We start from the raw sequence: 72,089 nt of genomic DNA, 5'->3' as shown, positions 1-72,089 counted from the left end.
AATTAAAATACAAAAAACTTAATAAAAAAAAGAAATTGAGGAGCTGGTTCTAAAATTCAGATGGAATTGCAAGGGACTCAGAATAACCAAAACAATCTTGAAAAAAAAGTTCAAAACTTACTACAAAGCAACAGTAATCAATACACTGTGATACTAGCATAACAGTAGACATATAGATCAAGGGAGTGGAATTAGAAGAGTTCAGAAATAAACCCAAACATCTATGCTCAACTGGCTTTTGACAATGGTGCCAAGACCATACAAGGAGGAAAAAATAGGTTTTTCAAACATAGTGTTAGGACAAATGAATAGCCACATGCAAAAAAAAAAAAAAAAAAAAAAAGAAAAGAAAAAAAAGAAAAAAAAAGAAAAAAGATTTTTTTAAGCCTTACTTTAAACGTTATAAAAAAACTAACTTGGATGAGTAAAAGACCTAAATCTTATCAATATTTAAAAAAAAAAAACATTTTTATTTTTAGAGTCATATTCAATCCCTTCATAGTAGTTACCCTTATTTTTGGTATATATATATAAGTTTTTCTCTCCTTAAAATTTTGAGATATAGTCTCTTCTAACAGATCAAAATATACCCCAAATCTCTAGTGTATGGCTTTGTTCTAGTCTCCTGCCTGATCACATTCTCTCCCTCTTTTTTTTTTTAAATCCTCTTCTTTCTTTTTTCAAACAACTTCTCATCAATTCCTTTTATAAAATCTTTTATAATTTTCATCTTTATGGTCATATTCCATCCCTTCATCGTATTAACCCTTATTTTTGTACAAATATAAGTTTTTCTTTCTTTAAAATTTTGGAGGCACTTTCTTCTAACAGACCATAATACACCCCAAATCTAGTGTGTATCACCAATCTATGCAGCAGTCTGATCATATTTGATGATATTCTGTTTTTTTTGTTTTGTTTTGTTCTGTTTTTGTATGTTTTTATCTTTATCTTTTTTTTTCTTTCTTTCCCTTTCTTTTCCCCCAGTTTCAGGTCTTTTCTGAATTGTTTAGAGTATATTTTCTGGGGACGTTGTTACCCTGTCAGCATTTTGTTCTCTCATTCATCTATTCTCCTCTGGACAAAATGACAAGACGGAAAAAAATCACCTCAACAAAAAGAACAAGAGGGAGTACCGACTGCCAGGGACCTACTCAATACAGGTATTAGTACAATGTCGGAAATAGGGTTCAGAATGATGATTTTAAAGATACTAGCTGGGCTTGAAAAAAGCGTGGAAGTTTTAGAGAAACCCTTTCTGGAGAAATAAAAGAACTAAAATCTAAACAAGTGGAAATCAAAAAGGCTATTAAGGAGGTGTAATCAAAAATGGGGGCTCTAAGTGCTAGGATATACGAGGCAGAAGAGAGAATTAGCGATATAGAAGACCAAATGATGGAAGATAAAGAAGCTGAGAAAAAGAGAGATAAACAACTACTGGATCACGAGGGCAGAATTCAAGAGATAAGCGATACCATAAGAAGAAACAACATTAGAATAATTGTGATCCCAGAAGAAGAGGAAAGAGAGACAGGGGCAGAAGGTATATTGGAGCAAATTATAGCAGAGAACTTCCCTAGTTTGGGGAAGGAAACAGGCATCAAAATCCAGGAGGCACAGAGAACCCCTCTCAAAAATCAATAAAAATAGGTCAACACCCCGACATCTAATAGTAAAACTTACGAGTCTCAGAGACAAAGAGAAAATCCTGAAAGCAGCTCGGGAGAAGAGATCTGTAACCTATAATGGTAGAAACATTAGATTGGCAACAGACCAGTCCACAGAGACCTGGCAGGCCAGAAAGGACTGGCATGATATCTTCAGAGCACTAAACGAGAAAAATATGCAGCCAAAATACTATATCCAGCTAGGCTGTCACTGAAAATAGAAGGAAAGATAAAAAGTTTCTAGGACAAACAAAAACTAAAGGAATTTGCAAACACGAAGCCAGCCCTCCAAGAAATATTGAAAGGGGTCCTCTAAGCAAAGATAGAGCCTAAAAGCAACATAGACAAGAAAGGAACACAACAATTTACAGTAACAGTCACCTTCAGGCAATACAGTGGCACTAATTTCATATCTTTCAATAGTTACCCTGAATGTAAATGGGCTAAATGCCCCAAGCAAAAGACACAGGCTATCAGATTGGATAAAAAGACAAGACCCATCGATATGGTGTCTGCAAGAGACTCATTTTAGACCCAAAGACAACCCCAGATTGAAAGTGAAGGGGTGGAGAACTATTTACCATGCTAATGGACACCAAAGAAAGCTGGGGTGGCAATCCTTATATCAGACAAAGTAGATTTTAAACCAAAGACTGTAATAAGAGATGAGGAAGGACACTATATCATTCTTAAAGGGTTAATCCAACAAACAGATCTAACAATTGTAAATATCTATGCCTCTAACATGGGAGCAGTCAATTATATAAGGCAATTAATAACAAAAGCAAAGAATCACATCGACAACAATACAAAAATAGTGGGGGACTTTAACACCCTCCACACTGAAATGGACAGATCATCTAAGCAAAAGATCAACAAGGAAATAAAGACTTTAAATGACACACTGGACGAAATGAACTTCAAGACATATTCAGAACATTCTATCTGAAAACAACAGAATACACATTCTTCTCTAGTGCCCATGGAACATTCTCCAGAATAGATCACATTCTAGGTCACAAATCAAGTCCCAACCGGTACCAAAAGATTGGGATCATTCCCTGCATATTTTCAGACCACAATGCTTTGAAACTAGAACTCAGTCACAAGAGGAAAGTCAGAAAGAACTCAAATACATGGAGGCTAAAGAGCATCATACTAAAGAATAAAAGGGTCAACCAGGAAATTAAAGAAGAATTTAAAACATTAATGGAAACTAATGAAAATGAAAACACTATTGTTTAAAATCTTTGGGATGCAGCAAAGGCAGTCCTAAGAGGAAAGTATATAACAATACAAGCATTTCTCAAGAAACAAGAAAGGTCTCAAATACACAACCTAACCCTACACCTAAAAGAGCTAGAGAGAGAACACCAAATAAAGCCTAAACCCAGCAGGAGAAGAGAAATAATAAAGATCAGAGCAGATCAATGAAATATAAACCAAAGAAAAGTAGAACAAATCAATGAAACTAGGGGCTGGTTCTTTGAAAGAATTAACAAGAATGATAAACCCCTGGCCAGACTTATCAAAAAGAAAAGAGAAATGACCCAAATCAACAAAATCATGAATGAAAGAGGAGAGATCACAGCCAACACCAAAGACATACAAACAATTATAAGAACATGTTATGAGCAACTCTATGCCACCAAATTAGATCATCTAGAAGAAATGGATGCATTCCTAGAGATGTATCAACTACCAAAACTGAACCAGGAAGAAATAGAAAACCTGAACAGACCCATAACCACTAAGGAAATTGAAGCAGTCATCAAAAATCTCCCAAAAGCCCAGGGCCAGATGGCTTCCCAGGGGAATTCTATCAAACATTTAAATAAGAATTAATACCTATTCTTCTGAAACTGTTGCAAAAAAAAGAAATGGAAGGAAAACTTCCAAACTCTTTTTATGAGGCCACCATTTCCTTGATCCCAAAACTAGACAAAGACCTTTGTCTCCTTTTTGATGTCAAAAAGGAGAATTACACACCAATATCCTTGATGAACATGGATGCAAAAATTCTCACCAAAATACTAGCCAATAGGATACAACAGTACATGAAAAGGATTATTCACCACAACCAAGTAGGATTTATACCCGGGCTGCAAGGTTGGTTCAACATCTGCATAATCAATCAATGTAATACAATATATTAACAAAAGAAAGAACAAGAATCATAGGATCCTCTCAATAGATGCAGAAAAAGCATTTGATAAAGTACAGCATCCTTTCTTGATCAAAAGTCTTCAGAGTATAGGGATAGGGGGTACATACCTCAATATCATAAAAGCCATCTATGAAAAACCTACAGCGAATATTATTCTCAATGGGGAAAAACTGAGAGCTTTCCCCCTAAGGTCAGGAATGCAGCAGGGATGTCCACTATCACCACTGCTATTCAACATAGTATTAGAAGTCCTAGCCACAGCAATCAGACAACAAGAAGAATATAAGACATCCAAATTGGCAAAGAAGAAGTCAAACGCTCACTGTTTGCAGATGATATGATACTTTATGTTGCAAACCGAAAGGACTCCACCCCAAAACTGCTAGAAGTCATAAAGGAATTCAGGAATGTGGCAGGATATAAAATCAATGCACAGAAATCAGTGGCATTCCTATACACCAACAGTAAGACAGAAGAAAGAGAAATGAAGGAGTCGATCCCATTTACACTTGCACCCAAAACCATAAAATACCTAGGAATAAATTTAACAAAAGAGGCAAAGGATCTGTACTCAGAAAACTATAAAATACTCATGAAAGAAGTTGAGGAAGACACAAAGAAATGGAAAAATGTTCCATGCTCATTGATTGGAAGAACAAATATTGTGAAGATGTCAATGCTACTTAGAGCAATCTACACATTCAGTGCGATCCCCATCAAAATACCATCAATTTTTTTCAAAGAAATCGAATAAATAATCTTAAGGAACCAGAAAAGATCTCGAGTAGCCAGAGGAATGTTGAAAAAGAAAAGCAAAGTCAGTGGCATCACAATCCCAGACTTCAAGCTCTATTACAAAGCTGTCATCATCAAGACAGTATGGTATTGGTACAAAAACAGACACATAGATCAGTGGAACAGAATAGAGATCCCAGAAATGGACCCTCAACTCTATGGTCAACTCATCTTCGACAAAGCAGGAAAAAATGTCCAATGGAAAAAAGACAGTCTCTTCAACAAACGGTGTTGGGAAAATTGGACAGCCACATGCAGAAGAATGAAATTGGACCCTTTCCTTATACCACACACAGAAATAGACTCAAAATGGTTGAAAAACCTAAATGTGAGACAGGAGTCCATCAAAATCCTAAAGGAGAACACAGGCAGCAACCTCTTCGACCTCAGCCGCAGCAACTTCTTCCTAGAAACATATCCAAAGGCAAGGGAAGCAAGGGCAAAAATGAACTATTGGGACCTCATCAAGATAAAACGCTTTTGCACAGTGAAAGAAACAGTCAACAAAACCAAAAGACAACCGACAGAATAGGAGAAGTTATTTGCAAATGACATATGAGATAAGGGGCTGGTATCCAAAATCTCTGAAGAACTTCTTAAACTCAACACCCAAAGAAAAAATGATCCAATCAAGAAATGGGCAGAAGATAGGGCGCCTGGGTGGTTCAGTCGTTAAGCATCTGCCTTCGGCTCAGGTCATGATTCCAGGGTCCTGGGATCAAGCCCCGCATCGGGCTCCCTGCTCAGTGGGGAGCCTGCTTTTCCCTCTCCCATTCCCCTTCTTCTGTTCCCTCTCTTGCTGTGTCCCTCCCTGTAAAATAAATAAATAAAATCTTTAAAAAAGGAAAAAAAAAGAAATGGGCAGAAGACATGAACAGACATTTTCCAAAGAAGACATCCAAATGGCCAACAGACACATGAAAAAGTGCTCAACATCGCTTGGCATCAGGGAAATCCAAATCAAAACCTCAATGAGATATCACCTCACCCCAGTCAGAATGGCTAAAATTAACAAGTCAGTAAATGGCAGATGTTGGTGGGGATGCAGAGAAAGGAGAACCCCCCCCCCCACTGTTGTTGGGAATGCAAGCTGGTGCAGCCACACTGGAAAACTGTATGGAGGTTCTTTAAAAGTTGAAAATAGAGCTACCATACAATCCAGCAATTGCAGTACTGGGTATTTACCCCAAAGATACAAATGTAGGGACCCGAAAGGTTATGTGCACCCTGATGTTTATAGCAGCAATGCCCATAATAGCCAAACTGTGGAAAGAGCCAAGATGTCCATCGACAGATGAATCATAAAGAAGATGTGGTATATACATACACTGGAATATTATGCAGCCATACAAGAATGAAATCTTGCCATTTGCAATGACGTGGATGGAACTGGAGGCTATTATGCTGAGTGAAATAAGTCAATCAGAGAAAGACATATATCATATGACCTCACTGACATGAGGAATTCTTAATCTCAGGAAACAAACTGAAGGTTGCTGGAGTGGTGGGGGGTGGGGGGGATGGGGTGGCTGGGTGATAGACATTGGGGAGGTTATGTGCTATTGTGAGTGTACAAGACTGTTGAATCACAGATCTGTACCTCTGAAGCAAATAATACATTATATGATAAAAAGAAGAAAAGAAGAAGAAGAAGAAGAAGAAGAAGAAGAAGAAGAAGAAGAAGAAGAAGAAGAAGAAGAAGAAGAAGAAAAAGAAGGAGGAGGAGGTAGTAGGGGGAATCGGAGGCAGAGACAAATCATGAGACACTATGGACTCTAAAAAACAAACTGAGCATTCTAGAGGGGAGGGGTGTGGGAGGATGTGTTAGCCTGGTGATGGGCATTAAAGAGGGCACATTCAGCATGGAGCACTTGGTGTTATATGCAAACAATGAATCATGGAACACTACGTCAAAAAAAAAAGACAAAAGTATAGAAATATTACAAGAAAAATAGGGTCGATCTCCATAAACTTGGGTCTGGCAAAAGACTCTTAGATATGATTTCAAAACCATGGGCAATAAAAAAGGTAAATCGAACTTCATCGAAATTAAAATTTTTGGGTTTCATACTACACCATCAAGAGAGTGAAAAGACAACCCACCAAATGGAAGAATATAGCTGCAAATCATATATCTGTAAAAGAACCTGTATTCACAGTATATAAATGATTCTTTCAAGTCAATATTAAAGTGACAAATAACTCCATTAAAAAATGTACAGAGGATTAGGATAGATATTTCTCCAAGGAAAATACAGAAATGGTCAATAAGTACATGACAAGATGTGCAGCTTCCTTATCATCACAAAAATGCAAATTGAAACTGCACACCCACTAGGATGACTAGAATTTAAAAAAAAGTTAGAGAGTAGCAATTTTTGGTGGTGAGGAGAATTCAGGATCCCTATTGGTAGGAATGTAAAATGGTATAGCCACTTTGGAAAACAGTATGGCAATTCCTCAAATGATCAAGTACAGAGTTCCTATGCGGCTGGCAATTCCACCCCTAGTTACACACCTGAGAGAAATAACACTATGTCTACAAAGAACCTTGTACATGAATGTTTATAGCAGTGTTATTTTTAATAGCCAAAAGATGTAAACAACATAAATGCCTGTCAACTGATGAATGGGTAAGCAATATATGGTGTACCTATACAATGGAATATTATTCAGTTGTAAAAAGGAATGAACTATTGATACATGCTACCACATGGATGAACCTTGAACACATTCTAAATGAAAGAAGCCAGTCATGATTTCCTTCATATGATATGTCCAGAACAGGGAAATCTATAATGACAGGAAATAGATGAGTGGTTATTAAGGGCTGAAGGTAGAGTGGGGACATCTAAAGAGGTGATAGCTAAAAGGCTATAATATTTCATGAAAATGTTCTAGCGTTGACTGTGGTGATGATAAAATCAATGAATTGTATAGTATGTGAATTACATTTCATTTAAACTCTCAAAAAAGGATGGGTATTATGCTAAGTGAAATATGTCAGACTGAAAAAGACAAATACCACATGATTTCACTCATATGTGGAATCTAAAAAAGCAAAACAAATGAATAAACAAACAAAAAGCAAAATCAGGCCTGTAAATACAGAAAACAAACTGATGGTTGCCAGAGAAGAGGGTCAGGGGATGGGCAAAATGGGTGAAGGGGACTGAGAGGTACAGGCTTCCAGTTATGGAATGACTACATCACAGGAATATAAGACACAGCATTGGTAATATGGTCAATGAGCACTTATAAATTACCTAGGATATGTATGGCCAATGGGCAAAGAGTAAGAGCAATTATGTGGATTGCCAAAGACCCTAAGGTTGATTCTCCCATAGACTCTTGCCTTGTGTTTGGTGCTTTGAAAAAGACATAAATCCACATTCATTTCCCTCTCAGAATTTCTTCAGAAATATCTGGGCCTCTTGGAGCAACAGGGCAGTTTTTTTCTGCGTAAATGAAGTGAATCAAAGCTGACTCTAACCTACAAGAAAAAGAGTGTTGAAAAACTAAGCAGACTGTGGGATGTGGAGGTTGTCCAGATAGGAATCCTCTAAGAGGGCAATGACTAGTGAATTCAGTGCTTGTATTCTGAAGTCCACTGGGTCTTCCGTAAGCCACACTAGCAGCAGTTATTTTACATCTGGGATCTCCTGGCATTTGAGTAATCACTAGTATCTGGTTTTTGACCTTTCCCATCACTCCACTCCCACTGTCAGTCAAGCATGCACCCGGCCCTTTGATTTGAAAACCTGTGCTGTTCCCTACCAGTCCTCTCCGGTTGTGACTAATGTTGTAGTTCTAGGCCACCAGTATCCAAACTGGAGCCTCATGTAGACTCATTGCACCCTCAGAATAAGTCCAGGAGAAATATGCATGCTCAGAAATAAGCCCAACACAGAGAGATGGTTGCTACTGCAGATGTAGCAAAGGACGTAATAAAGACAGTAGTTAGACCCCCTCCCAGAAAGACTACACAGAGGAGGTAACCTTAAGGTAAGAGTTTTAACTTAAAAAGTACATATAAATAGGCTGAGTAACAAGGGGTGTGTGTGTGTGTGTGTGTGTGTGTGTGTGTGTGTGTGTGTGTGTGTGTTTGGGGAGCAGTAAGTTCATCAGATGCCAAGTGCTCAGGCTCTTTGGATTACCTCCTGCAGAATTTAACTGTCCCTCTTTCTATACATAATAGAACTAAACAATCATAAATCATATTTTATATGACTCTTAATTATTTTTCCCTCATGAGTCAAGAGATTGTCAATAAATGAGCTCTTCCTTCCTCTACATGGATAACAAAAATGGTATTCATTAGATTCTAAGCAGAATTATTGATGAAGGGTGCAAAGGTATTTAGCAGGAAGAGAGCAATAAAACATTATGTTGGTAGAGGCAGAGAGTTTTACAGCTTTCAAAGCATTTTGAAATCTATTAATTCTTTCAATTCTTAAAACTTCTTAGAAAATATGTGGTATTATCCTCATTGTACAGTTGGGCAAAGTAGATCTTAGAAAATGTGACTTCTTCTAGGCCATCTAAATTTGATGGGATGCAAATGGACAAATGGGGTCAATCTAGACACCTGTTCCAGTACTTTCCTCTGGCAACATCACAGTGCAGGAATGACTTGAAGCAAGAATGAGGCAGGTATGGCCATGCTGGGCTCTGAGAATCCATAAATTGAGACTGAGAATCTCAATGAACTGTCACAGATGTACAAAGCAGAATCTGAAACCAAGTGGAGGATCCATGACTCCTATATAGATTTGCTTGCTTTTCATGAAAATACAAAGCCAGACTATGGAGTGTGTATATATCAAAGAGAGTCTGATCAGGAGGGGATAGGAAGAGATGAATGGTGTCTATAAAAGAATCACAAGCAGTCTCTTCCATACTTGGAAGAAAGTCAGAACTCTTTTTTTTTTTTTTTTTTTTTTTTTTACACCACAAATGTAAGCATCACTTTCAGGCTCCTCTGAGTGCTCTGCTTGACTAGGCCTTGGCTTGGGCCCTTCCCCCACCTGAATCTGTCAGTTTAGTGAGAATACCTCTATCCTTGACAGCTGGTACAGCTCCTCATCACCCTCTTTGATGTTCAAGTCCTTGGCCTGCCTTTAGCAACCATTCTACTAAACCTGTTTAAGAAGAATTACCCTACCCCTGATGTCTAATCCTTTGGTAATAGTTCCTAATAGTAATTCTCCATCCACAGACCCATCACTCTGCTTGTCGGCTATAGATCACCATCTGTCTGCTGTATTCTGAGTTGATTTCAGTTCTATGTTGAAATTTCTTTCCCCTACTGCAGTAGCTTAAAAAATTTGTCCTACTGTTTTTAACAAGTGTCCAGTGCAAAATTTTTCTTTTACACCACCTACATGAGAATCACTGGATGCTTCTTTAAATATACATTCCTGGGTCCACACCTGATCTGTTGGATAAGAATTTCTATAAGTAGAATCCTGGAAATTGTGTTTCCCAGGCTTGTAGGGGATTCTCACATGCATCAGAGCACTGGGTATAGTTTTCCATGCCCCTACATGAACTGTGTTTGGGACTATGGCTGAGTGAGAGAGCAGGAAATGGATCCACTCAGTCCTAACATAACCAACTGATTGTGTGTCTTCAGAGTTGGACCCCTGCAGAGTTGGACCCTTTCCTTCAAAGAGAAGCACTGGAGGAATAGCTTTGTTTTTTAACTCAAAGATTGGTCTTAGAAGGAGACTATTAAGGTTCATTTCCACTTGAATGCTTGAAAAACACTAATTGGCTCCTTCTCTTCATAAATAAAGACCTGGTGATTGGAAGGTGTGCTAGAGAAGAAAGACACATAATTTTTAACTATATAAACTCTGACTTCTAAAACAGCAGGGTGCTTTTAGAAGCATGTAAAATGCTGTAACAGTATATGTAACCATGTATTTAAATGTTTTGCCTGTAAGACAGACATCTTTCTCAACAGAGAGACAGACAGAAAGGAGCTTGGAATAAGTTTTCATATTTGAATTCAAGTTTCAGTCAGTCTCAATTTCTGTTATCTTTGGTGTATTCATTCACTCAATAGTTATGCTGCAGTGGCCCCCCTCCTCTGGTGCAGCACTCAGAGTCACTCAGAGTCAGTTCCTCTAACTCTAGTGTCCAGACACCCTAGAGAACACTGCTGCTCTGTTGTGGTCTATGGAATATTGCTGGCCCCCAAACTGGGGAGAGTCACTGCTCTGGGATGAGGCAAGTACAGAAATAGAATGTAAGCATTTATAAACTTTAGAGCAATTGATCAGAGTATTTCAGTGTCCATTGGTTCTAATATTAAAATGTTGGGACAGGATGGGGATAACAGGACTCCTCCTCCAAGAGGAGGAGTGGAATACCTATAAGAAGGGGAGATGTGGTTGGAAGTTAGTTCATAACCCTCCTGCCTTGTATTTATTTCTTATAAGGCTGCAGTAGTTATAAAGTTGATCTGACAATCCAGTTCACATCAAGTTTTCATAGTAGCTCAGTAAATCACTCAGTGATTTAAGAGTGAGATTATCTTACTAACCCAAACACTTCAAATTATAGATTCCAGTACCCATGGTGTCTCATTCCACTGGGTTTTTGCACCTGCTGTTCCTTCTGTAGAATGAAAGGAGCAAAAGAAGGAAGGACTGATGGGCAGATAGATGGATAGTACTGGAAGTAAACCCCAAGGAGAAAATATCCTTGCCAGGCAAATATACCTGATTCAGTAGGTAAATGCATATTTTTCTGTTGCTAGCAGCATTTTAAAATTTATACGGAAAATGATTCTGACATATTCCACTGGTGACATTTCTGTTTTGTTTCGCATATTCAGCAAAACTCATTGAACATCTACCAGGTACAAGAGAGCATTCCAGGTCATGAGAATACAGAGGAAAATAAGAGGCCATCCTGCTGATATGCCTTTTCTCACCCTGTTCCCTCTGCCTAGACCCCTTTCCTCTCACCTTTTCTCTCACTTACATGCACCCTCCTGAATAGAGATCATCCCTGATGCCCAGGAAACTATCTTTTTCTCACATAATTCCATAATCCTCTCTGATTACTGCAAAAATCCCCACTGGAAGGGAAGTCCAAGTACAAGGGCTGGGTCTCATCCAATTTTGTTCCCAGCATCTTGGAGTGTTTAGCACAGAATTATACCAGATAAATCTGTGGGGTATGAGCCATTACACTCAGTCCCTGCCCTAAAGAAGTTGATCTTTACTTGTATTAAAGATTGGCATCTTTGCCTCATAGATGTCTGCTTATAATCAACTCTGGAGAGAAGATTGGGCCCTTAGCTTATTCTCAAGCAGGCAATAGCCTTCGTTTCTTACTGGTTTGACGAAAAGAATTCCAACAATCTGCCACCCAGTGCCAGGTCAGACTCCTTGGGTCAAGCTGCATGCATATGATACCTCAGTTTCATGCTTTTTGTTTCTGCCATGATCACATGATATATGTAGTTCAAATGCACGGAACCCCCAAAGATGGAGAAACACTTTTTAGGGAAAGAAGTATCATAGCAATCTGAATTAATCATACTTTTCATAGGATCTCAGGATTATTATGTCAGCATTGCCTCTTCTCCTTTGCCATTATTCAGAAAAACACAGCTAACAAAAAAGTGAATTAGTTTTGCAAGATCTATTTTATATAGACAACATTGAATTTACCTTGAGTAATAAAATCAAATTATTGACAAATTTACTAATTTAACTCTCATGAGAAATAATGCATTCGGAACAGACCTGTTCATCAGGAAACAAGAGTGCTACAATTTGCTACCGAGAACCTCTGAATGATGATAATGCCCCATGCACCTTGAAATAACTGAACAGGTGGTCAGCACTGTTGGCAGGACCCTCCCAGAGGCTGTTAAAACAGTGAATGACTGCAGCATCATTATTGCTACACTTGATGCACTATAAAGAGGTATTGAAGGACCTGTGCATGCAGTGCAGGGAACTCTGAATAATTATCAATGAAATGATATGCTGTTACTAACACCAGATGCCCAGGTTTTTGGGATTATGCTCAACATTATGCAAAAGCAAGAACAAATTATATTGTGAGAGAAAGTTTCACATTCCAACTTTTAATATAATTTATTGTTTCTGAGAAGAGTTAATGTACAAGGGGTTAACACCATGCTGCTTTTTATGATGCAAGAGAAACCATATTTTCCCCCTTGCCTGGCTGTTTCCAGATGTGGTTTTGGAGAACATTCTCATTAGTGTAGAGCATCAGTGTTTGAGTTGGAAGGAGATGTAGTTGTCACCTGGTCCATCCCATCTCTTTTGTTCATAGGCCTTTTCCAGATCACTCAGGGGGTCAGTCTCTGAGCAAGGACAAGCAAACAGATCCTCAGTGTCTGAGAAGGCTGATGCTTTTAACCCACATCACAGACAATAGGTGGGCTAGGCAAGGACAGTGGGGTTCTTGCTTGGATGCAAAATTTAAGAGGGCACTGAAAAACTCAGAAATCAAAATAAATTATATTTCATTTAAATTTTTTAAAAATCAGAATCAGTACAAAAATGATAGGGTCAGTGAAATATTTTTTTCCTTTGTCCCAGGCTGCAGTGTGGCCTATAATGGGTCTATTAGTGATCCTATCTTTTTTTTTTATGATCTTTTTCTCATGGACTTTTTGCATTAATTTTGAATTCTGTGTTGAAATATTATTCATACAATTTTTGGCACTCCCTTAAATTTTGTGCCCAAGGCTAGTACCTCTCTTGCCTTACTTTAGTTCCACTTTGTAACAAGAGCTCTCTTTTTGACAAAAAGTAGCACAATTGGTAATGTCTTCTGGGGGCTCACACTCATACCCTCTTTCTCTTTATCTTCCCTACTCCTTTCTCCTGTATTTCTTGCACACACTCATTTTGAGCTTTAGGAGCCAAAATTGGGAAAAAAAGTGGGTTGTCTTATTTTCAATTGCAGGTGGTGTCTGATGTAAGATCTTCACTTACTGCTTCCCAAAAATGAAGGGAGGGAATCAGAGGGAGAGATGAACCATGAGAGACTATGGACTTTGAGAAACAATCTGAGGGTTTTAGAGGGGAGGGGGTGGGGGGTGGGTTAGTCCAGTGATGGGTATTAAGGAGGGCACGTACTGCATGGAGCACTGGGTATTATACGAAAACAATGAATTGTGGATCACTACATCAAAAACTAATGATGTATTGTATGGTGACCAACATAACATAATAATAAAAAAAAATACCCCTAATTGGTAACCCACAGTTCACAGGATCTTCTGGTTTAAAACAAACCTGGGACTAGGACTAAAAATGTATTTCCAGAACTTCTACAGGGAACATAACAAACTCAGAACTAGATAATTCTCTCTAAAACACCCACAGGCATAAAAGATATCAGGACACAGTGGGTGACTTAAAAGCCTTCTATTATCAAGTGGTTCATGCGTTTCCCTGTATTGGTGTGGAGTGCTGTCTGTAGACAGTGCTGACTTAACAGGCAAGCACAGCCTGTATGATAGTATTCAATTCATGTAGAACAGCACACATGCACAGCCAGGCACAGAAATAGGTGGGAACACACCAGGATGTTAAGAGTGATTATTCTGGAGGTGGGGGTGGAATTTGGGCTATTTTTTCTCTCTTTATACTTTCATATATTTTTAAATCCTTTCACTTATATAAGTACAAATCACATATTCAAAATGATTTTTATATGATTTAAAAGCTCTTCGTATGGAGGATGGTAAGTTAGTGTTTTATAATTCTAATTAATACCAAACAATAGGAAAGAATCTGAGTGGCAGTATCAGGTTTGGGGATTAATATCAAATAGAATCTTTGAGTAGGAAGAAGTATTTGGGATTGCTGAGAAAAATTATCAGAATTGTTAAAAACTTTGCCCCAAATGATTCTTGTTGTCCTACTTAAAGATGAAGAGAGGGCCTTTTCTCATGCCAGTGGTCAGGCTTCTATCTGAGTTATCCGACTGGGCAGGCGACTGTGGCTGGAGGTCTCACACCTAGGATGAGATCACCATGAGGACCGACAGTAGAAAAAATACTCATTTGTTAGAGCTTGATGGAAATTTCTTTCCAGCTGACTTAAATTCACAGCTACAGAGTGAAAAAGATTTTGGGCAATTTCACATGGGAGAATTGGGTCTCTTTAACTAGGGAAGTTCAATTACTAACAGGTGGCCTGGGAGGGAGTGTAGAGTTAGAAATCTTGGAGTGTGTGGATGGGTTTGGAGTAGCCACTGTGGGGAAGATAATTGTCAGTCAACAAGGATGGGCATGGGTGTGCAGGGTGTTAGGGGACCTGGGGCAAACATGAAGATGGGCTGTTTTTGGAGAGTGGTCCTCCCCCAGGTTTCCTCTCCCTCATGCCAAGTCAGACTTCCTAAAGTCTTCCATTTCTGGGGCTGGAACAATGCATGGACTACCCAGATTCAAGCTGTTACCATGGAGAGGATGGCTGCTGGCACATGTTACACTTCCTGCATGCAGGATAGTACACAGATGCACCTCACAAACAGGCTGCAAGGAACTTCAAGATGAAGCATAAGCACACAGTTGAAACCTCTCAACAGCCAAACAAAGGACATTATAGGGGGAAAGTAGAACAGAGAAAACATGATCAAACCAACAAAAGTCAGAAATGTAGGGATAATGAATGTGAAAGCATAGTAAATAGAAAAAGCAATGACTTTCCCATACTATTACCAACAATCAGCAATTAGAAGGGGAAACCTAGGTGAAGCCCAGTAGCTGTTCTGGTTAAGAAGACAGCTCTGGGAGTCCAGGGAGTCCAAAATTGCTAGATTAGAAGGATAGGATACCAAAAAGGACAGAGATTCCCATTAAGAGTGTTCAAGAGAGCTGCAAAGAGTTCCCCTGAGCCTTCAGCTGTGTGATTACTAGCACATGCATTTATTTTATTTTATTTTCATCCTCCAAATCTGTACAGAAAGCTTTCAGGGAACAAAAGCTACAAAAGTGGACAACTTCCCGAATGTGGGGAAGAAAACAGGCATCAAAATCCAGGAGGCACAGAGAACCCCCCTCAAATTCATTAAAAATAGTGAACACCCTGATATATAATAGTAAAACTTACAAGTATCAGAGACAAAGAGGAAATCCTGAAAGCAGTTCAGGAGAAGAACTCTGTAACCTACAATGGTAGAAACATTAGATTGGCAACATACCTATCCACAGAGACCTGGCAGGCCAGAGAGGACTGGCATGATATATTCAGCACTAAATGAGAAAAATATGCAGCTAAGAATAGTATATCCAGCTAGGCTGTCATTGAAAATAGAAGGAGAGGGCACCTGGGTGGCTCAGTTGGTTAAGCAACTGCCTTCGGCTCAGGTCATGATCCTGGAGTCCCAGGATCGAGTCCCGCATCGGGCTCCCTGCTCAGCGGGGAGTCTGCTTCTCCCTCTGACCCTCCCCCTTCTCATGCTCTCTCTCTCTATCTCATTCTCTCTCTCAAATAAATAAATAAAATAAAATAAAGAAAATAGAAGGAGAGATAAAAATCTTCTGGGACAAACAAATACTAATAGATTTGCAAAAAGCAAACCAGCCGTACAAGAAATATTGAAAGTGGTCCTCTAAGAAAAGAGAGAGCCTAAAAGTAACATAGACCAGAAAGGAATAGAGACGATATACAGTAACAGACACCTTACAGGCAATGCAATGGCCCTAAAGTCATATCTTTCAGTAGTTACCCTGAATGTGAATGGGTTAAATGCCCCAGTCAAAAGACACAGGGTATCAGATGGACAAAAAACCAAGATCGATTGATATGCTGCCTGCAAGAGACTAGTTTTTAGACCCAAAGACACCTCCAGGTTTAAAGTGAGAAGGTGGAAAATAATTTACCATGCTAATGGACATCAAAAGAAAGCTGGGGTGGCAATCCTTATATCAGACAAAGTAGATTTTAAACCAAAGACTATAATAAGAGATGAGGAAGGACACTATATTATTCTTAAAGGGTCTATCCAACAAGCAGACCTAACATTGTAAATATCTATGCCCCTAACATGGGAGCAACCAATTATATAAGCCAATTAATAACAAAATCAAAGAAACACATCGACAATAATACAATAATAGTAGGGGACTTTAACACCCTCCACACTGAAATGGACAGATCATCTAAGCAAAGAACAACAAGGAAATAAAGGCTTTAAATGACACACTGGACCAAATGGACTTCACAGATATATTCAGAACATTCCATCCCAAAGCAACAGAACACACATTCTTCTCTAATGCTTATGGAACATTCTCCAGAGTAGATCACATCCTGGGTCACAAATCAGGTCTCAATCTGGTAACAAAAAATTGGGATCATTCCCTGCATATTTTCAGACCACAATGCTTTGAAACTAGAACTCAATCACAAGAAGAAAGTCGGAAAAAACACAAATACATGGAGGCTAAAGAGCATCCTACTAAACAATGAATGGGTCAACAGGAAATTAAAGAAGAATTTAAAAAATTCATGGAAACAAATGAAAATGAAAACAGAACTAGTCAAAATCTTTGGGATGCAGCAAAGGTGGTCCTAAAAGAAAAGTATATAGCAATAGAAGCCTTTCTCAAGAATTAAGAAAGATCTCAAATACACAACCTAACCCTACACCTAAAGGAGTTGGAGAAAGTACAGCAAATAAAGCCTAAACCCAGCAGGAGAAGAGAAATAATTAAGATCAGAGCAGAAATCAATGAAATAGAAACCAAAAGAACAGTAGAACAGATCAACAAAACAAGGAGCTGGTTCTTTGAAAGAATTAATAAGATTGATAAACCCCTGCCTAGACTTTTCAAAAAAAGAGAAATGACCCAAATCAACAAAATCATGAATGAAAGAAGAATAATCACAACCAACACCAAGAAATACAAACAATCATAAGAACATATTATGAGCAACTATATGCCAGTAAATTAGACAACCTGGAAGAAATGGATGCATTCCTAGAGACATATGAACTACCAAAACTGAACCAGGAAGAAATGGAAAACCTGAACAGACCCATAACCACTAAGGGAATTGAAGCAGTAATCAAAAATCTTCCAACCAGTAAAAGCCCAGGGTCAGATGGCTTCCCAGGGGAATTCCACCAAACATTTAAAGAAGAATTAATACCTATTCTCTGAAACTGTTCTAAAAAATAGAAATGGAAGGAAAACTTTCATACTCACTTTATGAGGCCACCGTTACCTTGATCCCCAAACCAGACAAAGACCCCATCATAAAGGGGAATTACAGACCAATATCCCTGATGAACATAGATGCAAAAATTCTCACCAAAATACTAGCCAATAGGATCCAACAGTACATTAAAAGGATTATTCATGACGACAAAGTGGGATTTATGCCTGGGCTGCAAGGATCCACAAATCAATTACTGTGATACAATACATTAATAAAAGAAAGAACAAGAACCATATGATCCTCTCAATAGATGAAAAAAGCATTTGACAAAGTACAGCATTCTTTCTTGATTAAAACTCTTCACAGTGTAGGTATAGAGGGTACATACCTAGTATCATAAAAGCCATCTACGAAAAACCCACAGCGAATATCATTCTCAATGGGGAAAAACTGAGAGCTTTTCCCCTAAGGTCAGGAACATGGCAGGGATGTCCACTCTCATCACTGCTATTCAATATAGTACTAGAAGTCCTAGCCTCAGCAATCAGACAACAAAAAGAAATAAAAGGCATCCGAATTGGCAAAGAAGTCAAACTCCCACTCTTTGCAGATGATATGATACTTTATGCGGCAAACCCAAAAGACTCCACCCCAAACTGCTAGAATCATAGGGGAATTCAGTAAAGTGGCAGGATATAAAATCAATGCACAGAAATCAGTGGCATTCCTATACACCAACAACAAGACAGAAGAAAGAGAAATGAAGGAGTCGATTCCATTTACAATTGCACCTAAAACCATAAGATACCTAGGAATAAATTTAACCAAAGGGGCAAAGAATCTGTACTCAGAAAACTATAGAATACTCATGAAAGAAATTGAGGGAGTCACAAAGAGATAGAAAAACGTTCCATGCCATTGGATTGGAAGTACAAATATTGTGAAATGTTTACACTACCTAGAGCAATCTACACATTCAATGCAATCCCTATCAAAATACCATCAACTTTTTTCAATGAAATGGAACAAATCATCCTAGAATTTGTATGGAACCAGAAAAGTCCCCAAATAGCCAGAGGAATGTTGAAAAAGAAAAGAAAAGCTGTTGGCATCACAATTCCAGACTTCAAGCTCTATTACAAAGCTGTAATCATCAAGACAGTATGATACTGGCACAAAAACAGACACACAGATCAATGGAACAGAATAGAGAGCCCAGAAATGGACCCTCAACTCTATGGTCAACTCATCTTCGACAAAGCAGGAAAGAATGTCCAATGACAAAAAGACAGTCTCCTCAACAAATGGTGATTGGAAAATTGGACAGCCATGTGCAGAAGAATGAACCAGACCATTTCCTTACACCACACACAAAAATAGACTCAAAATGGATGAAAGACCTAAATGTGAGACAGGAATCCATCAAAATCCTTGAGGAGAACACAGGCAGCAACCTCTTCGACCTCAGCTGCAACATCTTCTTCTTAGACACATTGCCAAAGTCAAGGGAAGCAAAGGCAAAAATGAACTATTGGGATTTCATCAAGATAAAAAGCTTTTGCACAGCAAAGGGAACAGTCAACAGAATCAAAAGACAACTGACAGAATGGGAGAAGATATTTGCAAATGACATATCAGATAAAGGGCCAGTATCCAAAATCTATAAAGATCTTATCAAACTCAACACCCAAAGAACAAATAATCCAATCAAGAAATGGGCATATATATGTGGTGTATATATATATATATATATATATATATATATATATATATATATATATATATATATATATACAATGCAATATTATGCAGCCATCAAAAAATGAAATCTTGCCATTTGCAATGACATGGTTGGAATTAGAGGGTATTATGCTAAGCGAAATAAGTCAATCAGAGAAAGACAAGTATCATATGATGTCACTGATATGAGCAATTTTAGAAACAAGACAGAGGATTATAGGGGAAGGGAGGAAAAAAATGAAACAAGATGAAACCAGAGAGGGAGAGAAAACATGAGAGACTCAATCTCAGAAAACAAACTGAGTGTTTCTGGAGTGGTGGGGGGTGGGAGGGATGTGGTGGCTGGGTGATGGATTTTGGGTAGGGTATGTGCTGTGGTGAGCACTGTGAATTGTGTAAGACTGATGAAGCCCAGATCTGTAACTCTGAAACAAATAATACATTATATATTAAGAAAAAAAAGTTAGTAGGAAGGGAAAAATTAAGGGGGGGTAATCGGAGGTGGAGATGAACCATGGGAGACTATGGACAGAAAGAACCTGAGGGTTTTAGAGGGGAAGGGGGTAGGGGATGGGTTAGCACGGTGATGGGTATTAAGAAGGGCACGTATTGCATGGAGCACTGTGTGTTATACACAAACAATGAATCATGGAACACTACATCAAAAACTAATGATGTAATGTATGGTGACTAACATAGCATAATAAAATAAAATAAAAAAAGAATTTTGTTAATGACTTTTCTTTTGCATCTATTTTTTGTGTACATGTGTGTGGTGCTTTCTTTGGGTTTAATTTCTCTATATATTGGCTTCCTACAATGAGTTGGGAAATATTCCTTCCTATTCTATTTTTTTTGAAAGAGCTTGTGAAAGATTGGTGTTAACTCTTCTTTTAGTGTTTGGGAGAATTCACTAGTGAGGCCATCTGGGCCAGGACTTTGGTTTGTGGAAAGTTTTAAAATTATTATTTCTATTTTCTAACCTGGAGTTCTGTCCAGAATTTATATTTCTTCTTGAATTAGTTTTCGAAGTTTGTTTCTTTCTCAGAATGTGTCCATCCCATCTAGATTGTTTAAGTTTTTAGCATTCAGTTCCTTATACTCTTCCCTTATAATTTTTTATTTCTGTCTGGTTCAGAGCCATATCTCTTCTTTTTTTCTTGATATTAGGAGTTTAAATTTTTTTCTTGCTCAGCATGGCTAAAGGTTTGTCAATTTGGTTGATGTTTCCAAAGAAACAGCTTTTGACTTAATAGACTTTCTTATTTTTCTGTATTCTATTTATTTCCATTCTAATCTTTATTAGGTATCACTCTTAATTTCCTCCTTTCTGCTTGTTTTGGTTTCAGTTTGTATTTCTTTTTCTACTTTATTAAGGTAGATGAATAGGTCACTAATTGGAGGTCTTTCTTTTTATTATAGGCTTTATGACTAAAAACTTAACACTGCTGTGTCTGCATATAAAGAATAGCATGGAGAACATTAGGAGAAGGAAGGGAAAAATGAAGGGGGGGAATTGGAAGGAAAGATGAACCATAAGAGGCTATGGACTCTGAGAAATAAACTGAGGATTTTAGAGGAGAGGGGTTGACTTAGGGTTAGATACCCAGTGCTCCATGCAGTACGTGCCCTCCTTAATACCCATCACCGGGCTAACCATCCCCCAACCCAGTCACCATACAATACATCATTACAAAAACAATGAATCTTGGATCACTTCATCAAAAACTAATGATGTGTTGTATGGTGACTAACATAACATAATAAAATAAAATTAAAAAAAAGATCTGGTGGGGTGGGGCTGCCAGGGAGCACTAGGCTGGGGCAGAGTCTCCTGATGGGTTTGATGGGGTGAGTCTACCCAGGGAGTGCCTGAGTGAGGCAAACAACACAAACAAGGTAGAGGGAGAATGCAAAAAATGACCCATGCCAAGAGAGATTTCCAACAGACCCCAGGCCCTCTGGCAAATGTTTTAACTAACCAATAAATCTCTCTCTCTCTCTCTCTTTTTTTTTTTTACAAAGGGTTTAAGCACTTTTCCACCTACTGTTTTTGTGCTGAATCTTGGGGTCTTTGCATGAGTTCTTTAAGAGTGGAGTCTTTGTGTCTACAGCCCTTTGTGTCTCTTTGGTATAAACCCTGTTAGTTTCCAAGCAAGAGCTCATGTCTTCAGTGCAAGTCCCAAGGTTGGAGTGCCTGATAGGAACCCCTTATTCTTCAGAAAACACTCTGTGTTTGTGAGATCCCTTCTGCTTGTAGGTTAACACACCAAAGGTAGGTTATTGTGGAGGAGCTCGGGAGTTGGGTTCAGCTAGTTTTCAAGTCTTTTTCAGAGAAGATTTTTCTATATGAAGCTGCAGATTTGATGTGTCTGTGGGAGTAGGTAAAATCAGGGTCTTACTTTACTGCCATCTTGAACTTGCACCTCCTAACAGATATTTTCTTTATTTTTCTTTTAGTGGAACCTTTGGGGTTTTCTATCTATAAGATCATGTCATCAGCAGATATAATTTTACTTCTTCGTTCCCAATTTAAATAGCTTTTATCTCTTTTTCTTGCTCAATTGTTGTGGCTAGGACTTCCAGTACTATGTTAAATAATAGTAGTGAGAGTGAACATATTACTTTGTTTTTTATCTCAGAGCATAGGCTTTCAACCTCTCATTATGGAATATAATGTTAGGTATGGGCTTCTCATATATGATTTTCATTGTATTGAACTACATTTTCTTCATATCCAATTTCTTGAGAATTTTTATCATAAAATGATGTTGAATGGTCAACTAATCTTTGACAAAGCAGGAAAGAATGTCCAATGGAAAAAAGACAGTCTCTTCAACAAATGGTGTTGGGAAAATTGGACAGCCACATGCAGAAGAATGAAACTGGACCATTTCCTTACACCACACACAAAAATAGACTCCAAATGGTTGAAAGACCTAAACGTGAGACAGGAGTCCATCAAAATCCTAAAGGAGAACACAGGCAGCAACCTCTTCGACCTCAGCCGCAGCAACTTCTTCCTAGAAACATCGCCAAAGGCAAGGGAAGAAAGGGCAAAAATGAACTATTGGGATTTCATCAAGATAAAAAGCTTTTGCACAGCAAAAGAAACAGTCCACAAAACCAAAAGACAACCGACAGAATGGGAGAAAATATTTGCAAATGACATATCAGATAAAGGGCTAGTATCTAAAATCTATAAAGAACTTATCAAACTCAACACCCAAAGAACAAATAATCCAATCAAGAAATGGGCAGAAGACATGAACAGACATTTTTCCAAAGAAGACAACCAAATGGCCAACAGACACATGAAAAAGTGCTCAACATCATTCGGCATCAGGGAAATCCAAATCAAAACCTCAATGAGATACCACCTCACACCAGTCAGAATGGCTAAAATTGAGTCAGGAAACGACAGATGTTGGCGGGGATGCAGAGAAAGGGGAACCCTCCTACACTGTTGGTGGGAATGCAAGCTGGTGCAACCCCTCTGGAAAACAGTATGGAGGTTCCTCAAACAGTTGAAAATAGAGCTACCATTCGATCCAGCAATTGCACTACTGGGTATTTATCCCAAAGATACAAATGTAGGGATCTGAAGGGGTATGTGCACCCCGATGTCTAGAGCAGCAATGTCCACCATAGCCAAACTGTGGAAAGAGCCAAGATGTCCATCAACAGATGAATGGATAAAGAAGAAGTGGTATATATACACAATGGAATATTATGCAGCCATCAAAAGGAATGAAATCTTGCCATTTGCAACGACGTGGATGGAACTGGAGGGTGTTATGCTGAGAGAAAGACATGTATCATATGACCTCACTGATTTGAGGAATTCTTAATCTCAGGAAACAAACTGAGTGTTGCTGGAGTGGTGGGGGGTGGGAGGGATGTGGTGGCTGGGTGATAGACATTGGGTAGGGTATGTGCTATGGTGAGCGCTGTGAATTGTGCAAGACTGTTGAATCACAGACCTGTACTTCTGAAACAAATAATGCAACATATGTTAAGAAAAAAGAAAAAGAAGATAGCAGGAGGGAAAGAATGAAGGGGAGCAAGTCAGAGGGGGAGACAAACCATGAGAGACGATGGACTCTGAAAAACAAACTGAGGTTTCTAGAGGGGAGGAGGGTGGGGGGATGGGTTAGCCTGGTGATGAGTATTAAAGAGGGCACTTTCTGCGTGTAGCACTGGGTGTTATGCACAAACAATGAATCATGGAACACTACATCAAGAACTAATGATGTAATGTATGGTGATTAACATAACAATAAAAAATTAAAAAACAAACAAACAAACAAAACAAAACAAAAAAATGATGTTGAATTTGTTAATGCATTTTCTGCAGTTATGGAAATATTATGTAGTTTTCATCTTTCATTCTATTAACCTGGTGTATCACTTATATTAATTTGTAAATGAACCATCTTTACATTCCAGGGATGATTCTTACTTGATCATGGGTTATAATTGTTTTCATGTGCTGTCAAATTCAATTTGCTGGTATTTTGTTGAGAATTCCTGCATCTATATTCATCAAGAATATTAATTAGCCTGTACTTTTCTTTTCTTGCTTTTTCCTTATCTGTTTTTGGGATAAGTATAATGCTGGCCTTGTAAAATGGGTTTAGGAGTGTTTTATCTTCTTCAATTTTTTGGAAGAGTTTGAAAAGAATTAGTGTTAATTCTTTAAATGTTTGTTAGAATTCATCAGTAAAATCATTAGTTTCTTTCTTTCTTTCTTTTTCTTTCTTTCTTTCTTTCTTTCTTTCTTTCTTTCTTTCTTTTTTCTTTCTTTCTTTCTTTCTTCTTTCTTTCTTTCTTTCTTTCTTTCTTTCTTTCTTTCTTTCTTTCTTTCTTTCTTTCTTTCTTTCTTCTTTTCTAATTATATGTATGTACATAATATATGTATATATATTGATATAATTACTGATTCAATCTTCTTACTCCTTATTGGTCTGTTCAGATTTTTTATTTCTTCTTGATTGAATTTTGATTGTTTATATGTTTATGAATATATCCATTTGTTCTAGATTCTCCAGTTTATTTACATATATTTTTTCCATAATAGTCTCATAACCTTTTGTATTTCTCTTATCAGTTGTAATGACTCCTGTTTTATTTGTAATTTTATTGATTTGAGTTCTCTCTTTTTTCTTTTAATTTAATTTAATTAATTAATTTAATTTTAATTCCAGTATAATATACTGGAATTAATATACATACAGTGCTATATTAGTTTCAGGTGTACAATTTAGTGATTCAACAATTCCATACATCACCCAGTGCTCATTATGACAAATGAACTCCTTAATCTCCATCACCTATTTTACCCATTCCCCACCCCCCTCCCTTCTGGTAACCATCAATTTGTTCTCAATAGTTAAGAGCCTGTTTCTTGATTTCTCTCTTTTTCCATTTCTCATTTGTTTCTTAAATACCACATATGAGTGATGTCATATGGTATTTATTTGTCTTTCCCTGACTGACTTATTACACTTAGCATTATACTTTCTAGTTCTATCTATGTCATTGCAAATGGCAAGAGCTCATTCTTTTTTTATGGCTGAAGAATATTCACTGTGTATATATACCACTTTTTTAACCATTCATCTACTGATGGACTCTTAAGCCACTTCCATAATTTCGTTATTGTAAATAATACTCCTATAAGGATAGGGTACATGTATCTCTTTGAATTAATGTTTTTTTGGATAAATATCCAGTAGTGTAATTACTGGATCATAGAGTAGTTCTATTTTTAACTTTTTGAGGAGCCTCCAAATTGTTTTCCACAGTGGCTGCACCAGTTTGCAATCTCATCAACAACGCACGAGGTTTCCTTTTTTCTCTACATCCTCACCAACACTTGTTTCTTGTGTTTTTAATTTTAGCCATTCTGACAGGTGTAAGGTGATATCTTATTGTAGTTTTGATTTGCATTTCCCTGATGATCAACGATGTTGAGCATCTTTTCATGCGTCTCTTCATCATCTGTATGTCTTCTTTGGAGAAATGTTTGTTTATGTATTCTGCCCCATTTTTTATTTTATTTTATTTGCATTTTTAAAATTTTATTATGTTATGTTAATCACCATACATTACATCATTAGTTTTTGATGTAGTGTTCCATGATTCATTGTTTGCATATAACACCCAGTGCTTCATTCAATACATGCCCTCTTAAATACCCATCACCAGGTTAACCCATGCCCCACTCCCTCCCCTCCAGAACCCTCAGTTTGTTTCTCAGGGTCCATAGTCTCTCATGGTTTGTCTCCCCTCCAATCAACCCCCTTCATTCTTGCCTTCCTACTATCTTCTTCTTCTTTTTAACATATAATGTATTATTTGTTTTAGAGGTATAGGTCTGTGCCCATTTTTAATTGATTTTTCTTGTTGTTGTTGATATTGAGTTGTAGAAGTTCCTTAGATATTTTGAGTACTGACTCCTTATTGAATATGTAATTTACAAATACCTTCTCCCATTTAGTAGGTTGCCTTTTAGTTTTGTTGATTGTTCCTTTGTTGTACAGAAGCTTTTTGTTTTGATGTAGTCTCAATAGTTTATTTTTGCTTTTGTTTCCTTTGCGTCAGGGGACATATCTAGAAAAATGTTGCTATAGCCAATGTCAGAGAAATTACTGCCTGTGCTCTCTTCTAGGATTTTTATGGTTTCAGGTATCACATTTAGGTCTTTAATCCATTTTGGATTTGTTTTTGTGTATGGTGTAGGAAAATGATCCTTTCATTCTTTGCATGTAGCTGTCCAGTTTTTCCAATACCGTTTGTTGAAGAGGCTGCCTTTTCCCCATTGTATATTCTTTCCTGCTTTGTCAAAGATTAATTGGCCATATAATTATGGGTTTATTTCTGGGTTTTCTGTTCAGCTCCATTGATCTATGTGTCCATTTTTTTGTACCAGTACCATAATATTTTGATTACTACAGCCTTGTAGTATAATTTGAATTCTGGAATTGTGATGCCTCCAGCTTTGCTTTTCTTTTTCAAGATTGTTTCAGTTATTCAGGGCCTTTTGTGGTTCCAGACAAGTTTTAAGATTGTTTGTTTTAGTTCTGTGAAAAATGCTTGTAGTATTTTGATAAAGATTACATTAAATCTGTAAATTGCTTTGGGTAATATAGACATTTTAATAATATTTGTTCTTCTAGTGCATGAGCAGGAAGGTCTTTCCATTTCTTTGTGTCCTTTTAAATTTTTTTCATCAATGTTTCATAGTTTTCAGAGTACAGATATTTAACCTCTTTGGTTAAGTTTATTCCTGGGTACTTATTATTTGTGGTGCAATTATAAATGGGATTGTTTTCTTAATTTCTCTTTGTGCTGTTTCATTGTTAGTATACAGAAGTGTAACAGATTTCTATATGTTGACTTTGTATCCTGAGACTAATGAATTCACTTATTGAGATAGCATTTTCATCTGTTTAATTGCTCAAAAAATTTGATTCCTTATTATAATAATAGAGTGTAGGAAAATCCATATTCCTTAAACTTTTAGTGAGAATAAAAATTCTAATTTTAGTATATGTGCTGCCAAAGTGAGCACGAGAATAAAAATTCTTATAACCCATTTTGGAAAAAAAAGTATATTATTTATATCCTATATTGTTAGTTCTAAGAATTTTCCTACAGGTACATATATGCGAAAATGTATGTATAAAATATTAATTTAAACAATGTTTAGTAGCAAAAAATTGGAAACAAAAATAAATAAGATACTCTTTCTTTAAAAAAAGATTTTATTTATTTGACAGAGAGAGAGTGAGCACACAGCAGGGGGAGCAGCAGAGGGAGAGAGAGAAGCAGGCTCTCCACTGAGCAGGGAGCCCAACTCGAGGCTTGATCCCAAGACCCTGGGATCATGATCTGAGCCAAAGGCAGACACTTAACTGACTGAGCTACCCAGGTGCCCCACTAAGATATTCTTATAACAGAATATCATGCAGATTTAAAAAAGAATAAAGTTAACTTTTATGTATCAATGTCCTGATAAATATAATAAAATCAAAATGCAGATCAATGAGAATATCATGGAACTTATAATGTAGGAAAAGGAAAAGAGTGAGAGAGAGAGAGAATCTAGTATTTTTCTTTGGAAGAACATAAAAAGTTGGTCACGGTTGTCACTTTTATGGAAGAGAATAGGGAAATTAAGGATAGGAAATCATCTTATAGGAACACACTAAATTCCATTATACACTTGATTTTTTGACATATTCATGAATTACCTTAACATCTTTTTAAAGATTTATTTATTTATTTGACAGAGAGAGACACAGCGAGAGAGGGAACACAAGCAGGGGGGAGTGGGAGAAGGAGAAGCAGGCTTCCTGGTGAGCAGGGAGCCCCATGCGGGGCTTGATCCCAGGACCCTGGGATCATGACCTGAGCCAGAGGCAGCTGCCTAACTGACTGAGCCACCCAGCCGCCCCTACCTTAACATTTTTAATTGGAAAAAAAAATAGATTCAAGTATTGTATGGAAACATGGGTTGGTATCACTGGTGTGCAAAAAAAAAATCCTTAACTTGTAAAATTCCAATGTGAATTAGTAGAATACTGTGATTGCTAAAAATAGATAAAATTTAAATTTCCAAAAGAGCAATTACACTTTCATACATATCAGACTATGGGAGGAAGTTTCTTGGCTTCATTTTATTAGGAGAGCTATGTTCATTTCTGGCATTTTATATAATAGTTGTGGGAAACAAAGGCAAAATAAAAATTAAATTTCCCTACTACTTACAGTCCATTCACAGGTCCTTGGAACAGGCAGAGTAGCATTCCTCTATGAACTCAGCTGCCTCAATGTTAATACTTTACTAAGGGCAAAAGGCAATCTTAGCTGGACCTCCAAGATCCTATAAGTCTACCTTAACATATAAAAATTCCTTTGGAAACTTCCTTTATCTCTACCCTGCCAAGATACATATTGGCAATCATACCCCAAGCATACGACCCACCAATATACATCTCAAGGGTCTCATGACTAAGGTTTTATTAGACAGTAATAAATGACCTTTTCCTAACAATAGCTAGCCCCCTCAAGGTCCAAGAAGCTTTGCTTCCAAAATTCCTTACAGACTGATGGTATCCCTAACCCCCTCCCAACTTGAAAATATATTATGTGCCACTCCTCATGACCCCATTGCATCAATTTCTGCCTATGGGTCCTGTTGCTTTAATAAAATCACCCTTTTGTACCAAATACATCTCAAGAATTCTTTCCTGGCCAGCAGCTTCAAACCCTAACATCTTTGCTACGTCATAATGAGAATATAAAATTTATTAAGCCTAGAAACTCAGGAAGAGCTACTTATGCATTTTCTCATTTAATCTACCCAACAGCTCTAGTGTGGTGGGTACTATTATTTTGATTTTTAAAATGTAGAAATTGTGTCACTGAAAATTTAAACAACTCGCTCAAAGTCACAAAGCTCAGTAGTAGGACAGGATTACAGCCCACATCTTCCTGATGCCAGAGCATGAGGGCTTCTAACCACTTTGCCACATTACCTCCGGAGTGGTATTGACAAATGCTAGTTTTCCAGGTGATTGTGCTAGAAATAGTGAGGGCTTGGAACCCAGAGGTGGTAGTGATGTCACAAAGACCTCCTTTTGAGCATTTCAAAAGGTCATCTTTGATGGTTGGGCTACATATACTGTACTAGATCAAGGGGACAGAATTAGAGTTCATGGGGCCCCTAGATATTTTACTGATAGAGGGCATCTGAATTTTTTTCAGATTTATTCCCTACCCTCTGACATACAAATATCTTACCAATAAATCAAGAACACTAGCTACTGTTTGGTAACTAGGTCCATTGAGCATAATATCATTAATGTAATGGACTAATGTGATATCTTGTGGGAGAGAAAAGTAATCAAGATTCCCACAGACTAAATTATGGCAATGGGCTAAAGAGTTGATATACCTCTGACATAAGACAGTGAAGGTGTATTTCTAGTTTTGGCAACCAAAAGCAAAATGCTTCTGGTGGTCTGTATTAACAGGTATGGAGAAAAAAAGCATTTGTCAGAAACAATATCTGCATACTAGGTACCAGGGGATATGTTAATTTGCTCAAGCAATGAAAACACACCCGGTACAACAGCTGTGATTGATTCACCACCTGGTTAAGCTTATGATAATCCACTTTCATTCTCTAAGATCTATTTGTTTTCTGCGTGGGTCATACAGGTGAGCTGAATGGGAATGTGGTGGGAATTAACATTCCTGCATCCTTTAAGTCCTTAATGGTGGCACTAATCTCTGAATTGCTCCAGAAATATAGTATTGCTCTTGGTTTATTATTCTCATAGGTAGAGACAAGTTTTAGCAGCTTCTACTTGTTTTTGTTTTTTTTTCTTATATTATTATTATCTTAATAGCTCTCACTCCACATGTTATAGAACCAAAACAGGGATTCTGCTGGTTGCTGAGTATTCAGTCCAATCACACATTCTGGAATTGGGGAAATAACCACAGGATGGGTTTGAGGACCCTTTGGATCATGTGAAATTGACCTGAGTTAAAACTTCATTGATCATGTGACCTCCAAAAACCCGTATTTGGACTGGTGGACAATAGTAACATTTTTAGTCTCCTAAAATTAGTGTCAGTACAGAGACAGTGTCCTGTAATACCCCCAAAGTATGGTTATTTCATTTCCCTCAATGCAGTCACCCTGGAAAAAGGCTGTAGTCCATTGGGGAAAGGCCAGAAGAAAGATTAACAGTATAAGTTTTTGGCAGTGTCCCAGGATCCTTCCTTAAGGGGACTCAGGGGGTTCTGGATCTGCAAACTGTCACAATTCTGGGAATAGATTGAGGATGGTGACTCTGCTTTTATAATTCAAGTTAGACTTCAGTTTGCTTGACCTAGAACTCTTCTACTTACATGGGTTAAGTAAGAATTTACTAGACGGCCATAATTTTACTTCTGAAGATACTATGATCATCTACCCAATGCCATAAGTCTCTGTGAATCAGATTATTCTGAATACTAATTTAACTCTACTATCCATTTTAGTAACTATGCCCAACTTTTCTTTAAGTGCTATCATTTGGCCCCTGCCACCCTGGCATCCAATTATCCCCATTATATCTAGATTTCTCAATTCAATAGCAGCAATTCTCACTCTAATTTCTAGCCAGTGGACAAGAACAACCACAGAACCCTTCAAAGATTCTAGAACTCTCCTCACAAATTTATTTCTCACAGTCATGGTGAAAGGTGTGTCCTCTGGACCCCTTTGGGTGAGTGAGCATGTCTTAAATGATAAATCCATTCTACCATTCCACTATCCAAGATTTTGAATCCTTTTCTTTACCTTATACCAAGGCAAGTCACCACTTCAACTTTATTTAGTGTAGGCCACCTTTTGGTCCATGTTTCCATCAACCAACCAAATGATTAGATATTTTTTAACCTCCCAAACTGCAGCATTAATCCAGAATCCCTGCTTAGTGGGCTCATATATGAAAATTTGGCCTGATCTAACTTTATGTTCCTTTTACCGTTTCCCCATACTCTTTTTTTGTAAGTTTTTTTTTAAGTATAGTTGACACAATGTTACATTAGTTTCAGGTATACAACATAGAGATTCAACATCTCTATATGTTATGCTCACCATAAATGTAGCTACCATCTGTCACCATAAAATACCATACAATTATGCTGTTGCTCACCATAAATGTAGCTACCATCTGTCACCATAAAATACCATACAATTATGCTGTTCCTTTTATTCCTGACTTATTCATTCCAAAACTGGAAAACTGTACCTCTCACTCCCCTTTACCCATTTTGCCAGTCCTTCCACCCCCTTTCCTCTGGCAACCATCAGTTTGTTCTCTTCCTTTTGTTTATTTGTTTTTTAGATTCTACATATGAGTATATGTATTTCATGTGGTTTTTGTCTTTCTCTGTCTAACCTATTTCAGTTAGCATAACACCCTCTAGGTCCATCCATTTGCAAATGTTAAGAGCTCATTCTTTTTTATAGCTGTGTAATATTCCATCTCTCTCTTTCTCTCTCTCTCTCCCTCCCTCCCCCTTCACACACACGCACACACACACATACACACACACACACACACACACTCATCTTTATCCACTTATCTATCAAAAGATGCTTAGGTTGCGTTCATATCTTAGCTATTGTAAATAATCCTGTAATAAACATGGGGAGGCCTATAACTTTTTGAACTAGTGTTTTCATATTCTTGGGCAAATGCCCATTAGTGGAGTTAATCAATCATATAGTATTTATATTTTTAATTTTTTGAGGAAACTTCATACTGTTTTCCACAGTGGCTGTACCAATTTACATTTCCCCACATCCTCATCAACACTTGTTATTACCTGTCTTTGTGATTTTAGCCATTCTGGCAGATATAAGGTTATATCTCATTGTGGTTTTGATTTGCATTCCCCTGATGATAATTGATGTTGAGTATCTTTTCCTGTGTCTATTGACCATTTGTATGTCTTCTTTGGAAAAATTTCTGTTCATGACCTCTACCCATTTTTTAAATTGTGTGTGTGTGTGTGTGTGTGTGTGTGTGTGTGTGTGTGTTGAGTTGTATAAGTCCTTTATATATTTTGGTTATTAATCTCTTATTGTATATATCACTTATAAATATTTCCTCTCATTCAGTAGTTTGCCTTTTTGTTTTATTGATGGTTTTCCTTGCTGTGCAAAAGCTTTTTAATACTAAAATTTTTATGGAACCACAAAATACCCTGAATAGCCAAAGCAATCTTGAGAAAGAACAAACTTGTGGTATCACAATTTCAGATTTCATTATATGCTACAAACATGTAGTAATCAAAACAGTATGGGACTGGCACAAAATAGACACATAGATCAATGGTATAGAATAGAGAGTCCATAAATAAACCCTCACTTATATGGTCAATTAATCTATGACAAAGGATGCAATGGGGGAAAGACAATCTCTTTAATAAATGGTACTGGGAAAACTGGACAGCTACATGCAAAAGAATGAAGCTAACACCAAATAGAAAAATAAAATCAAAATGGATTAAAGACTTAAATATGAAACATGAAGCCATAAAAATCCTAGCAAAAAACATAAGCACTAATATTTTTGATATTAGTCATAACAACATTTCTCTAGATATGTCTCCTAAGGCAAAAGAAACAAAAACAAAAATAAACTATTAGGACTACATTAACCCACAGTTTTAATAGTCAGTCATTCTCACTTACTCCCCATATTTCTGCTGGTATAAATTGGAAACACCATGTAGTTCTTTAGGAGTGTGGTGTGTCTCCTCATTGACCACACTTTTTACCTCTCCTTTTAGAGCTTGCTAGACTTAAGTCTAGTCTTGGATGTAGAACCAAAAATGAGAGGGGGTGGATGTGTTCTGAGGAAAACCATCAATGTCTTGTAAGCCAAATACCTCAAGTGAGGCATTACAGTTTCCTCAAGCAAAGCAGGCTTAATCTCAGACAGGGATGGAGAGGCTGCTCTTACTGACAAAGAAGACTCATTAAAATTTACAGACTCCATATCTCTAGCTTCATCAATCTTCCTGCATTTCCTCATTCCAACTATCAGGATTCCATTCCTTCCCAATCAATGTATTCATTTTAAGACCAGATATCCAGAGTTGGGAATTCAATTTGTTTTATAATTTAGCCATTTGTAGGATTAGACTCTTGGTTTGGTTTTCAGCAATGCCATCTTTGCAGCTCCAGGAGATGAGTTCCTTTCAAGGGATACATAGAAGCTTTCAGGTTATTTATGTGGTGCTTCAGCTGGGAATTTGAATCCCTGAGCTCCTACTGTTCTTTCCCTACTATATCTAGTGCAGTTAGGGGCAACCAGTTAATCTCATTATGCTTGTTAATTTGACAAGAAATGTTCTAAGTTATCAAATACATGGTTACTCAAAGTCTTGCCTCTCAAGGCTATTTGATTAGAATTATCCAATGGTGGTATTTTGTTCATTTCTTTTTTTTTTTAGAATTTCTGTTTCCTTTATTCTTGCACTACTTTTTTTTTAACCAACGCATATATTTTAATGAAGATGTTACTTTAAAGTTTATTTTGACACAGTGTAGTTTTAATGAGGTAAGCTTAAATCTTTCTCCATGCTTCTTTTTTTTCCTCCAAATTTTTATTTAAATTCCAGTTAGTTAACATGCAGTGTAATATTTGTTTCTGGTATAAAATTTAGTGATTCATCACTTACATACAACACCCAGTGCTCATCATGAAAAGTGCACTCTTTAACCCCCATTATCTATTTAACCCATATCTATTTAAGCCCACCTACCCTCTGGTAACCAGCAGTTTATTTTCTGTAGGTAAGAGTCTGTTTCTTGGTTTGCCTCTCTTTCTTTTTCCCCTCTATGTTGATTTGTTTTGTTTCTTAAATTCCACATATGAATGAAATCATATGGTTTTGTCTTTTTCTGACTGACATTTAGTTTAGCACAATATTCTCTAGCTTCATCTATGTCATTGCAATTGCATTACTAGGTATTTAACAAAAGGATACAAATTACTAATTTGAAGCAACACAGGCACTCTGATGTTTATAGTAGCACTATCAACAATAACCAAATTATGGAAAGATCCCAAATGTCCATCAACTGATAAATGGATAAAGAAGATATATATATATAAAATAAAATATTACTCAGTCATAAAAAAGAATGAAATCTTGTCATGAATTACGTTTCATCTCCATGATCCATACTCAGTATAAAAAAATAATAATCTATTGTTTCTCCATGGAATTTTTTTCCCAAAAAATCTTTTCCCCCCAGTTTTATTGAGAAATAAGTGACATACATTACTGTATAAATTTAAGGCACACAGCACAATGGTTTGATTTACATACATTGTGAAATAATTACCACAATAGGTTCAACTAACATTTATTTTCTTATATGGATACAATAGAAAGAAAAGAAAGAAGAAAATAATGAAGAAAAATGTTTTTTCCTCATGATGAGAACTTTTGGGATTCACTGTCTTAACTTCCCTATGTATCACATAATAGTGTTTGCTGTAGTCATCATGTTTTACACTACATTCATAGTACTTATTTATCTTATAACTGAAAATTTGTACTTTTGATGATTTTCCTCCCATTCCTCCTTTTCTGATCCCCTTCTAGGGTAATCAGAAATCTGATCTCCTTTTCTAAGAGTTGTTTTATCTTCTCCAAGATTCCATATGTAAGTTAGATGATTCAATATTTGTCTTTCTCTGACAAATTTGTCTGACTTATTTCACTTAGCATAATGCATTCAAGGTCCATTCATGTCACAAATTGCAGGATTTCCTTGTTTTTTTTAATGCTGAATAATATTTCATTGTATATGTATATACCACAGTTTCCTTATCCATTCATCCATTAGTGGACACTTGGATTGTTTTCATATCTGGCTATTGTACATAATGCTGTAGTGACATGTGGGTGCATATTTCTTTTTGGTTAATGTTTTGTTTTGCTTTCTTTTGGATAAATACTCAGAAGTGGAGTTGCTATATGTTAGTTCTGTTTTCTTTGTTTAATAGGAGTGGTGAGAGCAGGCACTCTTACCTTGTTCCTGATCATAGAGGAAAAATTTTCATTCTTTCACCACTGAATATAATGTTGGCTGTGGACATGTCATATATGGCTCTATTATATTATGATATGTTCCTTCTATGTCTAATTTTTTAAGTTTTATCATGAATGGATGTTGAATTTTGTCCAATCCTTTTTAAATAAATATTAAGATGATTGTATAATTCTTTACATTCTATTAATGTGATGTATTACATTAATTTATTTGCATATGTTGAACCATCCTTGCATCCTAAGAATGAATTCTACTTGATCATGGTGAATGGACCTTTTAATGTGCTGCTGAATTTGGTTTGCTAGTATTTTATCAAGAGTTTTTGCATCTGTATTTATCAGGATATTAGCCTGCAGTTTTCTTTTCTAATTTACTTTTACAGAAAAGCATACTTTTCTGATTTTGTTATCAGGATAAATCTTGCCTAATAAAATGAGTTTGGAAGTGTTCCTTCCTCATTGATTTTTTTGGGAGGGTTTGAGAATGATTGGTGTTAATTCTTTAAATGTTTGGTAAAATTCACCCATGAAGCCATATGGCCCTGGACTTTCTTCATTGGGAGATTTTTCGTTACTGACTCAATATACTTATAGTAACTGATCTGTTCAGATTTTCTTTTTCTTCTTGAGTTAGTCTTGATAAGTTGTATGTTTCTAATAATTTTTCTATTTTGCTGCTTCCTTAATGATTTTCTGGATGATCTATCCATTGTTGAGAGTGGTGTTTTAAAGTTCCCAATGACTAGTGTATTATTGTTTATTTCACCTTTTAGCTCCATCTGTTTTTGCTTTATATATTTGAGTGTTCAATGCTGGACACATAAATATTCATATTTGTTATATTTTCTTGATGGATTGACATCTTTATCATTATATAATGACTTGTGTCTTTTTACCATTTAATTTAAAGTCTATTCTTTTCTGCAATAAGTAGTACTCCTCCTCTTTATCCTCCCTCCTCCTTCCTTCTTTCTCCTCCTCCTCTATCTCTTCTTCTCCTTCTTCTTCTTCTTCATCATCTTCTTCAGTTACTATTTACTTAAAATGTCTTTTTCCATACCTTCACTCTCAGTTTATGAGTGTCTTTCAAGCTAAAAGTGAGTCTCTTATACTCAGAATACTGTTGGATCTTGTTTGTATTTATTCCTTCAGCCATTCTATGTCTTTTGATTGAAAAATTTAATCCATTTAAGTTTAAAGCAACTATTGATAACTAAGGACTTACTATTGCCATTTAGTTAATTATTTTCTGGTTGTTCTGTATATCCATTTTTCCTTACTTCTTATCTTACTGTCTCTTTTTGGGTTTTAAGTGTCTTTTGGTATCAATATGTTTTAGCTTATTTATCATGTTGTTTTGTGTAATTACTACAAGATTTTCCCTTGTGATTACCATGAGGCTTACATTAAATATTTCAAACTTATAATACCTTATTTTAAAATGATAAAAACAACTCAATAGAATTCACATGCTTTATACTTTTATTTTTCCCCTCACATTTAGGTTATTACTGTTACAATTCCATTTTTTTATCATGTGTAACTAGTAACAAATTGTTGTATTTATAGTTATTTTTGTTACATTAATTTTTTTTAACTTTTAAAATAAAGTTAAGTAATTCATCCACCACTCTTATCATATTGTATAATCTAACTATGGCTATATACTTACCATTACCACTGAGATTCACACCCTTTTTATTTTTACGTTTTTACCATGTTAATTAGTGTCCCTTAATTTCCACCCAAAGAACTTCTTTTAATTTCTTGTAAGGAAGATCTGGTGGTAATGAACTCCTTCAGCTTCTCTTTGTTCAGAAGAGTTTATTTCTTCATTTTTGAAGGACAACTTCACTGAGTATAGAATTCTTGGTTGATGGTTTTTTCTTTCACTATTTTGAATATGTTATCCCATTCATTCTGGGCCTGAAAAGTTTCTGTTAAGAAATTTGCCAATCATCTTGTGGGTTTCCCTTGTATGTTATTTCTTTTCTCTTGCTGCTCTTAAAATTCTGTTTTTGTCTTTGTCTTTTGATAATTTAATTATAATGTCTTGATATAGCTCTATTTGAGTTCATTCTATTTTGAATCCTTTGTATGTCCTGGATCTTGATTTCCATTTCTCTCCCCAGGTTCAGGAAGTTTTCAGCTGTTATTACTTTATTATTTTTATTTTATTTTTTTAGGGGGGGAGGGGCCCAGAGAGAGGGAAAGAGAGACTCTTAAGCAGGCTCCATACCCAGTGCAGAGTCCAATGTGGGGCTCGATCTCATGAGTTTGAGGTCATGACCTGAGCCAAAATCAAGAGTTAGATGCTCAACTGACTGAGCCACCCAGGTGCCCCCACTGTTATTGTTTCAAATATACCTTTTCTGCCTTTCTCTTTCTCTACCTTCTGGAATTCCCATATGAATAGCTTTTCATTTTGTCTCATAGTTCCTGGAGGCTTTCTTTGCTCTTTTCAGTCTTTTTTCTTTTTGTTTTTCTGACTGAATAATTCCTTCAGGTCACTGATTCTTTTGCATGGTCAAATCTATTTTTGAAACTCTCTACTAAATTCTTTAGTTCAGTTATTATGTTTTTCAACTCTAGAATTTATGTTTGGTTTTATTTGATGGTTTCTATTTCCTTGTCAAATTTCTGTTCTTGTTCAGACATTGTTTTCCTAATTTTGTTTAGTTGTCTTTATTGTTTCCTCATAGTTCCCTAACTTCCTTAAGAGAATTATTCTGAATTCTTTGTCTGACAGTTCATAGAGCTCCATTTCTTTAGCATCAGTTAGTTGAGCTTTTTGGTTTCATTTGGTGGTGTCATATTGACCTGGTTTTTGTGATTTTTGATTCCTTATGTTGGTATATGTACATTTGAATAATAGGTCCTTTTCCAGACTTTTCAGGTTTCTTTGGTAGAGACAGCTCTTTACCAGTCAGAACATTCTGGGCTTCTGGGTGTATCTGATGGCAATTTCCTTAGGCAGGTGAGGCCTGGTATTATGGTCTATTTTGGGGTAAGGCAATTGTTTGAGTTCTGAGGATGGTGATGAGGAGTGTTCCACTGGCTGAGAATAGTTGGATCAGACTGCTGGCTTGGTTCCCTACCCAAGTGAGACTGTAGCATGGGCTTCATGGTTGTGTGAATTATCTGGTTAGGCTTCCTGGGTGTTCTGGATTAGGTACTATTTTCAGTAATAGATGAAGATATGAATTAGCTTCCCTGCCTTGACAGAGTGGCATTCAAAAACCCAGGGCCTGGAGGCTCACTGTTTGGGGGTCCAAATAAAGTCTGAGTGTCCACTAAATTCTTTGGTCAGGAAGGGCCACCAATTTTGTTCTGTAGTGGGGGGAAGCCATGGGCTAAAATCTCTGTTCAATTGCCATTGCACATAGAACTTTTGAATGGGCTACGCAGCTTCCTGTATACTCTGGTTAGGTTCTCTGGTCATACAGGCCAAAGGCAGTATTCAACAATGATAGGAATTTCAAAATAGATTCCCTGCCTAGACAGTGGGAAAAAGAGCTCTAAAACTAGTAAAGCTCTTTGTTGTCTTAATCCAAGCCAACCCACACTCCAAGTTACTTGGCTACCAGAGTCATTGGTTTTGCTCTGAAAACTAGCTGCTATGTCTGCTTTTCTCTGAGCTTAAACACTGCTGGTTCACACAACTTCCAGGTATTTTCACCAGCCTTTATACTCAGATGGGGCTAGAAGACACACTTCACAGCAGGCAGAGCTCTATCTCAACTCCCTTGCCTGAGGTAGAGGAAGAGGGACCACTCAAGGCTACTCTCAATTTCCCAAATGGCTTTCCAGTTTGGAGGGGCTGGGAACTACCCTTGGCCTTGTCTATAAATTAATCTCCCTTCCTGTGCATAGCACAGAAAGCCTCCACATCTAGTACTGATTTTATTCTGGGGACAATCAGCTCTGCCTTCCAACCTTTTTGCTTAAGCACCACTGGGCAATACTGCTTCCTGGAATTGTTGCCAGCCCTTCTGGTCAGATGGGGCTGGAAGGCATTCTCCATAGTGGGCGGGGCTATGACTCAGCACCTTGCCTGGGCATGGGCAAGCTGGGGTCTAGAGACAGCAAAACTCCTTGAGGATTCAAATAAGACAGATCTGTACTCCACTGAGTTCACTGGTCAGAGTATGCCCCTGACTTCATTCTGTAGATGAGCAAAGCCATCTTTGCTGGGTTGGGATTGCTATTTTGGTGCCATAGGTATGAAGTTGGTCTTTTAACATCTGTATGTTGGTTGTTGCAAGTCTCTCCCCACTACTCTGTTAAAAAGAAAGATTCCCAATGTCTGGGTGCTGTAGATTCCCCTGTGATGCGAGGTCAGAAGAGGGGCCTCCACAAAGTGACACACATTTCTGGGGGAGACTGATTTCCTCCCTTGGGTTCTCTTTTCCCATTGGGGAAATCAGAGGCTCAGGGGAGATATATCCACATGGTGCTGCACTGGTCTGGGTATGGGCAATGTGGTAAACATTTAGCTGCTTCTCCTTCCCTTCTAATGCAGTCTGTTTTGGTCCCTGTGGTGCAGAGAGGTGCTTCAGCTTTACCCTGGTGTTCTAGGATTCCCTCTCTTCCTTTGTTTGTTTGTTTTTTGCATTTAAAAAAATTTATTGTTATGTTAATCACCATACATCATTAGTTTTTGATGTAGTGTTCCATGATTCATTGTTTGTGCATAACACCCAGTGCTACACGCAGAACGTGCCCTCTTTAATACCCATCACCAGGCTAACCCATCCTCCCAACACTTTCCCCTCTAGAAACCTCAGTTTGTTTTTCAGAGTCCATCGTCTTTCCTGGTTCGTCTCCCCTCCGACTTACTCCCCTTCATGCTTCCCCTCCTGCTATCTTCTTCTTCTTTTTTTTTTCTTAACATATATTGCATTATTTGTTTCAGAAGTACTGATCTGTGATTCAACAGTTTTGCACAATTCACAGCCCTCACCATAGCACATACCCTCCCCAATGTCTGTCATCCAGCCACCCCATTCCTCCCACCCCCCACCACTCCAGCAAACCTCAGTTTGTTTCCCGAGGTTAAAAATTCCTCATATCAGTGAGGTCATATGATACATGTCTCTCTCTGATTGACTTATTTCACTCAGCATAACACCCTCCAGTTCCATCCACATCATTGCAAATGGCAAGATCTCATTCCTTTTTATGGCTGCATAGTATTCCATTGTGTATATATACCACTTCTTCTTTATCCATTCATCTGTTGATGGACATCTTGACTCTTTCCACAGTTTGGCTATTGTGGACATTGCTGCTATAAACATCGGGGTGAACATACCCCTTCAGATCCCTACATTTGTATCTTTGGGGTAAATACCCAGTAGTGCAATTGCTGGATTGTATGGTAGCTCTATTTTCAACTGTTTGAGGAACCTCTATACTGTTTTCCAGAGTAGTTGCACCAGCTTGCATTCCCACCAACAGTGTAGGAGGGTTCCCGTTTCTCCACATCCCCGCCAACATCTGTCGTTTCCTGACTTGTTAATTCTAGCCATTCTGACTGGTGTGATGTAGTATCTCATTGAGGGTTTGATTTGGATTTCCCTGATGCCGAGCGATGTTGAGCACTTTTTCATGTGTCTCTTGGCCATTTGGATGTCTTCTTTGGAAAAATGTCTGTTCATGTCTTCTGCCCATTTCTTGATTGGATTATTTGTTCTTTGGGTGTTGAGTTTGATAAGTTCTTTATAGATTTTGGATACTAGCCCTTTATCTGATAGGTCATTTGCAAATATTTTCTCCCATTCTGTCAGTTGTCTTTTGGTTTTGTGGACTGTTTCTTTTGCTGTGCAAAAGCTTTTTATCTTGATGAAATCCCAGTGGTTCATTTTTGTCCTTGCTTCCCTTGCCTTTGGCGATGTTTCTGGGAAGGAGTTGCTGCTGCTGAGGTCGAAGAGGTTGCTGCCTGTGTTCTCCTTTAGGATTTTGATGGACTACTGTCTCACGTTTAGGTCTTTCGACCATTTGGAGTCTATTTTTGTGTGTGGTGTAAGGAAATGGTCCAATTTCATTCTTCTGCATGTGGCTGTCCAATATTCCCAACACCATTTGTTGAAAAGACTGTCTTTATTCCATTGGACATTCTTTCCTGCTTTGTCAAAGATTAGTTGACCATAGAGTTGAGGGTCCATTTCTGGGCTCTCTATTCTGTTCCATTGATCTCTGTGTCTGTTTTTTTGCCACTACCATACTGTCTTGATGATGACAGCTTTCTAATATAGCTGGAAGTCTGGAATTGTGATGCCGCCAGTTTTGCTTTTCTTTTTCAATATTCCTCTGGCTATTCGGGGTCTCTTCTGGTTCCATACAAATTTTAGGATTATTTGTTCCATTTCTTTGAAAAAAGTGGATGGTATTTTGATGGGGATTGCATTGAAAGTGTAGATTGCTCTAGGTAGCATTGACATCTTCACAATGTTGGTTCTTCCAATCCATGAGCATGGAACATTATCCATTTCTTTATGTCTTCTTCAATTTCTTTCATGAGTATTTTATAGTTTTCTGAGTACACATCCTTTGCCTCTTTGGTTAAATTTATTTCTAGGTATCTTATGGTTTCAGGTGCAATTGTAAATGGGATCGACTCCTTGAATTGTCTCTCTTCTGTCTTGTTGGTGTATAGGAATGCCACTGATTTCTGTGCATTGATTTTATAGCCTGCTACTTGACTGAATTCCTGTATGAATTCTAACAGTTTTGGGGTGGAGTCTTTTGGGTTTTCACATACAGTATCATATCATCTGCAAAGAGTGAGAGTTTGACTTCTTCTTTGCCGATTTGGATGCCTTTGATTTCTTTTTGTTGTCTGATTGCTGTGGCTAGGACTTCTAATACTATGTTGAATAGCAGTGGTGATAGTGGATATCCCTGCCGCGTTCCTGGCCTTAGGGGAAAAGCTCTCAGTTTTTCCCCATTGACAATGATATTCGCTATAGGTTTTTCATAGATGGCTTTTATGATCTTGAGGTATGTACCCTCTATCCCTATACTCTGAAGAGTTTTGATCAAGAAAGGATGCTGTACTTTGTCAAATGCTTTTTCTGCATCTATTGAGAGGATCATATGACTCTTGTTCTTTCTTTTGTTAATGTATTGTATCACGTTGATTGATTTGCGGATGTTGAACCAACCTTGCAGCCCAGAGATAAATCCCACTTGATCATGGTGAATAATCCTTTTAATGTACTGTTGGATCCTATTGGCTACTATTTTGGTGAGAAGTTTTGCATCCATGTTCATCTAGGATATTGGTCTGTAATTCCCCTTTTTGATGGGGTCTTTGTCTGGTTTTGGGATCAAGGTAATGGTGGCCTCATAAAATGAGTTTGGAAGTTTTCATTCCATTTCTATTTTTTGGAACAGTTTCAGGAGAATAGGTATTAATTCTTCTTTAAATGTTTGATAGAATTCCCCTGGGAAGCCATCGGGCCCTGGGCTTTTGTTTCTTGGGAGATTTTTGATGACTGCTTCAATTTCCTTAGTGGTTATAGGTCTGTTCAGGTTTTCTATTTCTTCCTGGTTCAGTTTTGGTAGTTGATACATCTCTAGGAATGCACCCATTTCTTCCAGGTTATCTAATTTGCTGGCATAGAGTTGCTCATAATATGTTCTTATAATTGTTTGTATTTCTTTGGTGTTGGTTGTGATCTCTTCTCTTTCATTCATGATTTTGTTGATTTGGGTCATTTCTCTTTTCTTTTTGATAAGTCTGGCCAGGGGCTTATCAATCCTGTTAATTCTTTCAAAGAATCAGCTCCTAGTTTCATTGATCTGTTCTACTGTTCTTTTGGTTTCTAGTTCATTGATTTCTGCTCTGATCTTCATGATTTCTCTTCTCCTGCTGGGTTTAGGCTTTATTTGCTGTTCTTTCTCTAGCTCCTTTAGGTGTAGGGTTAGTTTGTGTATTTGAGACCTTTCTTGTTTCTTGAGAAAGGCTTGCATTGCTATATACTTTCCTCTCAGTACTGCCTTTGCTGTTTCCCAAAGATTTTGAAGAGTTGTGTTTTCATTTTCATTGGTTTCCATGAATTTTTTTAATTCTTCTTTAATTTCCTGGTTGACCCATTCATTCTTCAGTAGGATGCTCTTTTGCCTCCATGTGTTTGAGTGCTTTCCGACTTTCCTCTTGTGATTGAGTTCTAGTTTCAAAGTACTGTGGTCTGAAAATATGCAAGGAATAATCCCAATCTTTTGGTATCGGTTGAGACCTGATTTGTGACCTAGGATGTGATCAATTCTGGAGAATGTTCCATGGGCACTAGAGAAGAATGTGTATTCCGTTGCTTTGGGATGGAATGTTCTGAATATGTTTGTGAAGTCCATTTGTTCCAGTGTGTCATTTAAAGTCTTTATTTCCTTGTTGATCTTTTGCTTAGATGATCTGTCCATTTCAGTCAGGGGGGTTTAAAGTCCCCCACTATTATTGTATTGTTGTCAATGTGTTTCTTTGCTTTTGTTATTAATTGCCTTATAAAAGTGGCTGCTCCCACGTTAGGGGCATAAATATTTACAATTGTTAGATCTTCTTGTTGGATAGACCCTTTAAATAAGATATAGTGTCCTTCTTCATCTCTTATTACAATCTTTGTTTTAAAATCTAATTTGTCTGATATAAGGATTGCCACCCCAGCTTTCTTTTGCTGTCCATTAGCATGGTAAATCGTTTTCCACCCCCTCACTTTGAATCTGGGGGTGTCTTTGGGTCTAAAATGAGTCTCTTGCAGACAGCATATTGATGGGTCTTGTTTTTTAATCCAATCTGATAGCCTGTGTCTTTTGATTGGGGCATTTAGCCCATTTACATTCAGGGTAACTATTGAAAGATAGGAAATTAATGCCATTGTATTGCTGTAAGGTGACTGTGACTGTATATTGTCTGTGTTCCTTTCTGATCTTTGCTGCTCTTAGGCTCTCTCTTTGCTTAGAGGACCCCTTTCAATATTTCTTTTAGGGCTGGTTTTGTGTTTGCAAAATCCTTTAGTTTTTGTTTGTCCTGGAAGCTTTTTACCTCTCGTTCTATTTTCAATGACAGCCTCCTGGATTTTGATGCCTGTTTCCTTCCCCACATTAGGGAAATTGTCTGCTATAATTTGCTCCAATATACCTTCTGCCCCTCTCTCTCTTTCTTCTTCTGGGATCCCATTTATTCTAATGTTATTTCATCTTATCATATCGCTTATCTTTCTAATTCTGCCCTCATGATCCTGTAGTTGTTTATCTCTCTTTTTCTCAGCCTCTTTATTTTCCATCATTTCGTCTTCTATATCGCTGATTCTCTCTTCTGCTTCATTTAGCCTAGCAATTAGTGCCCCGATTTTTGATTGCACCTCCTTAATAGCCTTTTTTGATTTCGACTTGGTTAGATTTTAGTTCTTTTATTTCTCCAGAGAGGGTTTCTCTAATAACTTCCACGCTTTTTTCAAGCCCAGCCAGTATCTTTAAAGTCATGATTCTGAACTCTAGGTCTGACATCATACTAATGTTAGCATTGAGTAGGTCCCTGGCAGAGGGTACTACCTCTTGTTCTTTTTGCTGAGGTGATTTTTTTCGTCTTGTCATTTTGTCCAGAGGAGAACAGATAAAGGAGAACAAAATGCTAACAGGTTAACAACGTCCCCAGCAAATATACTGTATACAAATCAGAAAAGACCTGAAACCAGGGGAAAAGAAAGGAAAAGAAAGAAAAAAGAAAGAGAAAAAAAAGAAAAAAAAAGAAAAAGAAAAAGATAGAAACAAACAAAAACAGAACAAAACAAAACAAAACAAAAAAACAGAATATGGTCAAATATGATCAAGCTAGTGCATAGATCAGTGCCACACACTAGATTTTGGGTGTATTTTGGTCTGTTAGATTAAAGTGCCTCCTAAAATTTTAAAGCAAGAAAGACATATATGTATAAAATAAGGGTTGATACAATGAAGGGATGGAAGGTGACTGTAAAGATGAAACTTATAAAAGGTTTTATAAACGGAATTGATAAGAATTTGTTTGAAAGAAGAAAGAAGAAGATTTGAAAAAAAGAAAAAAGAAAAGAAAAAAAATGGGAGAGACTGTGATCAGGCAGGAGACTAGAACAAAGCCATACACTAGTGATTTAGGGTATATTTTGATCTGTTAGATGAAAATGTATATCAAAATTTTAAAGAGAGAAGAACTTATATATATATGCCAAAAATAAGGGTAACTACTATGAAGGGATAAAAATATGACTCTAAAAATAAATAATAATAATAAAAAATAAAAAAATGGTTTCTTAAAAAAGGGATTGATAAGATGTTGGTTGAAAAAGGGAAAAAGAAAAAATCAAACAAAACAAAACAAAAAACAGTTAAAAAAATTAACTTTGAAAAACTAATGAATCATGGTAAAAAAGCTATGAATTCTATGTGCAGTATTCCCCTAGCGCTGGAGTTCTCCCGTTCTCCTTGATCTGTAAACTTGGTCTTGGCTTGCTGGCTGTTCACGCTGATCTTCTGGGGGAGGGGCCTGTTGCCGTGGTTCCCAAATGTCTTTGCCCGAGGTGGACTTGCCCCGCTCTTGTCAGTCCGGGCTAAGCAAGCTGCTCGGGTTTGCTCTCAGGAGCTTTTGTTCCCTACAAGCTCTCGGCACAGCTTTGGAAGACCAGGGTGAAAATGGTGGCCTCCCACTCTCTGCCCGGAGGCTCTGAGAACTCGGGGCCCTGCTCCTCAGTGCGCCCCCAGAGAAAAGCAGTCAATCACTCCCATCTCCCCGGTCTCTGGCCACACTCCACACTCACCTGGCCTATGACCGAGTGTTTCTATCTCTGGCACCCGACCCTATGTGGAGTCTCCAAATCCAGCAGATCCCTGCTGTGTGTTCCTGTGCCGCTCCTCCTGGGGGAGGTAGGGGAGTCTCCCCGGCTCTGCTGCTTGCTGGGTCCCTGCTGGAGGCGCAGTGGCCCGAGTGGCCTGGGGATCACAGTTTATGGCACCCAGAGCTGCAAGCCCGCGCCTCAGCTCCGACTCTGCAGCCAGCTTCCCCGCTCCAATACCTGGGAGCTCTGCTGCACTCAGGCACCCCCGGTCTTTCTGTGACCCCGAGGGTCCTGAGTCCACACTGTACCGCAAGGTTTCCACCTCCCGCTTAGGCACTGGAGTGATGTCCCTCAGCAGAACCGACTTCTAAAATTTCCGATTTTGTGCTCCGCGGCTCTATCACTTGCCAGAAGCTGCCGACGGAGGCCCCCTCCCCCGCCATCTATCCTCCCGAATATCACCTCAGATACACTTCTCTGCACGTCCTACCTTCTAGTAAGTGGTTGCTTCTCTGTTCAGAGAGTTGTTGCTACTCTCTTCTTCGATCTCCTGTTGCGTTTGTAGGTGTTCAGAATGGTTTGATCCCTATTCAGCTGAATTCCGAGACCAGATGAAATCCAGGTCTCCTACTCCTCCGCCATCTTGCTCCTCTTCCTTTGTTTTTGAGTAAATGTTATTTATTCTTCTTGTGAGGAGGAGTGATGTTAGGAATGACCCATGTTATCATCTTGGTGACATCATTTTATTTTGTGCATTTCTATTGCCACATCACACTGTGGGCTATTTGTGCTCTCTTTACTACTAGAAATAGATTAAGTGATCTCTTTAAATCTAATAAAATTAGAGAACTAACTCCAGGAGTTCTAGAACCAACTGAGACAATTCAGCCTTAAGATTCTGTTCTTCCAGAACCACTCCCAGTATCAAAATTTGTAGTAGTCAGATTCTTCAGAGAAACAGAACCAACAGGGGACATATATATGTATATGCATTTATATATCTCCCTTTGCTTCTCTCTCTCTCTCTCTCTTTCTCTCTCTATTTTAAGGCATTGGCTCATGCAATTTTGGGAAATGACAAATCTAAAATTCACAGGGCAGGTCCATGGGATAGAGATTTAGGTAAGAGTTGATGTTTTAGTCTTTAGTCCAAATTCCAGAGGGCAGGAATCTGGAAAATCATGCAGGACTTCTATCTTGCAATCTTGAGAAGAATTTCTTCAGGGAGCCTGAGTCTTTTCTCTTAAGGTCTTCAAGTAATTAAATGAGACCAACCACATTATGAAGGATAATCTGTTTACTCAAAGTTTACCAATGTAAATGTTAATCACACCTAAAAAATACCTTTACAGTAATATTTGAACTGATATTTGACCTGACAATTGGACACTGTGGGCTAGTCAATTTGATACATAAAATTAACTATCACAGATAGGAAACTATATGTTTGTTATCTTTCCACTCAAAAAGTATTTAGAAATAGGTATGAAAGAAATCTTCATTGTTAATTAATAAATAATCTGTTGCTTATCAATTTAACTAGAACATTGTAAAAGAGATCATATAAGTTTTGTTGCAGTACTTAGTTTCTATAATTATGAGAACAAAAGCACATTTAAAAATTATTTTTTAAGATTTATTTTATTTATTTTAGAGAGAGAGAGAGAGCACAGATGGGGGAGGGGGAGAGGGTGAAGGAAGAGAAACACAAGCAACTCTGTACTGAACACAGAGCTTGACACAGGGCTTGATCTCATGACACTGAGATCAGACCTGAGTGAAAACCAAGAGTCAGATGTTCAACTGAGTGTGCCACCCAGATACCCCAGAGCTTAAGCACATTTTATCTTTAGAAAAAAGTTTGTGACCACTGGAAACTAGATTATGAAAAATTTCTATTCTTTGTGGGATATGATAGTGTGGCTTCCCCCTCCCCTCTTCATTCCGTATGTGCCAAAAACTTAAAAATCTTTATTAGAAAAAAGTGTGAAGGAAGATGAAATAGAAAGCAAATTTAGAATCTAATGACAAGTTGATCTCAAACCCCTCACCTGTCTAACTTCTTTTCTTAAGCAATCATATGTTCCCTCTGGGAGCATATGCATGCAGTGTATGTCTTTTTCTTTCCCTGTCCTTTATTTGAAAACCTATCTAGAAGGGATTTTGGAATAGCAATGAGGAAGGAGCTGCCAAGTTTGGTGATTCATTTCTATGTAGCCTAAGGCCATTTGTATCTCCAGGAGCCCACATCATTTATGGCTGTTTCTTCATTTTCTGTGCAGCTCTTTCTCCAGGAAACATAGTCAGCGAAAATTTGGTGGAAAAATGTGGAAAAGTAAGAGTATAAGGAATGCAAAAAACAAAACAAAACAAAACAAAACAACAAAACACAACAACCCACTATATTCTGGTAAAGCAAGTCAGTTATTATAGGTTTTGTGAAAACTCTTGTAATCGTGAAAACTTTTGTAAGCCCAAATTCCCCAATAAATACCAAAGGAGGTTGGCAAGACAGCTTTTAACTGTGTGACTGGAAGATGAAGAGAACTATAAACACACAGATCAAAGACTTCCTTGGTTGGTTTGAGGGGAGGGGAAAATTCTTTTGTCTGTGTGTTTTGGGGAAGAATGAGTTGGCTACAATCAGGAAATTGAATGGTGAGATTTAAGAGCTTATTAGCAGAAAGACGTGAAAATATATAAAAGTTATACCCTCTGGAATCATGTTTTCCAAACAGAATTGATATCTAATTTTGAATCCCAGGTCCCATTCCCATCTAATTTCTTGATCATGAGGTGGACTATGGGAAACATCCATGAGCTGAAAGTCCATGTGCCTGGTTTCTAATTTGAGTTCTGACTGGAAATCACTGTGAAACATGGTAAAATTTGAAGAACAAGTGGGAATGATTTTTAGCTCTCTGATCCTGAAAAAACTAGTGTCCCTCTATGCTTCAGCTTTGTCAGTTCCAAAGTTAGTAGTTGAGACCACATGAGTTTCAAGACCCCATGAAATAGATCTCATCTATGTCTATGATTCAACATTTGGAAGAGTCAGGCATCAGGTTCTGGACATTGTGTGTTGGTCCATTCTCCGTCCTTTCCTGCTCTTCTTCACTGGGTCGGACAAACCCTTGGGTAATGCCAAATAATTTCCACTTACTGTGTCCATGCCTTTGTGTTATTTCTTCCCCTTGATGTAGGTTTAACCTGTGACTTCCTTCTAAACAAAAGAGTATGGCAAGGTGAGAGATTCTTCTTTCCATGCTGTGTTGTATAAGACTCTACCTTAGCAGAATGGAGCTAGAAATTCCCCTTGCTGGTGTTGGAGAAATAAGTTACCATGTGGTGGGAGGCCTGTGAAAGGTCATATGGGAGAGAACTCTAGTAGCTGAGAATGGACATTGGCCAACACCCAGAAATACCCAGAGAAAGTAATTCAGCCAACAACCTGAAGGAAGTAAATATTTCCCCAGTAGAACCTTTATGACAGCCCAGCCCTGGCTGACAGATAGATGGCAACCTGATGAGACCCTGAACCAGAGAATCCAGCTAACCTATGTCTAGGCCTGTGACCTGCAGAAAGTGTAAGATAGCAAATATATATTGTTTTAAGTTGTTTGTGTGTGTTAGTTTCTTATATAGTAAGACATTCCAATATAGTCAGTTTTCTTTGTGCCTCACTTGGAATGGGCTCCCTTCTCTCTGGCTTCCAACTGGTTCATTCAATGGGAGGCACCAGGATATAAGAAGATGACAGGTGAGTGAAGTTGGGGTAATAATTCTCATTCATCCACTCCTCCCTTTGCTTCATACAGAGGAAGCTGCCCTCAGGCCTCCCTCTTGGAGTCAGGAACCATTTACTTCCTTTTTCCCTGTCAGGTTCACCTGACTTCTATTACTAGTCCTAGGGTACCTTACTATTTTTTATGTTTTGCCTATACCATGACCACACTTTTGTAAATAGCCCCTTTACCAACTCTTTCCAAATAGCCAAAATAGATGAGTCATCTGCCTCCTGATGTGCCCTACTGGTGTTAGAAACCTTCAAGAACAACAAAAAAAAAAAAAAAGAAAGAAAGAAAGAAAAGAAAAGAAACCTTCAAGAACAACCATTGCATGGGATTATTTTCCTGCCCCCAACAAATACAATGAGGAAAAATGAAATTAAAGTATCCATGACAGATACCTGTTGTGCTTATAGACTGCTGGATAATAAACTACTTTTATGGAGAACTCTGAAACATTTCCCTGGGATTTGAAAAGTAGAGGCCTGTGTCTTCCAGGAATGGAGACTAAATTGGGCCATTCCTGCAAGAGAATCAATGAATAAGAAACTTCTAAATTAATGTGCCATTTATACTTGTGTAGTGAAAACTGGGTACATGAGAGGTTTCCACAGCTTCCAGAAAAAGAGGAAAAGGGAAGAAACTGACACTCATGGATTCCGTTTGGTGCTCTATGGGAAATGAGCTCGTTCCATGCCTGCCATTGTGATGGGATGTCTCATTTTGTATTATCTTGGTTACTGCTGTCACTTATTGAGCATCAATTATGCATTAATAGTATGACACAATAGTACCTGCTTAGTCCTCACACAGGTCTGTAGAGATGAGGTGGTTGAAGTTCAGTGAGGTGATTCAAGTTCACAAAGTGAGTATTTGACAAAACCTCAATTTGAACTCGTCTGATTCACACTTTGTGCTCAATACTCTGAACCAATTCACATTGTTGCAGATTTCATCCAAAGAAAGTGAGAGCTTAAATTAGGGCTTGTATCTTGAAATGGAAGACTATTATTTATTCATAAAGGCAATGGTATAAGTCCCAGCAGAAGCTAATTGAAAAAATAATGTTCCTTTGATATAGAAATGTAAATAGGACCTTGGTTTATGAACATACCCATCATTCTTTCCTGTTGCATGAAATGAGCTGAGATATATGCATCCTTTAGGTTTGTCATGTACATTAACAGAAAACATGCATTGAGCCCATGTTGTGTCCTTTTATCATGATGTTTATTGACTCAAGGGGGAAATTGTTGCTTATTAAGCTTCACATTAATTAGAAATCCAATAACCCATTAAGACATGATTTAATTTTGCAACTGCTTCCAATGGCAGAGTGTTTTGCTGTTATTTTTGCTAATTTAAAAAAAATTTTTTTTCTCCAATTGGGTATCTACAATGAAACAAAGCCTCTGGACTCTTTCATATGGAGGCTGAGAAAGACATATCCCATATTAACATCTCATCACAAGCACTCTGAGATTTTAGGACATATGCTTAACTGTGGTGGCAAACAGATTATCCTACACTCATTCTAAATCCAGGAGTGATTGTTTTCTTTCTGCTATGCTTCTCCCCTTCCCTTCTGTATCCCCAAAGAATGAAGCCCAATGGCATTGGTGTGATTTTTGGCATGAGTGGCTGATGCTTACTCTATCATAGGTGTTTGTCTCAACAGGTATCAATGGATTCTGGAAGAATCTATGGCACAGCTCTCTGGGAAAAGGGTATGTTGATTCCTGGCTCCCCGGGGAATTTCATCCAGGAATTTAGGGGCTATGTTTTCCCAGAACACTGAGGACAAAGATAACACATATAGGCTTCCCTATGATATTTATAGTATGGCTTGAGGTAAAGGGTACAATGGTTAATTTATCAAAAAACTTCCATTGATTTCTAGGGGAGATGGCAGAGTTGGAAGAACCTAGGCTCACCTCATCTCATGGATACAACTAGAGAACACTCAGGAAATGACCTGAAGACTGGCTGAATAAACTCCAAAACTAAATGTAAGGAAGAGGCCACAATGAAAACGGTAGGAAGGGCAGAGACGTGATTGGGACCTAAATGGACTGACAGGACTGTCTACAGGTGGGAGGGACATTCTGGGCACAGAGAGGGAGAGAAACAGACTCCCACACCAGGGTGCCCAAAAAGGGGAAGATAAATCTCCATAATGTTTGGCTTTGAAAACCAGAGGGGCCTGATTTCACGAGTTATTACAACCAGCAGGATTTAAAACCTGAAATTTATAAAAATCTCTGGGACAGCCAGTGGGTGAGAGGAAACTGAGTCTCCACCTGTAAAGAGCACAACAAACAGCCCATGGAAATACAGCATATAAGCAGCAGTCTGAAAGGTATGTGGGGCACACTGGGAGGGAGAGTTACTTACTCACCTCAGAGCCTATCCCAGAGGGACAAAAATCCCTGGGGAACTCTTCCAGGAGCAAAGGAACTGGCAGACACCATTTCCCTCCCCTGCCTCCCAGCTTAAACATGGCACCTGAGGGATGGCTACCTCTTGGTTAATACTGCTGCCCCACCCCCACAAGCAGTGCTTCCTGATCCACCCTTCTGGAAGGCCTGCCTCAGTCCCCTGTGGCAAGGCCCCTCCAGTAGAGGAACCACTGCACTTCAGTCCTGGTGCTACAAGACCCCTCCTGCAGAGGACCCAGGGTGTGCAAAGTTTGCTAGCACTGCCATCCCTCCCCCCTGTACTCTGCTTCCAAGGATCCACCCCTTCAGATGGTGCCTCCTCAGTCCCTGTGCTGCAGGGGTCCTACCTTAGCACCCAAAGCTTGTTAGCATTGCTGCCCCTCTGCACCACTCCCACATGCTGTGTCTTGGGGATCCACCCTTTCTAATACACCTTTGGCCTGAGCCCGTACAGGGCAGTGTTGCAGACCTGGCAGAGTCATAGCAGCTCCAACAGTGGGCAGCACCACTCCACTCTCAGAGAGAGAGAAAGATAACCACACACACCAATCAGACAGAGGCTCCAGCAATGGGCTGGAGGCATACAACTGGTCTGACTGCAGGCCCCACCAACCAATGAAAGCTTCTCAGGGGAAAGCACCCTGCAGTTTGGTGCTACTGCATCTCTGGCAAATGCCTGGTCTGACTCATCTCAAGCCCCAGGTATCCCCAATTTGGCCCACTAACACCACAGGGACAAAACACTGCCCACAAAAGGCAAAGAGAGCCATTGCAGACAACTGGACTGAAGGAAAAAGCAGTTCAGTAAAAGAGCAGGGAACATGCATCACATATAGCAGACACCCCGAAGCGTTAGTTCTGGTGAATAGGGAACACTACACACCAGGGCACTACAGGACCTCTTCTTCATAAGGCCACTACTTGCCAGTGCATGCAACATAGCTGTCTTTCCTGACACACAGAAGCAGACACAGAGAGGTAGATAAAATGGGGAGACAGAGGAGTATGTCCCAAATGAAAGAACAACAAAACAATGGCAAGAGACGTAAGTGGAATTCTGATAAAGAATTTAAAGATATTGGACTTGAGAAAAGAATTGAGGGCATCAGTAAGATTCTTAAAAAAGAGATGGAAAACATTAAAAAAACAATCAGAGATGAAGAACTCAATAAATGAAATTAATAATACACTTGATGGAATAAATAGCAGACAAGAGCAAGCAGAGGAACAAATTAATGACATGGAAGACAGAGTAATGGAAATTAATAAGCTGAGCAAATGAGAGAAAAAGACTTATGCAAAAAGAGAATAGATTTAAGGAGTCAGTGACTACATTGAGCACAATAACATTCATATTATAGAGATTCCAAAAGAAGAGGGAGAGAGAGAAAAGGGGACAGAAAATTTATTTGAAGAAATGATAGTTAAAAACTTCTCCAATCAGGAGAAGGAAATAGATATCCAGATCCAAGAAGCACAGAGATTCCCCCAACAAAGTCAACCTAAGAAAGTCCACACCAAGACACATAGTAATTGAAGTGGCAAAAAGTAGTGGTTAAAAAAAAAATTCAAAGCAGCAAGACAACTTGCATACAAAGGAAACCATAAGGTTATCAGATTTTTCTGCAGAAACTTTGTAGACCAGAAGAGAATGGCATGATATTTTCAAAGTCCTGAAAGGAAACTAACCTGCAGCCAAGAAGACTATCCAGCAAGGCTCTTATTCAGCCTAGAAGGAGAGATAAAGAGTTTCTTAGACAAAAACTAAAAGAGTTCATGTCCACTAAACTAGCACTACAAGAAATGATAAAGGGGACTCTGAATGGAAAGAAAGACCAAAAATAAGAGTAAGAAAAGTAGGAAATATTGTGAGAGACTCTGGACTCTGGGAAACAAACTGAGGGTTACAGAAGACAGGGGTTGGGGGGATGTGGTAACCAGCTGATGGGTATTAAGAAGGGCACATGTTGTGATGAGCACTCGGTGTTATACACAATGAATGAATTGTTGAACACTACATCAAAAACTATAATGTACTATATACTGGCTAACTGAACATAAATAAATACATACATACATACAAACAGTAAAAGTATATCTGTAAAAATCAGTCAAGGATTCACAAAATAAAAGGATGTAAAATATAACACCATATATCTAAAATCTGGAGGGGGAGAGGAGTAAAGAATGGGTTCAAACTTAAGCAACCATTAAGTTAATATAGATGTTATATGCAGAAGTTGTTATATACAAACATAATGGTAACCAGAGATCAAAAACAAATAATAGATATGCAAAAAATAAAGTGAAATGACTCCAAGTATATCACTAAAGAAAATGAGCAAATCATGAAAGAGAGTAAGGGAAAAAAAAATCAGAGAAACTACAAAAACAACCACAATACAAGTAACAAAACGGCAATAAATACATATCTATCACTAATTACATTGAATGTAAATGTATTAAAGACTTCAATAAAAATACATAGGATGACAGAGTGTATAAAACACCAAGACTCTTCTACAAGAGATTCATTTCAGACCTAAGGACACCTGCAGCTCGAAAGTGAGGGGATTGAGAAGAACTTATTATGCAAAGTGATGTAAAAAGAAAGCTGGGGTGACAATACTTATATTGGACACAATAGACTTTAAAACAAAGACTGTAACAAGAGACAGAGAACACTTTATAATAATAAAGAGGACAATCCAGCAGAAGATATAACAATTGTAAATATTTATGCACCCAACATGGGAGCACCCAGATACATAAGATAGTTAATAACAAATAAAAAGGAACTATTCAATAATAATAGAATTTAGTAAGGGAGTTTAATACTTCACTTACATTGATGGACAGATCATCCAAACAGAAAATCAACAAGGAAACAATGGCTTTGAATGACAACTAGACCAGGTGGATCTAACAGATATATTCAGAACATTCCATCCTAAAAAGCAGAATATGCATCCCTTTCAAGAGGAAATGGAACATTCTCTAAAATAGATCACATATTAGGCCAGAAAACAAGTCTCAACAAATTTAAAAAGATCAAATTCATGTCATACATCTTGCATCTTTTCTAACCACAATGCTATGAAACTAGAAATCAACCACAAGAAAAAATTGAGAAAGAGCACAAATACATGGAGATTAAATAACATGCTACCAAACAATAAATGGGTCAGCCAAGAAATCAAAGAAGAAAAAAAAATACATGAAAACACAATGCTTTAAGTCTGTGGAATGCAGCAAAAGTAGTTTGAAGAGGGAAATTTATAGCACTATAGGCTTACCACAAGAAGCAAGAAAAATCTCAAATAAGCAACCTAACTCTACAACTAAAGAGCTGGAAATACAACAACAACAACAACAACAATCCAAACCAGAAAAAAGGAAATAATAAAGATTAGAGCAGAAATAAACGATATAGGGGCACCTTGGTGGCTCAGTCGGTTGGATGTCTGACTCTTGATTTTGGCTCAGGTCATGATCTCAGGGTTGTTAGATTGAGCCCAGCATTGAGCTCTGCCCTGTGTGTGGAGTCTGTTTGAAATTCTCTTTCTGCCCTTCCCCTTTGCTTGTGCTCTCCCTCACTCTCTCTCACTAAGAGAAAGAAAGAAAAAGAAAGAAAGGAAGGAAGGAAGGAAGGAAGGAAGGAAGGAAGGAAGGAAGGAAGGAAGGATATAGAAATTAAAAACAAAACAAAACAGTAGACTAGATCAATGAAACCAGCAGATGGTTCTCCAAAAAAATCAACAAAATTGATACACCTCTAGTCAGACTCATGAAGAAAACGTAAAAGAGGAAGGACTCAAATAAACATGACAAATGAGAGCAGAGAAATAACAACCAACACCACAGAAATAGGAACAATTATAAGAGAATATTATAATATTAAGATTAATTGATAAAAATTATATGCCAACAAATTGGACAACATAGAAAAAATGGGTAAATTCCTAGAAACATATAACCTACAAAACTGAAGCAAGAAGAAATATAAGGTTTGAACAGACCTATTACTAACAAGGGAATTGAATCTGTACTCAAGAAACTCCCAAAAAACAAAAGTCCAGGACCAGATGGCCTCACAGAAAAATTCTACCAAACATTCAAAGAAAAATCAAAACCTATTCTTCAAACTATTCCAAAAAATAGACTAGGAAGAAGAACTTTCAAATTCACTTTATGAGGCATTACCCTTTACCAAAACCAGATAAAAACACTACAAAAAGAGAACTATAGGCTAATATCTCTGATGAATATAGATGCAAAGATCCTCAACAAAATACTAGCAAATTGAATTCAACAATACATTTAAAACAAAAATACTCATCAGAAGCAAGAGAGATTTCTTTTCAGGATGCAAAGGTGGTTCAATATTTGCAAATCAATCAACGTGATACATCACATCAATAAGAGAAAGATAAAAACCCTATGATCACTTCAAGAGATGTAAAAAATATCATTTGACAAAGTACATTAATTAATGATAAAAACTCAACAAAGTAATTTTAGAGAGAACATATCTCAACATAATAAAGGTCACATATGAAAAAAAACATAGTTAACATCATTGTATATGAGGAAAAACTGAGAGCTTTTTCCCTAAGGTCAGGAACAAGAGAAGGAAATCCACTTTCAACACTTTTATTCAACATAGTACTGGAAGTCCTAGTCACAGCAATTAGACAATAAAAAGAAATAAAAGGCATCCAAATTTGTAATGAAGAAGTAAAAGTTCTATTTGCAGATGACATGATAATATGTATAAAAAACCCTAAAAGTGCCACAAAAAAATCTAGAACTGATAAAGAATTCAGTAAAGTTTTAAGATACAAAATAACTGTACAGAATTCTGTTGCATTTCTATACACCAATAATGAAGGAGCAGAAAGAAAAATTAAGGAATCAATCCCATTTACATTTGCACCAAAAATAATAAAGTACCTAGGAATACAGTACCTAATCAAAGAGGTGAAAGACTCATACTCTGAAAACTGTAAAAAATTGATGAAGGAAATTGAAAAAGATACAAGGAAATTGGAAGAACAAATATTGTTAATATATCTATACTACCCAAAGCAATTTGCACATTTAATGTCATCCCAATTGAAATACTAACAACATTTTTCACAGAACTAGGAAAATAATCCTGAATTTTGTATGGAACCACAAAAAAACAAAACAAAACAAAACAAAACCCTGAATGGCTGAAGAAATCTTGAGAAAGAAAAACAAAACTGGAGGTATCACAATCCCAGACTTCACATTATATTACAAAGCTGCAGTAATTAAAACAGTATGGCACTATCACAAAAATAGACACATAGATTAATGGATCAGAACAGAAAACCCAGAAATAAACCCACAATTATATGGTCAATTAATCTTTGATAAAGGCGGAAGGATATCCAATGGGAAAAAGTCAGTCTTTTCAATGAATTGTGTTCGGAAAACTGGACAGCTACATGCAAAAGAATAAAACTGGACCGCTTTCTTACTGTATAAACAAAAATAAATTCAAAATACATTAAAGACTTAAAAGTGAGACCTGAAACCATAAAAATCCTAGAAAAGAGCACAGGCACTAATTTCTCTGACATTAGTCTTACCAACATATTTTTAGAAATGTTTCCTGAGGCAAGGGAAACAAAACCAAAAATAAACTATTGAGACTACATCAAAATAAAAAGCTATGTACAGCAAAGGAAAAATCAACAAAACTAAAAGGTAACTTACTAAATGGGAGAAGATATTTGCAAATGACATATCTGATAAAGGGTTAATATCCAAAATACGTGAGGAACTTCTAAAACTCAATATGCCAAAACCAAATAATACAATTAAAAATGGGACAGAAGACATAAACAGATATTTTTCCAAAGACATACAGATGGCCAACAGATACATGAAAAGATGCTCAACATTACTCATCATCAGGAAAATGCAAATCAAAACAAAATATTACCTTATATCTGTCAGAATGGGTAAAATTAAAAACACAAGAAACAACAAATGTTGGTGAGGATGTGGAAAGAGAAGGAAGCCTCGTGCACTGTTAGGAATGAAAACTGGTGCAGACACTGTAGACAAAAGTATGGTGGTTCCTCGAACGTCAAAAATGAAACTACCCTATGATCCATTATTCATAGTACTGGGTATATATACCCCAAATACAAAAACATTAATTCAGATGGGCTAAATGCGTATTAAGGAGGGTACTTCTGTTGAGCATTGAGTGCTATATGTAAGTGATGAATCACTAAATTCTACTCCTGAAACCAACATTACACTATATGTCAACTAATTAGAATTTAAATAAAAGTTTTAAAAATAGGGGCACCTGGGTGGCTCAGTCATTAAGCATCTGCCTTTGGCTCAGTTAATGATACTGGGGTCCTCAGATGGAGCCCCGCATCCCCACATTGGGCTCCCTACTCAGCAGGAAGCCTGCTTCTCCCTCTCCTACCCCCCACTTGTGTTCCCTCTCTCACTGTCTCTCACTCTGTCAAATAAATAAATAAAAATCTTAAAAAAAATAAGTTTTAAAAATAAACAAAAAAATAAACAAAACAAACAAAAAAACACTAATTCAAAGGGATGCATGCACCCCAAAGTTTTGTAGCAGCATTATTTACAATAGCAAAATTATGGAAGCAGCCCAAGTGCTCATTGATAGATAAATGGATAAAGAAGTTGTACATATATACATTGGAATATTATTCAGCCATAAAAAATAATGAAATCCTGTCATTTGCAATGATATGGATGGAGCTAGAGACTATAATGCTAAGCAAAACAAATCAGTCAGAGAAAGTCAAATACCATATGAATTCACAGATATGGAATTTAAGAAACAAAACAAACAAGCAAAGGGGAAAAAGAGGGGGCAAACCAAGAAACACTCTTAACAATACAGAACAAAGCAATGATTACCAGGGGGGAAGTTGGTGGGGGCATGAGTGAAATAGGTGATGGGGTTTAAGAAATACACTTGTGGAGGAGCAAGATGATGAAGGAGTAGGAGACCTAAATTGTGTCTTGTCCCAGGAATTCAGCTAGATAGTTATCAAACCATTGTGAACACCTACAAACTCAACAGGAGATTGAAGAAAAGAACAGCAGCAATTCTATGAACAGAAAAGCTACCACCTTCTGGAAGGTAGGACATGTGGATAAGTGAATCTGAGGAGATATTTGGGAAGGTAGACTGCGGGGGGAGGGAGCCTCTGTCAGGCAGCTACTGGCAAGTGATAGAACAGCGAAGCACAAAATCAGAACTTTTAGAAGTCTGCTCTGCTGAGGGAGGTTGCTCCAGTGGCTAAGCAGGGGGTGGAATCCTTGCTGGGACAGTGTGGTCTTAGGACCCTTGGAGTCACAGAAAGACTGAGGCTGCCTGAGTGTGGCAGAGCTCCCAGGTATAGGAGCGGGGAAGCTGGCTGCAAAGACGGAGCCAAGGAGTGTGCTTTGAGCTTAGGATTTCCGTAAACTGTGATCTGTGGCAGGGTCGGGCCACTATCCTTCGAGCAGGGACCCAACAAGTGGCAGATCCAGGGAGACTCCCCTTCCGCTTCTGGGAGGAGAGGCACGGGAGTGCACCGCAGGAATCTGCTGGGGTTGGAAGCTCCAAATGGGGTTGTGTGCCAGAGATAGAAACACTTGGTCACAGGCTGGGTGAGCACAGAGTGTGTCCAGAGACCACGGAGATAGGAGTAATTGACTGCTTTTCTCTGGGGGCTCACTGAGGAGTGGGGCCCTGAGCTCTCAGCTCCTCTGGGGCCAGAGATTGGGAGGCCGCCATTGTCATTCTCATCCTCCAAAGCGGTATGGAAAGCTTTCAGGGAACAAATGCTACCAAGAGCAAACCAGAGCAGATTATTTAGCCCAGCCCCTGGCAAGGACCGTGCAATTTTGCCTTGAGCAAAGACATTTGAGAATCACTGCAACAGACCCCTCCCCCAGAAGACTGGCAAGAACATCTGGCCAAGACCAGGTATACCCATCAATGAGAACTGAAAAACTCCAATACTGGGGGAATACAGCACATAGAATTCATGCCTTTTTCCCAATGATTCTTTAGTTTTTTGAAGTTAATTTTTAAAAATTTCTTTATTTTTTCTTTTTCTATTCTTTTTTGAACTTTTTTCTTTCCTTTTTCAACCAACATCTCATCAATTCCTTTTTTAAAATCCTTTTAATTTTCATTTTTACAGTTATATTGTATCCCCTCATTGTATTTAACCTTATTTTTTTATATATATGTTTTCTTTCTTTAAAATTTTGGGATACATTTCTTTTAACAGACCAAAATATACCCTAAATCTAATGTATGGCTTTGTTCTAATTTCCTGCTTGATCACAATCTCTCCTTTTTTTAAAATTTTTGTTTATTTCTTTTTCTTTTTTTAAGCAACTTCTTATCATAGCAATTCCTTTTTTATCTTTTTAAAATTTTCATCTTTACAGTCATATTCCATCCATTCACCATATTTACCCTTATTTTTGTATATACATATGTTTTTCTTTCTTTAAAACTTTGGGAGGCAGTTTCCTCTAATAGACCAAAATACACCCAAAATCTAGTGTGTGGCTCTGTTCTATTCACCAGCCTGATCATATTCTTTTTTTTTTTCCTTTCTTTTCTCACCAGTTTCAGATTTCTTCTGATTTGTTTAGTGTATATTTTTCTGGGGTCATTGTTACCCTGTTAACATTTGGTCTCTCATTCACCTCTTCTCTGGACAAAATGACAAAACGGAAAAATTCAACTCAAAGAAAAGAACAAGAGGCAGTACCAACTGCCAGGGACCTAATCAGTACAGACATTAGTAAGATGTCAGAACTAGAGTTCAGAATGATGATTATAAAGACACTAGCTGGGCTTGAAAAAAGCATAAAAGATACCAAAGAATCCTTTTCTGGAGAAATAAAAGAACTAAAATCTAACCAAGTTGAAATAAAAAAGGCTATTAATGAGGAGCAATAAAAAATGGAAGCTCTAACTGCTAGGATAAATGAGGCAGAAGAGAGAATTAGTAATATAGAAGACCAAATGATGAAGAATAAAGAAACTGAGAAAAGAGAGATAAACAACTACTGGATCATGAGGGCAGAATTTGAGAGACAAGTGGTACCATAAGATGAAACAATATTAGAATAATTGGGATCCCAGAAGAAGAAAGAGAGAGAGGGGCAGAAGGTATATTGGAGCAAATTATAGTGGACAAATTCCCTAATTTGGGGAAGGAAACAGGCATCAAAATCCAGGAGACACAGAGAACCCTCCCCAAAATCAATAAAAATAGTTCAACACCCCAACATCTAATAGTAAAACTTACAAGTCTCAGAAACAAAGAGAAAATCCTGAAAGCAGCTCAGAACTAGAGGTTTGTAACCTACAACAGTAGAAACATTAGATTGGCAGAAGACATATCCACAGAGACCTGGAAGGCCAGAAAGGACTGGCATGATATATTCAGAGCACTGAAAGAGAAAAATATGCAGCAAAGAACACTATATCCAGCTAGGCTGTCACTGAAAATAGAATGAGAGATAAAAAGTTTCCAGAACAAACAAAAACTAAAAGAATTTGCAAAATCAAAACCAGCCCTACAAGAAATATTGAAAGGGGTCCTCTAAGCAAAGAGAGCCTAGAAGTAACATAGACAAGAAAGGAACAAAGAAAATATACAGTAACAGTCACCTTACAGGCAATACAATGGCACTAAATTCATATCTTTCAATAGTTACCCTGAAAGTAAATGGGCTAAATGCCCCAGTCAAAAGACACAGGCTATCAGATTGGATAAAAATCAAGACCCATCGATATGCTGTCTGTAAGTGACTCATTTTAGACCCAAAGACATCTCCAGGTTTAAAGTGAGGGGTGGAAAAACATTTACCATGCTAATGGATATCAAAAGAAAGCTGGGGTGGCAATTCTTATATCAGACAAAGTAGATTTTATACGAAAGACTATAACAAGAGATGAAGAAGGACATTATATCATTCTTAAAGGGTCTATCCAACAAGAAGATCTAACAATTGTAAATATCTATGCCTCTAACATGAGAGCAGCCAATTGTATGAGCCAATTAATAACAAAATCAAAGAAATACATTGACAATAATACAATAAGAGTAGGGGACTTTAACACTGCCCCTCATTGAAATGGACAGATCATTTAAGCAAATGATCAACAAGGAAATAAAGACTTTAAATGACACACTGGGCCAAACAGACTTCACAGATATATTCAGAAAATTCCATCCCAAAGCAACAGAATACACATTCTTCCTAGTGCACATGGAAAATTCTCCAGAATAGATCACATCCTGGGTCACAAATCAGGTCTCAATCTGGTAACAAAAAATTGGGATCATTCCCTGCATATTTCTGACCACAATGCTTTGAAACTAGAACTCAAACACAAGAAGAAATTTGGAAAGAACTCAAATACATGGAAGCTAAAGAACATCCTACTAAAGAATGAATGGGTCAACAGGAAATAAAAGAAGATTTTTAAAAATTCATGGAAACCAATGAAAATGAAAACAGAACTGGTCAAAAGCTTTGGGATGCAGCAAAGGCGGTCCTAAGAGGAATGTATATAGCAATACAAGCCTTTCTCAAGAATTAAGAAAGGTCTCAAATACACAAACTAACCCTACACCTAAAGGAGCTAGAGAAAAAACAGCAAATAAAACCTAAACCCAGCAGGAGAAGAAAAATAATAAAGATCAGAGCAGAAATCAATGAAATGGAAACCAAAAGAACAGTAGAACAGATCAACTAGAATCTGGTTCTTTGAAAGAATTAATAAGATTGATAAACCCCTGGCCAGACTTATCAAAAAGAAAAGAGAAAAGACCCAAATAAATAAAATCATGAATGAAAGAGGAGAGATCACAACTAACACCAAAGAAATACAAACAATCATAAGAACATATTATGAGCAACTCTATGCCAGCAAATTAGATAACCTGGAAGAAATGGATGCATTCCTAGAGATGTATAAATTACCAAAACTGAACCACGAAGAAATAAAAAACCTGAACAAGTCCAAATCCAGTAAGGAAATTGAAGCAGTAATCAAAAATTTCCCAACAAACAAGAGCCCAGGGCCAGATGGCTTCCCAGGGGAATTCTACCAAACATTTAAAGATTAAAACCTATTTTTCTGAAACTGTTCTAAAAAATAGAAATGGAAGGAAAACTTCCTAACTCATTTTATGAGGCCAGCATTACCTTGATCCCAAAACCAGACAAAGTCCCTATCAAAAAGGAGAATTACAAACCAATAACACTGATGAACATGGATGCAAAAATTCTCACCAAAATACTAGCCAATAGGATCCAACAATACATTAAAAGGATTATTCACCATGACCAAGTGGGATTTATCCCTGGGCTGCAAGGTTGGTTCAACATCCTCAAATCAATCAGTGTGATACAATACATTAATAAAAGACAGAACAAGAGCCATATGATCCTCTCAAGAGATGAGAAAAAGCATTTGACAAAGTACAGCATTCTTTCTTGATTAAAACTCTTCACAGTGTAGGGATAGAGGGTACATACCTCAATATCATAAAAGCCATCTATGAAAAACCCACAGCGAATATCATTCTCAATGGGGAAAAACTGAGAGCTTTTCCCCTAAAGTCAGGAACATGGCAGGGATGTCCACTATCACCACTGCTATTCAACATAGTACTGGAAGTCCTAGCCTCAGCAATCAGACAACAAAAAGAAATAAAAGGCATCTGAATTGGCAAAGAAGTCAAAGTCTCACCCTTTGCAGATGATATGATACTTTATGTGGCAAACCCAAAAGACTCTACCCTAAAACTGCTAGAACTCATACAGGAATTCAGTAAAGTGGCAGGATATAAAATCAATGCACATAAATCAGTTCCATTTCTATAGACCAAAAATGAGACAGAAGAAAAAGAAATTAAGGAGTCAATCCCGTTTACAATTGCACCCAAAACCATAGGATATCTAGGCATAAATCTAACCCAAATGGTGAAGGATCTGTAATCAGAAAACCATAGAATACTCATGAAAGAAATTGAGAGACACAAAGAAATGGAAAAATGCTCCATGCTCATGAATTGGAAGTAAAAATATTGTGAAAATGTCTATGCTACCTAGAGTAATCTACACATTTAAAGCAATCCCTATCAAAATACCATCAACTTTTTTCAAAGAAATGGAACAAATAATCCTAAAATTTGTATGGAACCCTAAAAGTCCCAGAATAGCCAGAGGAATGTTGAAAAAGAAAAGCAAAGTTGATGGCATCACAATCCCGGACTTCAAGCTCTATTACAAAGCTGTCATCATCAAAACAGTATGATACTGGCACAAAAATAGACGCATAGATCAATGGAACAGAATCGAGAGCCCAGAAATGGACCCTCAACTCTATGGTCAACTCATCTTCAACAAAGCAGGAAAGAATGTCCAATGGAAAAAAGACAGTCTCTTCAACAAATGGTGTTGGGAAAATTGGACAGCCACATGCAGAAGAATGAAACTGGACCATTTCCTTACACCACATACAAAAACAGACTTAAAATGGATGAAAGTCCTAAATGTGAGACAGGAATCCATCAAAATCCAGCAACCTCTTCGACCTCAGCTGCAGCAACTTTTTCCTGAAACATCACCCAAGACAAGGGAAGCAAGGACAAAAATGAACTATTGGGATTTCATCAAGATAAAAATCTTTTGCATAGGAAAGGAAACAGTCAAGAAAACCAAAAGACAACTGACAGAATGGGAGAAGATATTTGCAAATGTCTTATCAGATAAAGGGCTAGTATCCAAAATCTATAAAGACCTTACCAAACTCAACACCCAAAGAATAAATAATCCAATCAAGAAATGGGCAGAATACATGAACAGACATTTCTGCAAAAAGACATCCAAATGGCAAACAGACACATGGAAAAGTGTTCAACATTACTCGGCATAAGGGAAACACAAATCAAAACCTCAAACACCTCACACCAGTCAGAATGACAAAAATTAACAAGTCAGGAAAAGACAGATGTTGGCGAGGATGTGGAGAAAGGGGAATCCTCCTCCACTGTTGGTGGAAACGCAAACTGGTGCAACCGCTCTGGAAAACAGTACGGAGGTTCCTCAAAAAGTTGAAAGTAGAGCTACCCTATGACCCAGCAATTGCACTACTGGGTATTTACCCCAAAGATACAAAAGTAATGATCCAAAGTGGTACGTGTACCCCAATGTTTATAGCAGCATTGTCCACAATAGTGAAACTGTGGAAAGAGCCCAGATGTCCATCAACAATTGAATGGATAAAGAAGAAGTGGTATACACACACACACACACACACACACACACACACACACACACACACAATGGAATATTATGCAGCCATTAAAAATGAAATCTTGCCATTAGGAATGACGTGAATGGAACTAGAGGGTATTATGCTAAGTGAAATATGGCAATCATAGAAAGACAAGTATCATATGATCTCACTATTATGAGGAACATGACAGAGTACCATAGGGGGAGGGAGGGGAAAAATGAAACAAGATGAAACTAGAGAGGGAGACAAACCATAAGAGGCTCTTAATCTCAGGAAAGAAACTGAGGGTTGCTGGAATGGAGGGGGGTGAAAGGGATAGGGTGGCTGGGTAATGGACATTGGGGGGTATGTGCTATGGTGAGGTCTGTGAAATGCGTAAGACTGATGAATCACAGACCTGTATCATGGAAACAAATAATACATTATATGTTAATAAAAAATGTATACCATAAAAAACTTGATATAAAAATAATCAAGTCATAGGTTGTTGAAAACAGTCTAAGATTAAAACAATAAAACCCCAAGGGAAAAAAAAAGAATTGCACTTGTGATGAGTACTGAGTGATGTAAGGAATTATTGAATCATTATATGGTACACCTGAAACAAATATAACAGTCTATGTTAACTCTACCAGAATTAAAAACTTACAGAAAAAAGAGTTTCTGACAATAAACAGAAAATACCTGCAAACCAAACCAAACAAACAAGTCAATCTATTGAATGGAAATTCATCATATTTACTAATTCTACCAGTATTCTATACAGCTTTGTTCATTTAACTATTCATGAAGTTAACAGTAACTCACATTGTATTGATTGGTAAAATCCAATAGGGTGTGGGTGCTAGGGCCCCAGAATGTGTACACATAGATAGTTTTCCCTTGACTCCATTTTTCACATTTCTCTCCCATTCTCCCATCCTCTGTCCCTATATTTCTCTTGTCTGGCTCTCCCTTTTTTATACCTAAATTTCCCCTCTTTCTGTCATTTATACACTCCTCTTACTATCTGATTCTCAGGATCTTCTTTCCCCTCACTATCCATTGATTTCCTAGGCGTGTAGTGTAGACTGGTATAGGCATCTTAGTAGTACATGGGAATTCTTTCTATAGACCTACTTTGGAAAATAGATTTGATTTAGCCTCTGTGCTAATATTCATGAAAGAGTCTCAACACAATTAACAACGGCCTCCTTGTTTCATTCAAAACTATACTTGGAAGGGGATTTTTGACCTACAGTCTTGGTAAAATCATGAATAATAAACAGATGGATAGACTGGATTAGTTCTATTATCAGACACAATGATTTATATCAATTATAAAAAAGGATTTTATCTTATTAAAACATTTATTAAGTAGGATGCTTTGAGCTCCAAGGAATAGAAATGTGATTCATATTGGACTAATAAGGATTTCACTGATTCACAGCTCTAGAAATATAGTAATAGTTTCAAAATTATGTACAACTTGATCATGGTAACTTCTTTCATTCAGCTTTTCTCAGTTGGGATTCTTCCTTTTGTGGTTTTAGATGGCTGAAGCAGGTCCCTAACTTTCTGATCCGTCCAAAAAATTCTACCTTGATAATAAGGGGATTCCTATCCTGAAGCCACTGACAAACCTTTCTTTCCTTTCACTGAGTCAAATTTGGGTAGGTGTTTTCATCCCTGTATCTAAATGGCAAGGTGAGCCTCAGTCGACATGACTGCTGTAGAGTAATCAGGACCCATTAATGGAGCTTACAGTCACTTCCTCAGACTTAGTTATTACTACACAATAGGGGGTGGTAAAAAATGGATCTGGGGGAGTCAAACACAATATCCCTACAAATATCCCCTAGCAATGCCCCATATCCTATGGGATTAAGTGCAAACACTTAGCATGACCCCAATTTAGCCCTTTAGCTTTACCTCCCTCATCCTAACTCCTTAATTTTATTTCTTCCACAGATACTGCTTTTCCTTTGCCTACCATATAGACCCCTTTCCATGTTTGATGCCTAATTAATTAAAAAATATATATGTATATGGATGTCTTTATTGAAAGGGTCATAGAGAATGATTAGGTGATCATACACCAGAAAATTAAGTGATTATACACATTTCAAAATCCAGTTTTTTTCTTTTGTGCTTAACTTCAGACCTAGATTTTATGTTTTCTTTTATTTTTACTTTTATATATTGTTAAATTTTAGAATATAGTTTCATAGAAAATTTGAGAAGGGAGTACAGAAAGATTCCATATATGCCATATCTAATTTCTATTATTATTATTATCTTGCATTAATGTGGTATATTTGTCACAGTTAATGAATCAATATCAATATATAATTATTAATTAACATGCATTCTTTATTTAGATCTTAGTTTTTACCAAATGTCTTTTTTTGTTTCAAAATCCCTTTCAGGATAGCACATTATATTTAGTTGTCTGCTTAGGCTCCTCTTCACTGTGACAGGTTCTTAGACTTCTCATAGTGTTTGATGACCTTGACTGTTTTAAGAAGTACTGGTCAGATATTTTGTATAATGTCCCTAAACTGGGAGTTGTCTGGTGTGTGTGTGTGTGTGTGTGTGTGTGTGTGTGTGTGTGTGTGTGTGTGGTTAGACTGCTGTTGCAAGTTTGGGGAAGGAAAATCACAGAGGGAATTCCATTTTCATCACATCATATCAAAGATACATGTTATCATGTGACTTATCACTGTGGATGTTAACCTTGATCACTTTATTGAGGTAGTGTTTGTTAGATTTCTCCACAATGTTCCCCCTTTCTGCACTATACCTTTTGGAAATAATTTACTATATGTAGCTCACACTTAAAAATGGGGTATATATTCAACATCCTAGGGGAAGAGTATCTTCATAAGTTGTTCGGAATTCTGTTGTATGGGAGATTTTTTTATTGTCTCTTATTTATTTCATTCTGTTGGACTGAATTGTACCTCCTATTCAGATGTTGAAGCCCTAATATCTAATGTGGTAGTATTTAGAGATGGGGTCTTTGGGAGGTAATTAAGTTTAGGTGGGTCATGAAGGTTGGGCTAACATAATAACATTGGTGTTCTTATAAGAGAGAACACCCAGAAAGATTTCTCTTTCTGCCATGTAAGAACATAGCAAGAAGGTGTCCATTTGCAAACAAGGGAGAGATCTTACCAGAACCTGACTGCTGGCAGGCTGACCTTCAACTTCCCAGCACCAGAACTGTAAGAAATAAGCTTCTGTTGTTCAAGCCACCTAGTTTACAGTATTTTGTTATGGCAGCTTGAGTTGACTAAGAAGGGGTTCATGGATATGTATTTTATACTTTGCATTATAACCCAGTAATATTTTATTTATTTTTTTCTTCACATTGTTCCAGCTTTAGTCATTGGACACTTTAATTTGGTTCCTTTGTCCCCTGGATGTATTCCCATATTGTGTGTGTGCACACTTCCTCACTTTCTGGCACTACAAGATGCTCCAGGTTCCCGTTCCAGTCCTATAATCAGCCATTTCCACAAGGAACTTGGTTTCTTTTATTGGAGAATGATATTAGGACGTTTGGACATTAAGGGTGTTTGTTGCTCTTGAGGGTTGTCAGTTTTAGTCTCTTTCAGCTGATAGAGCAAAGAAATATGTACATGTATACTACCCCATGCATTTATACATATCTATACATATTTCTGAGTGTGCTCATCAGTATCTATGCTAAGCTAAACACAACTTCATATCAATTTTCTAATCCTAATCCATTACTAGATACATGATTCTATTCCTCTCTGTTGATTATATCTTAAAGTTCCCACTCTAATAGTGAGAAACCTGGCTCTAATCATCAGCCATTAATTTACTTAACTGTTTAATTTTACTATACATACATAGCAGTTTCAGAATTGTTAAGCTCCATCTTCACTGGAAACAATTTTTCATATTAGACCAGGTGCTATGTACAGTTTCTTTTGTTTATGATCTTACATATTCCATTGACACTCAAGTCAGTATTTTATATCACCCTCCACAGTAAGGATTTTTAAATATATGAAATAAAGTTAGAGTCCTTTGTTACAGTTGGCATTCCCTCCTGGAAACCCTAGATTTCCAAAATATGTTTTTTTTAAAGATGTTATTTTTATTTATTTATTTATGAGGGGGTGGGCAGAAGAAGAGGGAGAATCTCAAGTAGACTCCACACTGAGTACAGAACCCCAAGCGGGGCTTGATCTTACAGCTCTGAGATCATGACCTGAGCTGAAATCAAGAGTCAAACACTCAACAGACTGAGCATGCAGATGCCCCCCAAAATGCTTATTTTTTTCTTTAATTTGCATACATTCAAGTTCATTCTTTCTGCTTTAAAGTTTTATGGATTTCAACAGCTGCAGTCATATAGAATACTTTTCATTAAAATGTCATACAGAATACTTTCAGTGCCTGGAAATTTCTCCTATTTACATATTTATCTCCATCCTCTGAGCTCTGGCAATCACTGACCTGTTTACTGTCTGTATAGTTTTGTGTTTTCTAGAATGTCATATCATTAAAATCATACAGCTTTTTTAGACTAGCTTCTTTCACTTAAAAATATATATTTAAGGTTTGTTCACACCTTTGCTCAATTTGACAGCTAATTCCTTTTTATTACTGAATAGTATTCCATTTTGCTTATTTATTTACCTGTTGAAGGGCATCTCTATTTCTTCAAGTTTCTAGCAATAATAAAGTTGCTGTAATATTTGCATGCAAGACTTTTTGTGGGGACATATGTTTTTAAATCTGTTGGGTGTATAACCAGTAGTGCTGGATAGCATAACACTATGCTTAGCTTTGCAAGAAACTATAAACCTATCTTTTGAAGTGGGTGTACAGTTTTGCATTCCCACCAGCAAGAGAGAGTTTGTATTGCATTACAACCTCACCAGCAACTGGTGTTGTCAGGTTTTAAGATTTTAGCCATTCTAATATGTGTGTAGTGGTATATACATGGCAAATGATGTTTAACATCTCTTAATATGATTATTTGCCATGTGTAACATCCTCTTTGGTAAGGTATCTGTTTAGATATGCTGTAAATTATTAATCTGGTTGTTCAGTTTGTCATTGTTGAGTTTTAGGATTTTTTTAAGTATGACATACAACATTTTATTAGTTTCAGATGTGCAACATAATTATCCAACATTTTTATATATTACGAAATAATCACCACAGTAAGTCTAGTTAACATCTGTCACAGTACATAGTTATATAATTTTTTTTCTTGTGATGAAAACTTTTAAAATTTACTCTCTTAACTTTTTTTTCCTGGTATATTTATGGTGTTATATATTTATGTTAAAATTTATTTTATTATTATTATTTTTTCATTATTTTTTATTCTTTTTATCTTTGTTAATACCTTTATCTTTTTATTTAAATTCAATTAATTAACACATATTATTAGTTTCAAGGGTAGAGTTCAGTGATTCATCAGTCTTATATAATACCCAGTGCTCATTATATCATGTGCCCTCCTTAACATCCATCACCCAGTTACCCTATCCTTCCACTGCCCTCCCTTCCAACAACCCTCAGTTTGTTTCCTATGATTAAAAGTCTCTTATGGTTTGTTTCCCTCTCTGATTTCGTCTTGTTTTATCTTTTGCTCTCTTCTCCTATGATCCTGTTTTGTTTCTTGAATTCCACATGAGTGAGATCATATGATAATTGTCTTTGATTATCATATGATAATTATCTATGATTATCATATGATAATTATATGATAATTGTCTTTCTCTGATTTTGCTTAACATAATACCCTCTAGTTCCATTTACATCATTGCAAATGGCAAGATTTCTTTTTTTGATGGCTACATAATATTCCATTGTATATATATACCACATCTTCTTTATCCATTCACCTGTCAGTGGACATCTGGGCTCTTTCCAAAGTTTGGTTATTGTGGACATTGCTGCTATAAACATTGGGGTGCCAGGGCCCTTTTGGATCATTACATTTGTATCTTTGGGGTAAATACTGAGTAGCGCAATTGTTGGGTCATAGGGTAACTCTATTTTCAACTTTTTGAGGAACCTCTATATTGTTTTCCAGAGTGGCTGCACCAGCTTACATTCCCACCAACAGTGTAAGAGGGTTCCCCTTTCTCCGCATCCTCACCAACATCTGTTGTTTCCTCAAAATTGATGAAAGACCTAAATGTGAGACAGGAATGAATCAAAATCCTAGAGGAGAACATAAGCAGCAATCTCTCTGACCTTGGTTGCAGCAACTTCTTACTAGACATGTCTCCAAAGGCAAGGGAAACAAAGGCACAAATGAATTCTTGGGACTTCATCAAGATAAAAAGCTTTTGCACAGCCAATAAAAACAACAACAACAACAAAAAAAACAGTCGACAGAACCAAAAGACAACCAACAGAATGGGAGAAGGTATTTGCAAATGTCTTATCAGATTAAAGGCTAGTATCCAAAATCTAGAAAGAACTTATCAAACTCAACACCCAAAGAACAAATAATCCAATCAAGAAATGGGCAGAAGACATGA

The sequence above is a fragment of the Eumetopias jubatus genome, unplaced genomic scaffold, assembly GCF_037043125.1.
Source record: "Eumetopias jubatus isolate StellerSeaLion01/CBP00866 unplaced genomic scaffold, mEumJub1_p1.0 scaffold_3, whole genome shotgun sequence".
Classification (NCBI taxonomy): domain Eukaryota; kingdom Metazoa; phylum Chordata; class Mammalia; order Carnivora; family Otariidae; genus Eumetopias; species Eumetopias jubatus.
Note: the sequence above shows the minus strand (reverse complement) of the source record.